General features: G+C 30.4%; 5 protein-coding genes across 10 annotated transcripts; all 5 read right to left on the reverse strand.

Moving 5' to 3' along the window:
• Positions 1-10,796: 10,796 nt before the first annotated feature.
• Positions 10,797-12,894, reverse strand: LOC110611153 (endoglucanase 16). The gene is made up of 8 exons (XM_021751300.1): positions 12,679-12,894; positions 12,377-12,589; positions 12,092-12,292; positions 11,940-12,017; positions 11,702-11,851; positions 11,507-11,615; positions 11,218-11,381; positions 10,797-11,123 (listed from the first exon to the last, which is right to left on the reverse strand). The coding sequence occupies exons 1-8, from the start codon at positions 12,892-12,894 to the stop codon at positions 10,797-10,799; spliced, it is 1,458 nt and encodes a 485-aa protein (XP_021606992.1).
• A 2,676-nt stretch (positions 12,895-15,570) lies between these two features.
• Positions 15,571-20,521, reverse strand: LOC110611976 (fatty-acid-binding protein 2). 3 transcript variants are annotated; one of them, XM_021752568.2, is made up of 11 exons: positions 20,227-20,520; positions 19,077-19,691; positions 18,730-18,952; positions 18,122-18,197; positions 17,921-18,023; positions 17,288-17,356; positions 16,610-16,646; positions 16,441-16,515; positions 16,275-16,326; positions 16,040-16,084; positions 15,571-15,921 (listed from the first exon to the last, which is right to left on the reverse strand). In XM_021752568.2, exons 2-11 carry the CDS (start codon positions 19,592-19,594, stop codon positions 15,824-15,826), a joined length of 1,296 nt encoding a protein of 431 aa, XP_021608260.1. In that variant the 5' UTR covers positions 19,595-19,691; positions 20,227-20,520; the 3' UTR covers positions 15,571-15,823. The 3 variants fall into 3 exon arrangements, with proteins under 3 accessions (XP_021608260.1, XP_021608258.1, XP_043811375.1); XM_021752566.2 differs by having other exon boundaries at positions 20,302-20,519; XM_043955440.1 differs by lacking the exon at positions 16,441-16,515 and having other exon boundaries at positions 20,302-20,521.
• Positions 20,522-40,355: 19,834 nt separating this feature from the next.
• Positions 40,356-46,428, reverse strand: LOC110612187 (guanine nucleotide-binding protein alpha-1 subunit). Of its 4 annotated transcripts, none has more exons than XM_021752891.2 (14): positions 45,922-46,428; positions 44,734-44,928; positions 44,527-44,599; positions 43,752-43,789; positions 43,580-43,669; positions 43,385-43,437; positions 43,018-43,177; positions 42,749-42,850; positions 42,433-42,488; positions 42,060-42,194; positions 41,468-41,561; positions 41,278-41,337; positions 41,114-41,193; positions 40,356-40,863 (listed from the first exon to the last, which is right to left on the reverse strand). In XM_021752891.2, the coding sequence occupies exons 2-14, from the start codon at positions 44,818-44,820 to the stop codon at positions 40,686-40,688; spliced, it is 1,206 nt and encodes a 401-aa protein (XP_021608583.1). In that variant the 5' UTR covers positions 44,821-44,928; positions 45,922-46,428; the 3' UTR covers positions 40,356-40,685. The 4 variants fall into 4 exon arrangements, with proteins under 4 accessions (XP_021608583.1, XP_021608585.1, XP_021608584.1 ...); XM_021752893.2 differs by having other exon boundaries at positions 43,018-43,125; positions 43,360-43,437; positions 45,922-46,422; XM_021752892.2 differs by lacking the exon at positions 45,922-46,428 and adding an exon at positions 45,795-45,908.
• Positions 46,429-49,203: 2,775 nt separating this feature from the next.
• Positions 49,204-53,607, reverse strand: LOC110610991 (2-hydroxy-6-oxononadienedioate/2-hydroxy-6-oxononatrienedioate hydrolase 1). The gene is made up of 5 exons (XM_021751076.2): positions 53,293-53,607; positions 52,760-53,179; positions 49,944-50,039; positions 49,786-49,853; positions 49,204-49,410 (listed from the first exon to the last, which is right to left on the reverse strand). Exons 1-5 carry the CDS (start codon positions 53,533-53,535, stop codon positions 49,293-49,295), a joined length of 945 nt encoding a protein of 314 aa, XP_021606768.1. The 5' UTR covers positions 53,536-53,607; the 3' UTR covers positions 49,204-49,292.
• A 9,189-nt stretch (positions 53,608-62,796) lies between these two features.
• Positions 62,797-65,770, reverse strand: LOC110610616 (pectinesterase/pectinesterase inhibitor PPE8B). The gene is made up of 3 exons (XM_021750618.2): positions 65,187-65,770; positions 64,269-64,823; positions 62,797-63,623 (listed from the first exon to the last, which is right to left on the reverse strand). The coding sequence occupies exons 1-3, from the start codon at positions 65,590-65,592 to the stop codon at positions 62,926-62,928; spliced, it is 1,659 nt and encodes a 552-aa protein (XP_021606310.1). The 5' UTR covers positions 65,593-65,770; the 3' UTR covers positions 62,797-62,925.
• Between the last annotated feature and the right edge of the window lie 1,986 nt (positions 65,771-67,756).

Here is a 67,756-nt window from a genome sequence, read left to right on the forward strand (position 1 = left end):
GAAACTCATGCACTTTCGGCGGCCGAACTCCCTCTTTCGGCGACCGAAAGCTCCTTTCTCACCCAAAAGCCTAGCTTTCGGGGGCAAGGTTTGGCAGCCGAAACTGCCTCCACAAGGGGTTCGGCGGCCGAACCTTGCTTCGGCGGCCGAACCTGGATTCTCCAGAAAGGCAGAATCCGAGCACAACTCATGCTCCCAGCCTCCAAACTCCTATCAAACACCCATAACATGCATACCAACACTTCTCAATGAACATATCACATAACTCATGCATATAGAGGCCTAAAAACTAGTTCAAGCTCCAAAAACAACAACAAAACGCATATGAGCAACATATGCTCAAACTCATGCTTATACCCCAAAACATGCCATAAACCTCTCTAAAACTTCTAAAACTTGCTTTAAACATAAGGGGAGGTGAGGATCCATGCTTACCTCTTGAAGAACTAGAGGATTGCTGATCCAAGCTTGGAGATAGGAGAAAACTCAATCAAACTCTCCAAGTGCTCAACTTTGCTTCCTTTTGCTCAAATCTCTAAAACAAAGCTCAAATCAAGTTACAACATGCAAGATTGGAGGAAAACATGAGAAATCACACCAAGGAGAGCTTGAACCTACCTTTGACCCAAAAACAGAGTGTTTAACACTCAAGTCTCGGGCAAAGGGGCTTTTGTAGTGGCTAACCGACTCTTCCTTCGGCGGCCTAACGTGCATGCGAAACCATGCAACTTTTGGCGGCCGAACTTCACCTTCGGCGGCCGAACCTGGCTTTTGTCCCCTTGGCCTTTTCATTTCAAAACTCAATTTTCTTAACTCAAACCATGCAAACATGATAAAAACACTTAAAAACATCTTAAAAACCTTTCTTATACCCTTAGGGCAAACTCCGACATCCTCGAATCCCGACTTCCAACGGAAAATCCGCCGGAACGTAGGAATTCTGATACCGGGGTCTAGCCGGGTATTACAGTTTAAACATTTCATCGCAAGCATATCCCTTGTACACAAATAGTCCATTCTTGGACACAATTATCTTATTAGACTCTAAGACAACCTTAAATCTTTTCTTACTCAATATACTAGCAGAAACAAGATTTTTTTCTTATTTTCAGTACAGAAGTGAAATCCAACTCAATAGCTCCTTTGCCCATTACCTTTGCAGCATTGTGATTTCCCATTAGAACTTCTTGTCCATTATCTGCATTTGTATAAGTCTTGAATAACAATTTATTATTGCAGACAGGAACAGTGACACTAGAATTAAATCACCAATTGTTTGTACTCTTGGTGGAAGCCATATTAAGTTATGATTCTGTAACCATTCCAATGCGCAACTCAGATATCATTGCAATAATATCTTCAGTCTTCAATTTTAGTACACTTGCTTTGTTGAAATTTTAGGCAGAATTATCTTTCTTTTGTTTCTTCAAAAGCCTACACTCACGTTTGTAGTGCCCTTTCTTACCACAATGGTAACAAGTTTTTCCTTTCTTTGAACTTTTGAAGTTTTCAGAATTTGAAGGACCTAAAATATCAGAAAATTTTCTCTTTTTTTTGTTATTGTTATTTTGATTACCTTCAATAAAGCTAACCTTCGTTGTAGATTCAATAACAATACTTTTCACATGAATTCTTATTTTTTTCTCTATTCGTAAGTGTTTCTGAATCTGTTCTAGAGAAAAATCTTCCATTGTATGCAATAGTTTTCCCCTCTAATCAATCAAAACTAGAAGGAAGTTTTGCTATTATTCCTCCTACTTGTAATGCCTCAGAAACAACTATCTACAAATCTTTCAATTTAGACACAAGGACTTATAATTCATGAACTTGATCCATGATAGAGACATTCTCAACCATTAAAAACTCAAAATATTTCATTATAAGAAATTTGTCCACACCTTGTTTCTCAGTATTGTATTTGTACTCCAATGCCTTCCAGATTTCTTTTGGAGATGACTCTGAGGTGAACAAATCATAGAGCCTATCTAACATATTGTTAAGAATGTGTCCTCTGCATAGCAATTCATCTTTTCCCCGTTTAGTACGTTCTGCCTTAACTTGATCAGTATTTTGAGGTGTTGGTGCAGGCAAATTAGGATCCAGAACATATGAGATTTTCAGAACAGTAAACAAAAAAAAACATCTTGTCTTTCCAACGAACAAAGTTTCTTCCATCAAATTGATCTAGTTTCACAAATTCTTGATTCATAACAGAAATAGCCTTCGATTCCATAATTAACTCATGAAAATTGTTAGAAAAGTAAGTGTATAAACCGACTTTGAGGCGTAAAAGAAAAACACTTTCTTTTAGGAGTTAATTGTCCCCACTACACTTGCTGCAGGATTGTGGCGATACTCCTTCAAGATATAACAAAGTTAAGAGAATCACAGACAACAATTATTTGATTTTCCAGAAGAAATTCAGTTTGAAGTTTAAGGGAGAATCTGAAAGAATATATAGAGTTTGGAGTAACTGTTCGTGGTTGTTGGAGGCACCTCTTCAAATAGATATGTCTGTTTTAGATACCTGTTCAGATAGACACAGACATGTTTGAATAAAAAATAATAAAAATAATATTTGTCAGAGCATAACTTCTGTCTCAATTAACCATGTGCCAATGTCCAAATACCAAATTTTTTATTTATAATATCATATATCAATTTTGGATTCTCTCCAAAACTGTTCCTCTAAAACACTTTATGTTTAAATTAAAATTTCTCACAATATAAACACTTGAAAAATCTTATAATATTTATATGCGGAATTTTTTACTTTCCATTCTCACAACTCATTTAAGCAAGCTATCAAGCTATTTTTATAACAATAACAATTATAACAATCATTTTAGCATTATAAAACAATTTATAACCAATTCAATCCATAACAAACTCCTACATCAATTAATCAATAACTAGTTTAAGAAGCATCAATTTGTAACATAAAATTTTAAAATAACAAGAAATAAAAAAAAAAGTGATAGAAGAAACCCAACAACAACAGAAAATGAAGAAATACCACCATCGTCTACCCTTCTCTCAACATTTCTAACTTTCTCAGCACTGCCCTTTTAAGTTTAAATGGGTTTGATTCATTAATTTCCAACTCATGATTAAATCCACTTTATTCCGACTCATTTCCAATGAAAGCATCTTCACTCTCCAGTGGCAAAAACTTTTCTTTAACTCTAGCCTATTAATTTCACTTCTTTTTAATAATCTTTGCTGATTTTACTATCTCAATTCATCGTTTTGCAAAAGCCGCAGATTATCATGCAATACCAACTCGAGCGCACGGTCGTCGAGTTTAATGACTCAGAAAAGTAAGATCTGTTCACGTATGGCGTGACATCTAATATTGTAAAGCGGAAATTGGTGACATTTTCACAAGAAATATCTGAGGAAATGAAAAAAAAAATGAAAGACATTGGTTTTTGGATTTACTGGCTTTTCTAGAATTATCGATATTTATGAGCTAATTTAAATGAATGAGATACAAGGTAAGGATTGAGTTGTGATTTCGGTAATTGATTTTTATAAAGTGCAAAGGAATGGCAGAATGAAAAAAGGTCTTCCCTGGTACAGAGAGGACATCAAGTGTAGGTGGGCGGGTATCAAGTGTAGGTGGGATATTTTGGAATCGATCCTGCCACCACCTCAACTGATGCCACCGCCTTCTCTGCAAGGAGCATACTACGGTAATAGGAATCAGTATTATGAATACTGGAAGAAAAGGTTAGAGATTTCTTTATTGATTTATTTGAGGGGAAAATAAATAAAAATTTGGGGATTTGAAGAATATATGGGAATTTTGTCATTAGGGTATTTTTATAAGAAAATTTTAACATCTGTTTTTGACTTATTTTAAATCATTAATCCAACTTTAGATTCGTATGAAATTAAAATTAAAAAATTAAAAAATTCAGTTTTAAAAATAAAAGAATATATTCATTAATTATACTATATATAATAATAGAAACTAAAAATAATATTTTTTAAGAATAATGTGTCTGTTATAAATTTTTATAATTATTATATAAAATAAAATTTATTAGATAAATTATATTTTAATTCTTAAATTTTAATATAATTAATGAGTTGATGTTTATATTTTTAAATTTAAATATTTAAATTTCTCTATAATTAATCTGTCTAAATTAGAAATCTTTTCATCTATTTTTATTGTTAAAAACGTTAAAATATCTTTATCATCTTTTTTAAATAAATAAATTATATTTTAATTTTTAAATTTTAGTATAATTAATATATCAATCTTTTTATTTTTAAAATTAAACACTTAAATTTCTTTATTCAAATTTCAATTTTGTCATCCATTGGTAATATTTTTATTATCACCTTTTTAAATTAAAAATATTTAAAAATTAAGATTTCATCCATATTTTATCATTTATTACAATTTAAATATTTAAATTTTTTATTTTTTATTTAAAAAAATACTTATATTCCATTAATTTTTATTTAATTTATCACATTCAACTAATTTTTAGCGATAATAAGTTCAAATCAACCTTTGTACTCTTTATCGGGACCAAATAAGTCCATTTTAATTTTTATTGTGAAATATGCCCTACACTCTTTAAAACAGGCCAATTAAATCCACTTATTGTCAGAAAATAAGTGCGTGTAGTACACACACTTGCCTCAAGTGAGTGAAGATGAGATTTTTATAATAAAATATTATAATTTTAAGAGAAAATATTTTTTACAAAAATCAATTTCTTCCAAACAAATGAACAATCCATCAAATATAATATGATCCCATTTTCATTTTTTTTCCACACAATAACTAACAGAAAATGTGGGCGAGGGAGTTCCTAAACCATGCAATAAGAGATCGAATATCCCTCTAGTCTTGTCGTCATCCTCCCGTTCGGTCACCGAAATGGTGGATGGCTTTGCATCGGTTAGTGACCCAAGCTTGGGAAAGGTCATGGGTAAGCACATCGCAAGCATAAGTTTGCAATTGCAGTGTTGGTTGGCACAGGATCGGAAGTAGAAGTGGAAGTACTGGACACTGTCGACTAAAGAGCAGTGAGATGATTATGCGAGTTGGTGAACTGGGCTGTCTGGTTGGGCCATGCAAGTAAGTGTTTTGTGGTTCAATGGAGGGATTTGGGATGTTGGGAAGAAGAGAAATAGGGACTGGTTTCAATAAATAAAGGTCCGGAGAAGCTTCGTTGTCATAGGTATGGTTCCACAATTTGGTCGCGGCGACAGAGGGAATGAAGGAGAGAGTGGGTCTTTGGTTTTTGTGAGAATAGCGTGTGAGTGAGGGAGATATTGATGTGTTGGGTCTCGCTGGCGAAGGGGAGATGCAAGGATGAGGAAGAGTCTTGGTTTCAGTCCGAGAGGTTATAAGCTGTTGGGTCTCTTCTAGGGTGGTGATGGAGGAAAGGAAAGAAAACAATTTAAAAGTTTGTTGAAGATGAACTATATTGATGAAATATTAGTTGATCATTGTTTATTATTTTTGTGGGCAGTGCACTTCACGCGTGTTGTCTCTAACAATAACAGGCCTTATTTAGCCCTTTCAGTAAACTTCTGGGCTAATTTGGCTAAAAATTTTAAAATGAGCTTATTTGGTTTTTGATGTATTGTTGAGAGGTGAATTTGAACTTATTTCTAATTTTTAAATATTTTTCATCTTTTAATTTTCATTAAAATACTTCAGCATTTATCACTTAAAAAATTTTAAAATAATACTTATAATTTTAGTTATTAGTAAATAGTATCGAGTAACCTTGAATAACCTTAAATAAAATATATTTTAAAAAAAAATTATACTATTAAAAATTTGACGATCCACCAGCTTTGAACTAATGTCTATAATATATTTTTAGAAGTTTGGCGATCCACTAGTTTTGAACTAAGTCTATAATAGATGAAACAACTGTAATTTTAGATAGATTGGATATATATAGATGGATTTAAGAATTTAATTTTAAAAATAAAAGGAGTAATCTATTTATTACTCTAAAATTCAGAGACTAAAATTTAGTTTATGTAATATAAAATATTTCACCTATATTGGTAAGAATTTAAATATTCATAAGAAAATTTTAAGTTTTTGAAGTATTTATTCTCTCTGGTTCACTAACAGAATTATGGACGCAAAGTTCTCCAATTTGAATGTATTGGTTATAAAATAATTTAAGTATTCGATTTAAAAATATAGAAATTGATTCATTAATTATGCTGAAATTTTGGGATTAAAATATAATTTACTCAAATTTATTTATTATTATTACTATTATATTTAAATTTAAATATACCAATTAATTATATTTAAATATGAATTAATATTATCTTTACAGGTGAAATTAATAAGTTAATATTATTTTTATATGTAAAATTACGGTAATAAAATATTACATATATCATGCCACCTCAATTCTATTTTAATTTTTTAAAATTAATTAAAATTATATTTAAATATAAACATTAAATAAATTTATCTAAATTTTAAATGTTTGATTTCAAATGAAAATGACACAAACTAGCTATTTTTTAAGGGTGAATTAGCTTAAAAATAAATAAAAATTCATGTTTTTATTTTGTAAATTTACTATAAACTAAATCTTGCTATGACCAGTTTATTTATTTTTAATTATGTTAATTATTTTCCATTTTTAAATATTAATATAGAGTAGTTTTTTTTTTTTGAAATGGAGAGTGGGAAATTGAACCTGATCTCTCAGATTTACTCGGATGCACTTACCAGCAGGCTAAGCCTGTGAGTGCAATATAAAGTAACTTATATCTATATCCAATTTTTGAGTACTTAAAAATAAGAATAATATCTATTTTTATATAAACTCTATTTTAAATTAAATTATTAGAAATATATTCGTACATTAGATTCCATAATCTATAATTTAAAAAAAAAATTAACATTTTTAATTGAAATTGGACATATACTACTTTTAAGATCATATATTTTATGTTTTTAAGTTTTTTGAGAATGATTAATCTGAATTTAGTAAGTTTGATTCTCTAAATTTTATTTGTAATTTAATCTCTAATTGAATCGATCGGATGCTAATCATTAATTATTGGATAAATCATATATTTTAGGTTTTTAAGTTTTTTGAGAATGATTAATATGAATTTAGTAAGTTTGATTCTCTAAATTTTATTTGTAATTTAATCTCTAATCGAATTGATCGGATGCTGACCATTAATTATTGGATAGGGTTTTTGAAGACACATATGCATGATATTGTAATTAATTTTTATTTGAGGATTATATAATCGGGTGAAGCAAGCTAAATTAAAACAACAGCATGGCCAATTTTGCATCACCTTTTGGAAATTTTCAACAAATTTTACCATATAATAATTATATATGCAATAATTAAAAATAAAAAAGTTATTATTTAATTTTTGAGTAGTACTATTATTAATAAATCAATCTTTATATTTTTAAAAATTTATTAAAACGTCATTATCTTTTATTTCTATCAATAAAATAGTCATTTTATCTATTTATACCGTTAAAAATATAATAAAAGACCAAATTACCTCATTCTTTTTCTTCTTCGATTCTTCTAAACACTTACTCTTTTTTTTCTTTTTTTTTCTTTTTTATTTTCATCGTCATCTTTTATGTTTTTTTTCTGTTTTTAGGAGGAGGGAGAAACTGTAAGAATATTTTAATATATTTTAAAAAAATAAAAATATTTTAGTATATTTAAAAAAAAATAAAGATATTTTAATAGATTTAAAAAAAAAAGCGTTTTAATAGATTTTAAAAAATGCAAGATACTAACTTATTAATAATGACAATATCCATAAATTAAAGTACTCCAAGGCTTAGTCTGGTGGAAAGTGCATTCTTGTAGCCTTGTGAGGTCAAAGGTTCGACTCCCCCACCCCTATTTTAAAAAAAAAAAATATCCATAAATTAAATAAAGAGTTTTATTTGAGAGCAAAATTGAATTTTAAAAATTTTCTATCTCATTCTTTATCTATTTTTAATGAAAAAACTAATAGAAGAATTATTTTATTAACAAAGAATAAAAATAAAAATATTTTAATAAATTTCTGAAAATAGAAATATTAACTTATTAATAATGATAATAATTAAGGATTAGATAATAATTTTTTTTTAAAAATATAATACAAAAATTTCATTTATAGTTACTAATTAAAAATTTTATTATTTAATTTTTATAATATGAATCAATTAACTAATTAAATATTTAATTTTAAAAAAATATATTAAAATATTTCTATAATTTTAAAAAATCTAATAAAAAGTTTTTACCGTTAGATTGAAACACTATTTTTTATTTTTTTTAACACTAAAAATAAAGACATGAATTTTTTCTTCGACAATGACTCTTTTCTAAATATATAAACTGTAAAAAAACATACGTAAGTAATTAATAGATGAATTTTTTAATAAATTTTAAAATTACATAAATAATTTAATATACTCTCAAAATCGATGAATTAATTAATTAATTTTTTTAAAATATAAAAATTAAATAAATAATTTCTTTAATAATTATGATAAAATTATTATAATAAAATATTAAAGTCAAAATGTTGTATATGCACAGAAAATTATTATTTAATTTTTATGATACTTAATTGATATTTTAATTTTAAAAGATATATTAAAATATTTTTAATATTTTAAAAATTTCACTAATTAATCTTTTCATTAATTTTGCTTATTAAATATTATAAAAAAAGTCTAAAATAGCCCTGACTTGCTTAGCGGTAAAATACTAATTAGTACCTCACATTGTTTCAGTAAAATCACTCAACTTAAATTTTGTTTCAAATGAAGTCACTCTTTCCTAGTTAACAATCACTGTATAAATTCTCTCTTACCTCTTATCCATCATTTAACTTTTATCACATAAGAGTTTAAAAATTATAATTATCTAAAGAGCTAATTATTAACATATTTATTATTTATTCAAAAAAAACATATTTATTAAGATTTTTTAGATAATTAATTAGATAATAATAAAAATATATTATTTTTAATTAAAATAATCATTTTGAAAATGCCATCTTATATTTAAAGAAATTAAAACTTGATTATTAATAAAATTATTTTATTCTAAATAAAATTTTAATTTAATAAATGTATTAATAATTTAGTTACTATTTTATATATTTATTTATTTCGTTACTATTATTTTAAATTTTTATTAAATTAATTAATGCAAATTAAACTTAAATAAAAAATAATTTTAAGACTTTAATTTTTTTTCTAATTATTAAAGAGTTACTTTTCGTTTTAGAAAATAATTAGTAATGAAAATATAACTTTTCATTATTTAAATTAGTGATATTTTTTTTATTTTAGAAAATAATAGTATTTAATTAGAATTAAAATAAAAAAGATCTATTTAAGTCATATTTGTGCAACTAAATAGTAGCTTTAAAAAATAAGTATTATTTATAAAATTAAACTGTCAATAATGAAAATTTTTATTTATTTTTTATCAAATATTTAATCATTTATTTTTAAAATTAATTAAGTTTTATATTTTATATTTTTATAATTGATTTTTACTATTAAATATTTAATTATTAAAAAATCCAGATAAACAGGTTAATACTTAATTCCTTGACTACAACTAATTACAAGATTTTTAAAACTTTTATTTTATACCATGAATTTTTTTTTGAAATTCTAAATTCAAATACATATAATCAAATTAAATAGCAAATATATAATATCAATGATTATAAATTTTAATAATAATTTTATTAAAATAAAATAATCTTATTAATAAATAATTATCAATTAATTAAATATAAAGAATATAAAAGAGGTACGAGATTTTTTAAACTTTTATTTTATACCACGATTTTTTTGAAATTTTAAATTCAAATACATATAATCAAATTAAATAGCAAATATATAATATCAATAATTATAAATTTTAATAATAATTTTATTAAAATAAAATAATTTTATTAATAAATAATCATCAATTAATTAAATATAAAGAATATAAAAAAGGAAGAGAGAATATGCAGAGATAGAGTTGAGCAGTATTCAGTTTAAACTGAAAAAATTAACCGAATTAAATTTATTTAAAAATTCGATTCGATTTTTTATTTATTTCGATTCAGTTTGATTTTTAATTTTAAAAATTTTAATTATTTTGATTTGGTTCGATTTTAATAAAAAAATTAAAAAAATTGAATCGAACTGATTAGTGATAATAATATAAAGAGATTAGATCATATTAAGGTTAAAATATTATAATTAAATTTTAAAATACTAAAAATGAAGTGTAAAAAATAAATAAAAAAATTTATTAAAAATTTAAACCGATGAAATCGAATCGAATTGAATCAAACCGATTCAGTTCAATTTGATTTTTAATCAAAATCGATTCGATTCAGTTTTTATAAATACTAAAATTTCAACTTTTAATTTATTCGATTCGATTTAATTTTAAATCGAATCAATTGAATGATCACCGATGTAGAAGGATCGTTAACCCGTAAACTCGTTATAACATCCGGAAGTAATATATTTTGAAATAAAATTAAAGTTGAGTAATTTTATTGAAATAAATTAAAATTAAGTGATAAAATGAAATAAATCTTAAAATTGAGTAAATTTGGATAAAAATTACAAATAAAAAAAAATCTCAAGATCTAGACTATTAAGTGAAAAAAAAAAATTAATTACAAGATATACAAAATGTAGCCCAAGTGATTTGCAAGTCGAGCCAAGAAAATTCCAGTTACAAGGAAAAAAATAATATTGGATTATGATTTATGACTTGCAAAAATGGAGGCTACAGGCATTCACTTGCCAGCTTCGCTAGAACACCAACTGCCTGAGAATTCACGTAGGTGCATGGCTCGGTATAGCATGACTCAGTTCGTTTGTCGTTGAAATTGTCGTATTTGTCAGGTCCACCGACGAATGCACCGGTTAGCTCATTAGGGTTTGGTCCAGTCTTCTGGAACCACTTTGTAAAGCTCATAGGGCAGGCAATATCCTCGTTTGCTTCTGCCATTGGGACAGAAGCTCCTCTGTGGTGTGGTTGTGTTGGTGGGTTCTGTCCAAATCCCACCATGAATGATCTCTTCAGAGGGTTGTTCCCCAGCAAGTAATCCATCTGCATAAGGCCGCAGTGGTTTATTAATTTTTTGGGTAAAATGGGCGACTATGATATTGTTGTTTAAATCGTAAAATGTAGTTCGGGATAGTACCTGTTGCCTGGCAAAGTTGAGGAGGGCGGCTGAGTCATATTCCTTGCTTCCACAGGTAACCTTTTCTTTGTGATGTTTGAGGATGTCACTGTAGGTTGCAAACAATAAAGCTATGCCTGTAACATATTGAGTATTGGCTCCATCTCTCAAGTGAAGCATACCACCTGACAATTCACGCAACAGGGAACTTATTCTTCCTGGTTTTACTTCTTTATGTGAAGCAGACAAAGAGACAGAGAGACACAACAATTTTAGACTCATTTTTGTTGTAGCAAGAGAGGTTAGGAACCTGGAGTGACGTAAAGTTGGTGGTAAGGGCTCTCAGGATGTGAAGAACATATGAAACTATCAGCTCCATTTTTTAGAGTAGTCAAACCCTTATTTCCTTCGAAGAAAAACTGCAATTTAAGAAACATTGTCAGTCAGCTTCAGAAGATGCCAAGTTTGTCAAGACAAAAGAAGAGGATTATGCTTTATTATGAACCTTGGAGAGCAAAACTTGGGCTCCAGCGTATTTGAGATCCCAGCTAAACTCAGCAACATTAGCATTAATAGATTCGTCTGTTATGTAATGCATGTACTCTGTCTTTTTGGAGGCCTTGTATAGCCAAGTTGCAGCCCACAGCAGCTCATCCTGGATTAGCCATTCACAAAGTTTAACTACCTCTCTTATTGCAGATGCTTTCATGCAAAAAATGAAAAGAGAGAAAGAGGGCGTTTACATTGTAGCCGGAGAAAGAGCAATAGAAGGGGCATTCTCCGTCGTACGTTCCTTTGTGTGATTTGGCCATTTTGAAGAGCTGAAGAGGAAATGACCCATGAAAAAAGAGCAAAAATCAGAAAAGTAAACAGCAAAATGAATCTGAAAGATCACCAGTTTGGCTTTGTTGAGGAGACGACGGGAATAGGTACGATTGCAGGGTCTGAAAACAATGGAAGAAGCAGCCATTGCAGCTGCTGTTTCAGCAGCAATCTCAGTTCCAGGTTGATGTGCACCAATCTTAAGCAGAGTCCTTGGTGTCTTCATATTTTCTGGTCGAACCCAACATTCATGATCCGCTACAGGATCTCCAACCTACAGTAACCCAACAATATTAAACAAACCAAAAAAAAAAAAAACTAATACACATAATTAATCATATTCTAATAAATAACATACCTGCACATACAAAATGTTTTTTTTACGGCTGGCTTTTAGTAAATAATCTGTGCCCCATTTGATTCCGGCAATCACATTATCCATCTCGCCGGCGGCATGCAACTCTTTTTTATAAGCAATAGCACTCCATGCTAGGGTTGTAACGGTGAAAGCCATTGGCAATCCATATTTTACATTGTCTCCTGCGTCATAGTATCCCCCACAAAGGTCCACCTATATACATGCAAAGTTCATCAAAGATTTCACTTAATTTCTTTCATTGTGTTTTTAAAAAAAGAAAGAAAGAAAGAAAGAAGACTTACATTTTCAAGTTTACCGTCGTCAAGGGCAGAGTCTCCTCTCCAAGGTACCCTGTGGTGTGGTGGGAGTTTCCCGGAACGTTGAGCTTCCAAGAAAATTATACACTTTGTAAGAGCATCCTTATAATCAAAATGTCCATTAACAGTTACCAGAAGTCCTTGAAAAATAGTGAACCATGCTATAAGAATGAACAAGAAAGGTATCTTAAAGTTACCCATCTGAAGAAAAGGGATTCAAATTCACAGGAAACAGAATCTAAACAATTACAGAATAATAAAAAAAAATAATAAAAATATATTTTTTTTATTATCCCCCCAATGGAAAGAAGAGGTAAAAAAAGGAACTGCAGAAGAAGAGAGAAATGGGGGGAATGAATTAGAGTGGGAATGAAAGGCCATGGCCTGTGTTGGGGACTTAAAAAGGCAGAGAAAAATAGTAAGTTGCGATTTTTGTGTTGAGAGAATGTTTGTTTTTAGAATAAAAAGAGAGAAAGAAATGGTGGGTGTGGTTGCAATGGCTAGTTTTGTCTGGTTTTTAATGGTGGGGAAGGTTTAGCATTCAAGTCTTATTAATTTGTGGCTTATGGAGAAATTCTCACATTAATCTACTCTGGGGATATCATGTACTAACTATTTACATTATGCCATCTATTAATATTATTAAAAATTAAAATTTAAGTATTTCTTAAAATTGAATTAAACTGAGTAATTAGAGAAATCGATCTGAATTTAACTAATTTAATTTAATTTAATTTCAACCGTTAAATTTATTATCAAAAAGTTAAATTAACATAAATTAAAAATTAAAATATAAGTATTTATGAAATTAAATCGTATTAAAAGAGAAATTAATCTAAATTGAACTGGTTCGATTCAATTGAATTTGATTGGATTCATTTAATTGAACTTTTTATATTTTAAATTTTATTTTTAATATTTTAAAATTTAATTGAAATATTTTAATTTTTGTTAGGATTTAATTTTTTTATATTATTAAAATTATATAGTATTGTTAATTAATTAATTCAATTCTATTTTGATGAATTTTTTTATAAAATCAAACTAAAATGAAATAATTAAATTTTTTTAAAAATAAAATCGAATCAAAACAGAATAAATATAAAACTATAATAAATTTTTAAATTAATTTAATTTAATTAATCATTTTTATTTAAAATAAATATTACTTACCTTTAAACTTAACTTGATTTGATGGTTATTAAAAGCATATTACTTACTGATTGATTGAGTTAATTGACTTGTGACGTAAGTAGAATACTAAAGAATTTTAGGTTTAATAGAAAAAGGTCAGAAAGTTATTTAAAACCGTATTTTTCAAGTTTTTATTTTATTTTCTATTTTTAAATTTTAATTTAAAAATAAAAATATATTAAAAAATTTATAAATAAATATTTTAATAAAATTTTTAAAATATGGAAATTATTTTTTTTTAAAAGTGAAATTTAACAAAAAGAATTTAATTTTTTTAATTAAAAAAATATTTTCTGTTAATTATTTTTTTAATATCTTACCATTTTGAATGACTTACCATTTCAAAATGTTACAAAATATTTTTTATAAAATAAATAGAGCTTTAAAAAATAAAAATTTATTTCTAGTTGTTCTGTTAGTGTGAAAAAGTTAAAATTAGAAAATATTTTTTAAAATACCGAGAGTGCCCATGGAATATGTCACGGGCAGAATACCCATTTGGTACGTGACAAATAACACGTGATTTTATGGTGGTGGATGGAGAGTGCTCCGTTATTGATCGTTGATAAATACACGTGATTATGCTCCGTTATTGAGAGCTTCGGGAAGAAAAAATGGTCAGTTGGTTTTGGGATTATTGCATTTGTTGGGTGCATATGAATTCTTTTCCACATTTATTAGGATCAAATATTTATTTCCATCATCTATTTCCATTGCCTTTTACAATGATTGAGTAAATAATTGAGTAATTACCTTTTTATAAAAAAAAAAATAATAATTGATTAAAATATCTTTACAATCCCTTGACACTTCTTTTTTACTTCCTTTTTCCCACAAGATGGATTTTTTTTTAATCCTTTTTTAAAGTATGTCCTTTTTCTTTTTGAGATGATATATATTCGTTTACTTTTTAATATATTTTTATTTAATATGTATTAAAAAATAAAATTATTGATTATTTTTCTTTTTTGGAGACAAATTTATTAATTTTAAAAATAATTTAATAATTGAATAATATGCTAAATATGTTGTGATAGACAAAAATTTATTAGTTATCCTGACATTATATTCTTATTTAATATGCAATAACAAATAGAATTTATTAATTACAAGAATGATGAAATAATATAAATTAAATATACACAAGTAAAAATAATATAAAAGTTATTATTTTAACTGTATTAACTATATTTTTTTTAATTAATATGAAAAAACAAAAAGAAGTATATTTATAAATATGAGGAAGTAATTTTTATTGTCTCACAAACACTCATTTACAAATATGCAAAGCAAAGTAAAGCTGGATGAATCATTAGATTCATTTTCATTACAGGGCTTTTAGGAAAATAGTCTACACTTTCCAGAGTATAAGAATATCTGAGAAATAATTGAAGGAATCATGTTAGGAACCAAGACTCTAGTTCCACTCTTTCAAAAAGCAGACTTCTTTCAAAAAGCAGGACAAAACCACACACTCGCAACTATTCATATAAAAAACATGAGCTACTAGCTTTTGTTTACAAGCCCCAAGAAAAAAGAACTCACTGTTTTACACTAATTATATAACATTTCCTCTCTATTTGAATCAATGATTATCATTAATCACCACGATCTAGTTGGGGGACAACCATCCAAACTGGAGATCCCCATACATGTAACAAAGAATCACAAGCCACTTTTTTATAATATAATTTCCTTTTTCCTTCTAAACCCAGAGAGTGTCTAATTTCCATAAACTAAACCTATGGCCAAGCACTTTAAAAGGGGAAATTCATTTATTTCCAGGATATGCGTGTGCTCGTCCAGGAAACAAATTTCATATTGGTCAAGTTTATCATCAATGAACCATCACCGTACACCCAGAAGTATGTATATTGCATCAGTAACCAATTGCTCATTTAAAAACCGAGCCAATGGAAATGTGCAATTAATTGGGTTAGCACCTCCTAAGAATACTGCCTACATTATTGCCAATGTCTTCCTTTGTTTGCTCTGACACAGGAATATCTCCGAGATACATGTCAAAGAAAGCCCCTGCCAAGTGAAAATTGTCAGTCAGAATCTTACCCTCCAACCCAAACCACATACTCTGTCGCACGTGCACATGTGCCTGCAAACATACAGGCGACACCAAAATGAAGAAATCACTTACTACATAATTCCTTGCTATGGACTGCTCCAATCTGCTCACCTCCAACTGCATGAATAAAATCACCAAACTTGAATATAAATTTGGTCGCCCATAGATGGTTTATAGATAAAACTATAACATATAGTTTATACAACAGAAATGATGCAGAAAAAAGCTTAGCTTGCATTATGCTAAAATAGAAAACCTCAATGCCCTTCCATATTACAGCCATGCAAACTTCAAATGTTGCACTTACTTTCAGTTATTAGTTGCCCATCAGCTGTCCGTCGAAAATCAACAGTTGTGCCCTACAAAAATTCCATTTAAATTTGAAGCGGCTCTGTGAGACTTTAACATAAAGAGAGAGAGAGAGAGAGAGATGAAGCATAAAACACTATATTACAAAAAACCAAAAGAATTACCGCAGGTAGTGGAATATCTTTTGTGAAGAATGAACCAAATGCTCTCACACAACTGTAATCAGTGTGGGGATTTGTCTAGAATAAATCAGTAAGAGTGAGAATGTTATGAGCAAAATTTTCAAGATTAAAAGGAATAAACAAAAATAATTTTACTAGTTCAAGCCTTTACCTTCTGTAAACGGGCTCGAAGTGATTTCTCAAAAGCACTGCACACGCAAAACAAAGCACATGAACAGCTGTTGAAGCTTATTTCTCAGCATCAATAATCACAATCTAAGCATCTATGACTTGGAAAATAGTAGTTTATATCTCTGCCTCTCTGCCAGACCTACTGTAGGTTCTGTGTGGTTGAAAATGCAAATAATCTAAGGTGAAAATACTTCACCGAGTGTTACAATTTAAAGCTAAAATCCCATGCCCGGATTGCCTGATCAACTGGTTGAACCAAACAACCTGAAGATTTTAAGCTAGAACTTAATTCTAGTAGTCTTTAGACCCTGAACTGAGATATTGCTGGCCGAAAACAAAAAATCTTTATAATAAAAGAAATGCTTTGAAAGTGAAGCAAATAAGATGGATAAAAGAAAGATGGTCTTGGCATCGGATCAGAAAGGTAAGCCCCATGGATATTAAGACATATTTCCAATCTGGCTTATTGAACCCTAAAGTTCCCAACAAACTACTAACCCATGATATAAGGACTCAAAAATAATAACAGTTTTTCCACATTGTAGTATTGTACAGAGAATTCTCAGCTCACTCCAAGGAGTAGCTGAAATCAGACACCAAAATCCACTTTTTCTTCTCAGAAAAAAAAATATATATGGGTGAACAACATTTGACTTACTTTTTCACTGTATTGATTTTCATCCCGTTGCAGTTAATGACAAGCCGAACAGTCATGCCAATCTCTTCCCTGCATCATAGCCAATAAAAGCTCTAATAATAACAGTAAAAGAACAATCATAAAACTGCACTGATTTTGAGTTACATATCCATGGAAACAGAGGTACAAAATATGCACGCCAGCGAGCAGGCTAATCATATCAGGTATTGCTTACAACCACTGAATAAATAGACCAGGCAAATGCGCCACTACCAAGAGATGAGCAAACTACACTGATCCAATGTTTTTTAATGCTCCTTCAGTCCTAATTTGCTAGTCTATCCTAAAAAAAAAAAAAATCCTAAGCACGTATAGTTGAAGGCATTGACATCGCATTGACAACACTAAAGAATAAGCATTGGATGAAATTCATAGGGTGTTGTGAATGAACTTTTCAAAGCAGGCAAGTTTTGCAGTGATTAATGGATTAGGATGGAGAAAGCAATTAACAAGAATTCTCCAGAAATATTACTCCTTTGGTTTAGTGTCCTGGATATTCACTTTTCTTGGTTCATATATGAGCTAAAGAAAAAACAAGCATGAACAGAGAGGGAAAATAATAATAATATGTTAAGCAAACCACTGCTCACATACCTGAGAAGATCCTCATAAAAGTCACGGCATTTATTTAATTCATCAGAAGGAACAGAAGCATATTTTTGGCCCAATTTCTCACAGACAGAGTTAGGATGCACATCTATATGGTACAAGAATTAAGTGTTACTGACTAAATACATGCAATAAGCTGAACAACAAAGAAATTGTGAAGTTAATTAGTTATCTGATAATACTTACAAAAACCAAATGCATAAACCTTCAGTGACTTTACTTTGATTATTTTCATACTTTTGGATCCAGTTCCTACAAGAACCTGAAAAAGCATGCAGAAGTTTTACATAATAAAGGCTCAGGGGTTAGAAATGCTACAAGAAAGATACAATCTAAAAATGGATATGAATGCCAGGCCAATTATAAAGACCTCATGCTAAGAAGTTGAAGCCCAACCACAGAAATCATGGTAATCAAACAAGAGCACAGACCAAGTAAGGTTCCTGATGAAGTACATCAGCCCCCACATAGCTGATAACCAAAAAAGTACTAAGGTTATAAAGGGCTTAATTTATAAATTTAGCCTCCAATTCAAGAAGGGTCCTTTGAAGGGCTTAATATTAGAAGGTTAATGGCTCACCAAATCCGCCAAGTTGTCATAGAGTAAGAATACCCCAAACCACAAAATGCATATATTTTCTAAACAAAATGCATATTAAAAATAGCATATGAACAAATAGAAGAGCTCAAGGCTCAAATCAAGGTGCACTAAACAGTAGGAAGTAGGGACTGAACATTGTTATGTAAGAGGAGAAAACTGGTTGCAAAGGCAATAATGAGAAATTGATATTTACCTCCGAGGTTAAACTAGATTTATGCTCTTCAGCTAATATGTTGTCCAAAATCACTGGAAACTCAATGCCAGTTCTAGGCTCAACAGCATGTCTTGTCCAATTTAAGTCAGGAAATGAGAAGCCTGAACATCCATGCGGCCCAACTTCACAAGGCCTTTGATCTATAGATCTTTGCACTTGCCCATCACCATTCTCCAATGGAACAGCTAATACCTTTGAAGGTCTGATCACCATAAATAGCAAGCAAGTTTTGGATAGTAAGATCACTTCACTAACTATAAACAAGTTCATCTAAAAATACCCAGTTCACAATAAAGAAAAAATTAATTAAATGTCAAATAACTCACAAGTTTTCAAGAGGTGGAACCAAAGCAGCAGCGAATGAGAAAACTGGGAATGATTGAAGTCTTTCAGCTTCTCTGCAGAGAAGCCTCCTCATGAAACTTGAAATCTTACCTAAAACTACAAGAGATGAAGATTCTCCTTTTGATCTATAGCCGAAGCGAAACCCAGTGAGCTCATGTTTGGTAGAAGTAATGTGCTTAACTTGGGTAAGAGAATGACTGCTTCCAACCCTTGGTCCATGTTGATTTCCTGATATTTGCTGTGTCAAATTTGAACTGGATGAACTAGTGAACCAAAAAAGTAAAGCACCAGCAAGCTTTGACATGCACTTAAGAGCTTCTTGAAAAGCCATGCTTCCAGGAATATATAAGAATCTAGATTGGTGCAGAGAATTGTCCACAAATGAATTTAACTGGGAAAATGTGTGACCCCTGAAACTTTTTGATAAAAGGGGTTCTAAAGGGAAAATATATGGACATCCATCATTCGGATTCATGAAATACAACCAATTGTTCTTCATGATTTCTTTTCTTTTTCTCCTTTTTCCCCCTGTACCCAAGCTGATTTGCAGGAGCCTCAGAATTTTATAAGAAAAAAGAAAACACAGTGCACCAGACCTGCACAATAGTAAATATAATGAAGAGTTCATTACTGGAACTAGCTTCAAGATCATATTAACTTGGTATACAACAACAGTAAAAATGGATGCTATATTGTTAGTTCTCATCCTTCAAAGACTAGTTACAAAAGTATGTTATAACTGCAGTAATTAAAGGAACCCCGTTTCAACAAAAATTTTCAATTAATTGGATAAAAACAAATTAAACTCCAATTGTTCAATTGGTTCCCTAAAAATGGGAAGCCAAAGAATAATTTCGCATTGAAATTCATTTGATTGTAAAGAAGCACAATATACACTTGAATTTGAGACTCACAACCAACTTCCAAGTCTGTAAATACATTGAAAAAAAGCTGAATGTGATCCCAAAGTATAAGATTAAACAAGCAAAAGATCATAAAGCTAACCTTCCCAAAAACACAATAAATTTGCAATAATTTTCAAAAGAGAAAGCAATCTAGCTTTAGATCATGCAAAAAGACGAACGATTATTAACCTACTTTCCACCACGTTCCAAAACCTGAAAATTTTACCATCAATTCATGTAAAACAAACAAAGCTCGGGAATGCCAAGTTGAATCCCCAGAAGAAGCGACGCAAAAGAGTACCTGAGATTACAAGAGGAGAAATTGAATCGCGAAATAGAGAGAAAGGAAGGGTTAGGGTTGGAGGTTTAGATTAGGAGCTTGAAAAGGGAAGGAATATTCGTGGTTTCAGAAATGAGAAAAAGTCGGAGCCAAAAAGCGTTGGCTTTTTGGTGACGGTGTTTCGGTCATGCTCTTTCGCTCATTTGTTTGTATGGCGGAGAAGAGAGAGATTTTTTAGCAGCTATTCACAGTTACGTCCGAGAGATTATACGCTGCTTGCCGTTCACATGTACTCCACAATCACGTGGGGTTTTAAGAAAATCACTTTTTTTTTTAAAGGAAAATTTCTTACCTAAGTTTCATTTGTGTGTACTTAAAAAAAAAGGAAACTATTGATTTTTCATTTTAAAATATATAATTTAATTTATATTATTAATAAATAACAGTAATTTTTAAATATTATTAAAAATATTAATATAAAAATTACATCACAAATTGAAATATTTATTATAAAATCATAAGTTATTTTTTTATATTTTTTAAAAATCTAAAATTCTTCACAAAAACAATAATAAAAGAAATTCACATTAATTGAGTTCACTTGAATTTGAGACATAATAATTAGAAAGAAATTTACATAAAAATAAATAGAACTACAAATATTTAAATTTGTTACAAATTGAATTTATATAAAAATTATAAATATTAAAAAATAAAGGAAGTACAATATTTATTTTATGAATATAAAATTATTTTCTTTTTATCAAGATCTTAAATTATAAAAGATTTTTTTTTCAATATTATTTCATATATTAGTTTTTAATGCGTCTCTAAGTAAAAATTTATTTATTCATAAAAATTAAATTTTGTTATTTAATTATGCTAAAATTTAAATTTATATAAAAATAAAAATAAAATTATTTTCATTAGTGTTATTTTTGTATTAGAAGTTTCCACCATATCTTCGGATGGTGACCACCCAGTCACGTTAACGTGAAGTTGGAATTTGAAAAGACAAGCGCTGCCTTTCACGTTGCCTTTTGTCGCGGAGAATTACTTTTTTTTTTTTTTTTCTTTTTCCTAAAAAGATTATAATTTTAAAATTATATTAAAATACCTGATATTTTCCGTTAACTGAAATACATCTTCGTTAATTTTTATTCATTTTATCATTAATCTATTAATTAAATCTAAAAAAAATTTTAAAATTATATCCTGTAATTTATTTTAACTAATTAAAATAGTTTTTAATTTTATAATCATATTAAAATATTTTTATATTTTATTATATTAACTAAAAATAAAATTTATTTATTTTTATTATTAATTTATTAATTAAAATTAAAAAAAATTATATTCAAATTAACTTTATATTAAATAAAATAAAATTCATCGGTCTCATCAATTAATTCACTGTTTATATTATTAACACTTTATTATTATTAATTATAAATTTTTATTTTTTAAAAAAAATATAAAAAGTTGAACACTTTATTATTATTAATTATAAATTTTTATTTTTTAAAAGAAATATGAAAAAAGATGCAAGAGAATAAATGATAAAAAATATAAAAATAGATCGATGAGATGAGTTTTGAGTTTTATTTGATGGAATGCTAATTAAATCTAAAAAAAAAAAGTTTTTTCAGCTTTAATTAATAAATGAACTGTAAAAATGGATAAAAAATAATAATTATTTTTTGTTAGTATAATAAAAATATAATTATATTTTAATATAATTTTAAAATTATAAAAATATTTTAATTATTTAAAATAAATTTAATAATAAAAATTAACTTATATTTTTTAATTAATAAAATAAAAATATAAAGATATTTTAATATAATTTTAAAATTAAAAAAAATATTTTAATTAATTAAAATAAATTACAAAATCACTACAGTAATTATCCAAAAAAAACCTTTCATATTTTTTTTTCTTTCATAAAAAAACCACTGAAATAAAAAAATTTTACTGTAAACTATTTTTTTAAAATTTATTATTTAATTTCAATATTAAACAATATATTAAAAAGTGTCTTACGTTTTAAAAATTTAAATAATTAGTCGTTAATTTTTATTATTAAATATTTAACTATTTAATTTTTATAATTTAAAAAAATTATTAATTAATTTTTTAATTTTATATGTGATTATATTATCAATTTATTTTTATAAAGTGGTAAATAATATCTAGTAAAAAATTATATATATATACATATCCTTATCAATTGAAAAAATAGTTATAGAATTCAAATTAATATATATTTGTATTATTATTATAACCATAAATATATTAATTTATATTTTTAATTATATGAATCACATATTACTAATATATATATATTTTTATATATTAATTTTAAATATCTCTTTCGATTAAAATTATATAATTAATAACTATATCTACAATAATATAATATTTTTACTGAAAATTTTATATAATATATATTAATATTAATACTATATTTAAAATATTATTATGATTTGACATTAATTATTTATTATTTTAAAATAAAATAAAAATATTATAATTTTTATTTTAAATTTAAAACTAGAATTAAAATTGAAAGAGAATCAAAAGAAGCAAAGTGGAACGAAATTTATTTAGACTGTATCAAAATTTAATTTTAAGTATGATTTCTAAAAAATTAAAGAATCAAAAGTTTGATTTTGATTCTAATTTCTAGTTATAATCATATCAGAACTACCACCACAAATTTATTTCAAGTATAATTTTTAGAAAAATCAAAAAATAAGAGGTTTCATTTTGATTTCAGTTTTTAGTTAGAATCATATCAAAACCGCTTTATTTGAAACAAATTTATTAGTTTTATCTTTTTTTTTAAATTACTCCAAATAAAATATTTTTATATTTTATAAAATTAAATTTTTTAATAATTTTATTAAAAAATACATTAGCCTATTTTAAATATTTATATTATTTAGTTTATATAATTTTAACTATATAACATATATAGTCATTATAAATTTAAATGTTCATATTATTTAATTACCCTAATCAAACTTAAAATAAATTGATTAATAATTTCTTTGAATAAATGACTAAAAGTTTTTTATTTTATAAAATATGAAAATATTTTAATTGATTGATTTTTATATAGAGATAAACTATTAGATTTTCTAAAAGTTAAAAAAGCTTCCACAAATAAACTTTCAAAGGCCTCCTTCATCGAATACTATTTTTATAACAACCATCCTCAACTATATATCCTTCTCCTTTATTCTTTGTCAATATTAAAATTTCCTTTTAATTTTTAGAATTTCAATTTTAAATATCATAATTAACTTTTTTTTCTTTTCAAAACATTTATAAAGTTATTTACTCATTATTTTTAATTTATTATTATTAATGTGGCTGAAAATAAACTAATGACGTGATCAAAATAAAGCTGTACTATAATTAGTTAATCTTACAAGATAAAGAAAGTGAGGCGATGAGTGTTTACGATAACCACTCCGACGCTCAAGTTAGTAAACTGAATAAAATAATGAATGAAGAACTTGAGAGTATTTGTGTGGGAGAATAACGTACCTTTGCTTTTATAGTTGTGCTCTTTTTATACTGTAAGATGGTGGATATAAATATAGTAGTTTCTGATAACCCTGTGATGGTGTGGTCGGCTTATTGGTAAAGGATATTCATTGGCTTATTTGTAACGACCCCAAAAAGGACCGTCACCGGCGCTAGGATTCAGGTCGGCTTAAGGCCGCCAGAACCCGTAGCAAGCCTGCTATACTCTCTGTGTACCTGTAAACCTCATACATGATCATACTTTTTCAGTGAAAATAAAACTCTTTTCTGGACCAAGGCTTAACCTGTGCATGCACTATCTCTGTATTCTGTACTCATGTACTCTGTACTCTGTATCCCTAACTAGAGCTTGCTCTAGATGGGTTAATTCATACCTGTTAAGCCTGGTTTTCACATACAGGAAAACATATATACATATACAGATCATGTACAAAACATACATTACTAGGTCAAGCAACAACTATTACATCTTTTTCATATTACATGTCCACTCTACGCTATTACAGATCTCTTTCCTTTTTCTGTACTCTGCTGGACTGTCCCTGTACACTGTACACTGAACCTGCAAAACTGGGGTTAAGGGAGTGGGATGAGCTCTATAGCCCAGTGAGTAGAACAGTAAAACATCTCAGTAAAATATGATCTCATGGAATGCACCATATCACAGACAAGCCACATCAAGAGTAAACCTGTCACCACATAGTCCCAGTAACTCTGTGCCAGGGCGTAGAATCGAGCACCTGGTCTTCCTGTCATATATGTATATGTGTATATAACACCTGTGAACTTACCATTGCCAGGGCGTAGTCAAAGGCTCCTGGACTTTGCTATATACCTGCCAGGGCGTAGTCAAAGGCTCCTGGTCTTTGCTATACGTGCCAGGGCGTAGTCAAAGGCTCCTGGTCTTCCTGTCTGAGACTATTGGATCATTCAGCATTCACTCACATTACCAAATAACAATGCAATGCAACATATTCGTGACTACTAATGCAATCACCCTATGGCACAAACATGATGCATGAGATATGCTAAAAACAGGTTGTGGTTCAATTCAAAGTCATAAGTTTAGTTCCACTCACCTCTGGCTATCTGGACTGACTGACTCTGCAGGTTTACCTCTGGAGCAGTACTCACTGCTGCTCTCTCTGGTTCCTCTGGTCTGTACCTATACAAATGGACTCAAATGAGGGACCAAACAAACGTAGAAATAACTCTCTTAAACTCACCAAGACTCCCCTTAAACTCACTCAACTATCCATGCAAAGCATGCAAAAGAAAAGCTGGACAGAACACTTTCGGCGGCAAGTTCGGCGGCCGAATGTCCTCTCCAGAGACGAAACTCAAGCACCTTCGGCGGCACCTTCGGCGGCCGAATCCCCCAAACAGAGCCGAACATGCAAAACCACTCGGGGGCAAGCCCAAGTCACCATGCAGGAGGTTCGGCGGCCGAATGAACTTTCGGCTGCCGAACCTGAGTTCATCCAGAACTCAGTTTCAACGGCAAACCATCTTCTCCTTTCCTTCAACTGCTCAAACCATGCAAACGTCACCTCCTCAACATACATATACTCATGTATATGATCACAGGGGTCCAAAACTAGCTAATAACCCCAAACAACAAAACAAACATAACACATAATCATATATTCATGCATATATCCGCAAACCTTCCATTGAAAACCTAAACATGCATCTCTCTCTTCACAACCCCCATAAAACCTTCAGAAAACATATAAAAACATAGGCAACACATCACTTACCTCCTGGTGAGTGATCTCAACAAAGGAAAACGGATCAACTCTCTTCACCCTCACTAACTCTCCAAAGCTCACTTTTTGCTTCAAAACCTTCACAACTTGGTAAATGAGCAAACTCCTGCATGAGCTGCTCAAAACACTTGCAGATGAGTCATAGAAGACGTGGCTCATTCATGGCAAGAATCTGAGGCCAACATCTGTCAAAAGCCATGACTCAGCTTGGCTGGCCAACTCATCGTCGGCTGCCCAATCACAGGCAAGACCATACAACATTCGGAGGCCGAACTTCCCTTCGGAAGCCAAACACTTTCGGCGGCCGAACTTACTTTCGGCGGCCGAACTTGGCTCAACTGCCTTAGGTCATTTCAACTCAACACTCACTTCCCTTAACCTAAAAACATCTCCTAACCCTTAGAAAACACAACTCCTACCCTTATATAGAATCCCAACATCCCGGATTCCACCAGACATTAGGAATTCCGGTGCCGGATTCTAGCCGGGTGTTACATTCTCCCCTCCTTAAGAACATTCGTCCTCGAATGTTCCTAAAACACACAAAAACAAAACACAAGGAGGAAACGAACCTCAAAACAAATATGGATACTGCTGGAGCATAGACTCCCGCGTCTCCCATGTGCACTCTTCTAGATTATGGTGGTTCCATAAAACTTTCACCATCGGAATCTCCTTGTTCCTTAGCTGTCTGATCTGCGTGTCCAGAATCCGCACTGGCTGCTCTATATAGGTGAGATCTGTATGAATCTCCACCTCAGGCTCACTCAGAACCTGATTCGGATCTGACACAAACTGTCGTAGCATAGAAACATGAAATACCGGGTGAATCCTCTCCATAGAAGCAGGTAAATCCAGCTTATACGACACATTTCCGATCCTCTGCAACACCTCAAAGGGTCCAATGTACCGTGGAGCTAATTTACCTTTCTTCCCAAAACGAACCACTCCTTTCATTGGAGACACTTTCAGCAATACCCAATTACCCTCTTGAAACTCTAACTGCTTTCTGCGAACGTCTGCATAACTTTTCTGTCTACTCTGAGCTGTTCTGATTCTCTCTCTGATCATGGGCACCATTCTACTAGTAATGTCTACTAACTCTAGCCCTGCAAGAGTCTTCTCTCCTACCTCTTCCCAGCAAACAGGGGATCTGCACTTCCTCCCATATAAGGCTTCATAAGGAGCCATCCCAATGCTAGCATGATGACTGTTATTGTAGGCAAATTCCACCAAAGGTAGATGCTGCCTCCAAGAACCGCCAAAGTCTAACACACAAAGGCGAAGCATATCCTCTATGGTCTGGATGGTCCTTTCTGATTGTCCATCAGTCTGTGGGTGGAAAGCAGTACTAAACTCTAATCTCGTGCCCATCGCACTTTGCAGACTCCGCCAAAAGCGAGAGGTAAACTGAGGTCCTCTGTCTGAAACTATAGATACTGGAACTCCATGTAATCTCACTATCTCATCCAGATAGACCTGTGCCAACTTATCCACAGAATAGTTACTCCGTACTGGAAGAAAATGAGCAGATTTTGTGAGTCTGTCCACAATCACCCATATCGAGTCTATCCTGGTGGACGCTACTGGTAAACCCACTACAAAATCCATAGCTATGTTCTCCCATTTCCACTCTGGAATCGGTAATGGGTTAAGCATTCCGGCTGGTTTCTGATGCTCTAATTTCACCCTCTGACAAACCTCACAGGCTGTCACGAACTGCGCCACTTCCTTCTTCATGGCTGGCCACCAATAAACCCTTTTCAGATCCTGATACATCTTGGTAGCTCCTGGGTGAACACTATACTTCGCATTATGAGCTTCCCTCATAATGTCTTCCTTCACACTGCCCCTATCTGGTACACAAAGTCGACTCCCATAGCGAAGGATCCCTTTGTTGTCAAATCTGAACTCTACACTATTGCCTGGCTGAACAGTCCTGGCAATTTTCATCAACTCAGGGTCTTCATGCTGTCTCTGAGCTATCTGCTCCAGAAACACAGGTGTCACCCTCATCTGTGCTATCAACGCACCTGTACCAGACAACTCTAGCTGTACTCCCTCGTCAAAGAGCTTATAAAGCTCCATCACAACTGGTCTCCGTTCTGCTGCTATATGGGACAAACTGCCTAGTGACTTCCGGCTTAAGGCGTCTGCGACAACATTCGCCTTACCCGGATGATACTGGATCTTACAATCATAATCACTAAGCAATTCTACCCATCTCCGCTGCCTCAAATTCAGCTCTCTCTGACTGAAGATGTACTGTAAACTCTTGTGATCAGTGAAGATCTCGCATTTAACCCCGTAGAGGTAATGCCGCCACATCTTAAGTGCAAAGATAACTGCTGCCATCTCGAGGTCATGGGTAGGGTAATTCAACTCGTGCTTCTTCAATTGTCTCGAAGCATAAGCTATTACTCTATCACGCTGCATCAATACACAACCCAATCCCACGCGAGAGGCATCACAGAACACTGTGAACTCTTCATTACTGACAGGCAGAGCTAACACTGGTGCTGTTGTCAATCTCCTCTTGAGCTCCTCAAAGCTCTCTTCACACTGGTCTGACCAGATAAACTTCTGGTTCTTCTGAGTCAATTTGGTCATAGGAGCTGCTATCTTTGAGAAGTTCTGAACGAACCTCCTGTAGTAACCTGCCAGTCCCAGAAAGTTTTTAATCTCAGTCACTGTAGTGGGTCTGGGCCAGTTAGCTACAGCCTCTATCTTCTTGGGGTCTACCTCAATACCCTCTGCTGATACCACATGTCCCAAGAAGGCAATGCTCCGTAACCAAAACTCACACTTTGAGAACTTGGCATATAAACCATGCTCTCTCAGTGTCTGCAAAACGATTCTCAGATGCTGGGCATGCTCCTCTGCATCTCTGGAATACACTAAGATATCATCGATAAACACAATGACAAAGTGATCCAGAAACTCACTGAATACTCTATTCATGAGATCCATAAATGCTGCAGGGGCGTTAGTCAACCCGAACGGCATCACTAAGAACTCATAATGCCCATATCTGGTCCGAAAAGCTGTCTTAGGCACATCTGCCTCGCTGACTCTTAACTGATGATACCCAGATCTCAGATCTATTTTCGAGAAACAACCTGCTCCAGCTAGCTGGTCAAATAGATCATCAATCCTAGGTAGAGGATACCTATTTTTGATAGTGACCTTGTTCAACTGTCTGTAGTCGATACAAAGTCTAAGGGATCCATCCTTCTTTCTGACAAAAAGCACTGGAGCACCCCAAGGTGAGGTACTAGGGCGGATGAAACCCTTATCTACCAAGTCCTGCAACTGTTCTTTCAACTCTGTTAACTCAGCTGGCGCCATCCTGTAGGGAGGAATAGAGATAGGTCTAGTACCTGGCAGTAATTCAATTTCAAACCCTATCTCCCTATCAGGTGGTAGTCCTGGCAAATCGTCTGGGAACACATCGAGAAACTCTCGAACTACTGGTACTGTGGCTGGTTCCCTCACCTGACTGTCTAGCTCTCTCACATGAGCTAGAAACCCCTGACAACCCCTCCTAAGCAAACGACGAGCCTGAAGGGCTGAAATCATACCTCTGGGTGTACCTCTCATGTCTCCTCTGAAGACACACTCTGACCCATCCTGGTCTCTGAGACTCACTAACTTCTCTCGACAGTCCAACGTAGCACCATATGCAGATAGCCAATCCATCCCTAGAATGACATCAAAATCTGTCAAGTCTAGAACCACAAGGTCAGCTGGAAGGCATCTACCCTCTATGAATACTGGACTGAAACGACAGACTGACACTGCCACTGATGGGTCACATCTAGGTCCACTGACCCAGAGAGGATACTCTAACTCAGAACTGATCAAACCCAATCGCTCTATGGCTCTCGAAGCAATAAAGGAATGAGAAGCACCGGGGTCCATCAAAGCATACACATATGAACACCCAATGATGAGATTACCTGACACCACTGTGTTCGACGTGTTAGCCTCCTCCTGTGTCACCGTGAAAATCCGTGCTGGGGCTACCGGATTTCCACCTCGGGAACCTGCTGCTGAAGTAGAGGCTACCCCTCTCCCTCTACCTCTGCCACTAGTCTGAGGCATGACTGGAGCTGCTGGCCGTACAACTGGCTGTACCACACTGCCAGAACTCATCTGCTGGGATGGTGCAAAAGTCATCTGCGGACAATCCCGAGCAATATGCCCTTCCTGTCCACATCGAAAACAAGCTGAAGATCCCAACCGACAAACTCCTCCATGTGGTTTTCCGCATCGTCTGCAGACTGGAGCTGTGCCAGAGCTTGAGCCACTACCTATTCCCAGACCTGACTTGACTTTACTCCAGAACCCTTTCCTTGTTCCTCTCGCTCTATCCCATCTCTTACTGCCGGTTGAACCTGAACTGGGGGCCTTAGAACCCGAAGCCTGTGCCTTTAACTGTTTCTGACTCTTAGCACTCGCTTCCATCTTCCTAGCTGCATCTATAATAGAGTGAAAACTCTCCTTTTCTGCTGGAAGGATCAAAGAAGAATACCTGGGATGAAGTCTCATGGTATATCTCCTCGCCTTCTTCTGATCAGTATCATAGGCTTGTCCCACGTACTGAAGCAGATCTAAGAACTTATCTGTGAACTCATCAACAGTCATCTCATCTGTTTGTCTCAACTGTTCAAACTCAATTATCTTCATCTCTCTGGAACTGTCAGGAAAAGCCCACCCTGCAAACTCATTGGCGAACTCTCCCCATGACATGCTGTCCATTCTAGGCTCCACATAATTCTTAAACCATTCTCTGGCTTTTCTGCATTTTAATGTGAAACCTGCCATCTCAATGGCTCTCCTAGCATCTGCTCCCAATTCGCTGGTGATCATCCTAACTGCTCTGAGGTAATCAAATGGATCATCTCCCGTGTTGTATTTCGGAGCATCCAATTTCAAGTACTCCGTCATTTGGACTTTACCTCCAGATGAGCTAGGTTCATGTCTGTCAACAACAGGGGCTACTGGTTCTGGTGGTAGTACTGGGTCATTTGGCTCTAGGTGTGCTGCACTTGGATGGGTAGGGGAAGATGGATACATCGGATATGGTGGATATGATGGGTAATAGTGAGGATATGGCATATATGGCATGTATGTAGGATATGGGTCAAATCGAGAGTACTCCGACATCCCCTCCATCGGATACTCTGGCTCTTGAAACAAGGATGGATAACCAAAACCTGAGGTCTGAGCACCTCCCTGCGACTCTCCCATACCTTCCTCAAAACTGCCTATACCCATGCTGTCATCTCCAGACTGATCAATCTCCATAGCTTCCCTCCTTTCCTCTGATCTTTCTCCCCTCACTGTTCCTCTTCTGCTCTCGTCGACAGACCTTCTAGGGTCTATTGACGTACCTTCCCTGCTAGATCTCTGAGACCTTGCCCTTGGCAATGCAGGAGGACGAGCAGCTGGTCTCTCATTCTCTGGTGGGACTCCAGTCAATCGAGCTGATCGACGAGTTCCTCGCATCTTTACTCTGGAAACACAACATATAACATACCACTTTAGCACATAAACATCACATATCAATCATACACAGACAATACTCATGGCATATCATAGCAGATAGGACTCAAGACCCTATCCTCGTGGACATGATTTCCTATTGTGCTTGACCACTTCTAACCTGTCTGAGCCCAACACTGTCTCTATAGGTCCGATCATGTGAACCTAGGGCTTTGATACCAATCTGTAACGACCCCAAAAAGGACCGTCACTGGCGCTAGGATTCAGGTCGGCTTAAGGCCGCCAGAACCCGTAGCAAGCCTGCTATACTCTCTGTGTACCTATAAACCTCATACATGATCATACTTTTTCAGTGAAAATAAAACTCTTTTCTGGACCAAGGCTTAACCTGTGCATGCACTATCTCTGTATTCTGTACTCATGTACTCTGTACTCTGTATCCCTAACTAGAGCTTGCTCTAGATGGGTTAATTCATACCTGTTAAGCCTGGTTTTCACATACAGGAAAACATATATACATATACAGATCATGTACAAAACATACATTACTAGGTCAAGCAACAACTATTACATCTTTTTCATATTACATGTCCACTCTACGCTATTACAGATCTCTTTCCTTTTTCTGTACTCTGCTGGACTGTCCCTGTACACTGTACACTGAACCTGCAAAACTGGGGTTAAGGGAGTGGGATGAGCTCTATAGCCCAGTGAGTAGAACAGTAAAACATCTCAGTAAAATATGATCTCATGGAATGCACCATATCACAGACAAGCCACATCAAGAGTAAACCTGTCACCACATAGTCCCAGTAACTCTGTGCCAGGGCGTAGAATCGAGCACCTGGTCTTCCTGTCATATATGTATATGTGTATATAACACCTGTGAACTTACCATTGCCAGGGCGTAGTCAAAGGCTCCTGGACTTTGCTATATACCTGCCAGGGCGTAGTCAAAGGCTCCTGGTCTTTGCTATACGTGCCAGGGCGTAGTCAAAGGCTCCTGGTCTTCCTGTCTGAGACTATTGGATCATTCAACATTCACTCACATTACCAAATAACAATGCAATGCAACATATTCGTGACTACTAATGCAATCACCCTATGGCACAAACATGATGCATGAGATATGCTAAAAACAGGTTGTGGTTCAATTCAAAGTCATAAGTTTAGTTCCACTCACCTCTGGCTATCTGGACTGACTGACTCTGCAGGTTTACCTCTGGAGCAGTACTCACTGCTGCTCTCTCTGGTTCCTCTGGTCTGTACCTATACAAATGGACTCAAATGAGGGACCAAACAAACGTAGAAATAACTCTCTTAAACTCCCCAAGACTCCCCTTAAACTCACTCAACTATCCATGCAAAGCATGCAAAAGAAAAGCTGGACAGAACACTTTCGGCGGCAAGTTCGGCGGCCGAATGTCCTCTCCAGAGACGAAACTCAAGCACCTTCGGCGGCACCTTCGGCGGCCGAATCCCCCAAACAGAGCCGAACATGCAAAACCACTCGGGGGCAAGCCCAAGTCACCATGCAGGAGGTTCGGCGGCCGAATGAACTTTCGGCTGCCGAACCTGAGTTCATCCAGAACTCAGTTTCAACGGCAAACCATCTTCTCCTTTCCTTCAACTGCTCAAACCATGCAAACGTCACCTCCTCAACATACATATACTCATGTATATGATCACAGGGGTCCAAAACTAGCTAATAACCCCAAACAACAAAACAAACATAACACATAATCATATATTCATGCATATATCCGCAAACCTTCCATTGAAAACCTAAACATGCATCTCTCTCTTCACAACCCCCATAAAACCTTCAGAAAACATATAAAAACATAGGCAACACATCACTTACCTCCTGGTGAGTGCTCTCAACAAAGGAAAACGGATCAACTCTCTTCACCCTCACTAACTCTCCAAAGCTCACTTTTTGCTTCAAAACCTTCACAACTTGGTAAATGAGCAAACTCCTGCATGAGCTGCTCAAAACACTTGCAGATGAGTCATAGAAGACGTGGCTCATTCATGGCAAGAATCTGAGGCCAACATCTGTCAAAAGCCATGACTCAGCTTGGCTGGCCAACTCATCGTCGGCTGCCCAATCACAGGCAAGACCATACAACATTCGGAGGCCGAACTTCCCTTCGGAAGCCAAACACTTTCGGCGGCCGAACTTACTTTCGGCGGCCGAACTTGGCTCAACTGCCTTAGGTCATTTCAACTCAACACTCACTTCCCTTAACCTAAAAACATCTCCTAACCCTTAGAAAACACAACTCCTACCCTTATATAGAATCCCAACACCCCGGATTCCACCAGACATTAGGAATTCCGGTGCCGGATTCTAGCCGGGTGTTACATTATTGGTAAGGGATTTTCACCGGCTAATTGATTGGGAATCCCATGATCGAAGGCGTGAAGGGTATTTACTAGATTGTAGCTGTAACAGCCCGGCCCTTTTCGCACGGCACTGTTACCGCTCACAGCCCGTGACCTACCTCTGGGCCCAGCCACTGTGAGCAGCTCTTAACATCCCTTCACCCTCACGGGTTCCGGGCAGGATTTGTCCCTCGGGGGAGCCAGTACGGCCCGCCCTAGCCCGAGTGGATTTGGCCCAATTCCTTCCTCTGGGAATTAGGTCGCCTCCCCCACTGCTCGAACCCTTGACCTCCCACTTTAAGGGAATAGTCTGGTGAGAGTGAGTACCAATATGGACCCTCGCCCTAAAGTTATGAAGGCGAGTCTTGTCCAATCTAAGGCCGACTTATCCTGAAGCGCCCGAATCTCATTTTTTTCTTTGCATCCGGGTACCACGGTTATCCAGGCCTTCCTTTCTACGAGTGGGATCGCGTATTGGTCTATCAGATCCTTACTACGCGGCCCAGTCTAATGGTGACAACTCACTGCCTACTTTGGGCGAGTCTTATGTAGCATCAGAGATCCCTTTACTAGTCTTCGATTCTTTAAATTCGAAAGTGACAGTTGTCTTCATGATCTGAATCACGTGGCTTGTTTGTTCGAGTTGAGCGCATGGTGTCCTTGCTTTCTTCCTTCTTGCGCTGCCGACCAGTCATGTTTAATGTAACGATCCAAAATCCGGACTGCTATCGGCGTTAGAGTTCAGATCGACTTAAGGTCGCCGAAACCCGTACCAAGTCTACTGTACATTCTGTTACACCTGATAAAATCCCATATATGATCACAAGATATAATAAAAACATAAACATCCCATGAACTAAGGCTCGACCTGTGCATACATCAAAACTGAAAACATAAACCCATACTAGAACTCTCATCAAATACTCTAGTATGGTAAACATCACATGCCTCAAGCTTAGTTCACACATAACTCATAATTAAAACTTTTACATAAGAATCATGTAAACATGGATTACAAGGACAAAAACTAAGGCAAAGCACACTTCTAAAACCATAAAATAATATGTGTCCACATCTATACTATTACAAAATGCTATACCAGCAACTCAGCCGACTTTTCCGAGCTAACTCTGATCCTGCAAACCTGGGGTTAGGGGAAAGGGATAAGCTACAAGAGTCTAGTGAACAGAACATAAAAACAGTTCAATAAACATATGATCGAATGAAATGCGTCACAATACAAACAATTCACAATAAACATAAGACATCCTCATCAACACGCTTGTTCTTGCCCTTGCCATCATTAGGGCCACTTGCGATCATATGTATAGCCCCAACTGGTTCACTGTCAGTGGTGTTCTTAGGAGTTCTTACCTCAGGCTCGAGTCTCATTTTTTCTCTATATTTTCTTACGAACTTTCAAAGCATATTGTCCCTTATCAATCTCTCAATTTCATATTTTACCTGTCAGCATTTCTCTGTTGTATGCCTATATCTTTGTGAAAACGACAGTACTTGCTCCTTTCCCATCTGTGGACTTTCTTAGGATTGAGCTTGAAGGGTTATTTGACCTTCGTATCTTTTTTCCTGATCCATATTAAAATGTGTGTCTGTGAGTCATTCAACTGTGTATAACTCTTGTACTTACCTCGGTCGTCCCTTCCTCAGAACACTGAATAATTCTTGCGGTCTCCTTCATACCCTCGCCTTTCTGGCTTTTGGGTCTTGTTTTGACTCGTCATCTTATCTTCCCTCAGCATCTGGACTTTATCATCCATCCTTATGTACTTCTGAGCCTTATCCATTAGCTGTTGATAGATAGCAGCAGGGTTCTTAATCAAGGAGTCCATGAACTTGATGTTGCGAGTTTTCTTTTTCAACATCTTGCATGCTATTTCATGATTTAGCTCTTCTACCTATATTGTTTCAGTATTGAAACGTGAGATGAAGCTCCTTAAAACTCACCATCTCTTTAGCGAATTTTCTGCAAGTTTGAGGAGAGTTTTTTAGGAAGTATACAGGTGATAAATCTATATTTAAACATCATAGCAAACTGAGTAAAATTTTGAATAGAACCTGGACTCAGATGTTGGTACCGTTTCTGAGCCAAACCTGTGAGTATAGATGAAAATACTCGGCACAACACAAAATCATTGAAGTTCTGAAACTACATTGTTGTTCTGAAGATTGTCAGGTGGCTCCTGGGGTCTACTGCTCCGTCATATTTATCCAAACTTGACACCTTGAATTTGGAAGGGAAGGTTTCTGCAAGGATTTTCTCTGACAGGAGCAAGGCATAGTTAGGCCATAGTCCTCATCCTACTCCTTTTGGTACCTTTGCACAACACGGACCAGCTTCCAGTTAACATCTTTTGGAGCCTCATCCAATGACTCTTCGTCCTCCAGCTTGGCCTTCCTTTTGGATTGAGTTTGAATCGCTTCTATCCGAGTTTTTTGGGTCTCAATGGAAGCTTCCTCCCTTATTTTAGGAGTCATAAATAAGGCCTCCTCCTGATTTTTGTATTGTTCGAGACTTGCCTACAGCTTTTTAATGTATTGGAGCATTTATTGATTATTCAAGTTGTTAAGCTCCACCTCATTGACCATGGATGGAGTTTTCTACCCACTGCTAGGGGTGGAAGAGATAATAACCCCTTGTTGGCAGCGGACTTAGCAGCAACTCGTGTAGTATCAACCATTTGAAAAACAAAGAAAAATATTTTTTTAGGAAAAAGTAATTTAGAAAGCCAGATTTAATCCCAATTAATAGAAACAATTCAATGGCGATCTTGCCGATGGAACCAAATGATATGATTGAAAATAGAGCTGAATTGCAATTAGTCAATCTGCAAAAGAGAAAGAATGAGGTGGTTGACACCTATAGGCAGCCATTCTGACGCTCAAGTCAATGAATTGCTAGAATGGGTGAATGTAATAAATTGTTTTGCGTTTAAAATGAGTGTGTAGGAATGAGAACTTTGAATTCTGTGCACATTTGTTTATATTTTGTAAGAAGATAGAGTTAGTTATCACATATCTTGAAAATCCGATTAACATTGACTAGTGGATAAAAGATCATGCGATTGTAGGCATATAGAAATCGACTAGATTATATTTGCTAACGGTACTTTTTCATGAATACTCGACCTATTCAGGAAAGGGTAAATCTTGATGAAGTACCGAGTGTTACGGTATTCTGATTTTCATTTCTATATACGAGACTTTTGCGATTGTGCGTCAGTTTATTAAACTCTTGCTACGTAGTTTATCCTATAGTCACAATTAATAACTTATTTTGAGCAATTATTATATTATATCAAATACAAAGGAGAATTAATATTAGATTTTTTATTTTAAAAAAATTCGTTGATTTATTTTTATTTTTATTTTTATTTTAGTTAATTAAATTAAATTTATATTTTTTAAATTAAATTATTTAATTATTTTATAAAAAATTAATTTTTAATTTTATTTTAATATTAAATAATATGACTATTTAATCTCAAAGAAACTAAATATTACATAAAGTTAACATATAGATTGAATAATATATATATATTTAAAGCAGATAATTTTTTTAACAGAAACAATAAAAAATTTAATTTTTATAAAATATATAAACATTTTAAATTTGTAATAATCGAGTAATTTTAAAATATAAATTGATTATCAAACTTTTTAAAATACAATTATCTAATAATAAAAATGCCAAAACTAAATAGAAAACAAATGTCTCAATTTCACTTAGCTAAATGATCAATTTTACTTTTCAATTTTAACTTTTTATTTAAATTGGTTTAGAAAATTCAATTTAAGAATTCAAATTATTTTCTTAAAAGTACAATGAAAAAAAAATCAGTCTAAAATTAAAAATTTTATATTTTTAGTCAAAAATAAATAAGACGAAACTGTACTATTTTATTGACGAGTTGATTGCCGACCACACGTGATAATCAAAATCTTTTGTCCTTACCGCCACCGACCAATGCTTCAATTTATCAAATTATTATTATTATTTGTCAAAGTTCAATTTATTATCAAAATTAGAATTCACATGAAATGAAATGAAATGAAAGGACAAGTGGTGGTGGCAGTGGACAACATGTATTTGAATACCAATGGTGTGCTTTACATTATTATTATGTGTTATTATTAAAATTTTTTAAATTAATTTTAAAAAAATTCTATATTTTATAATTTTATTTTATATTTTAAAAATAGTTAATTTAAATCTATATTTTTATTTTTTTAAAAAAATTATACTTAACCATTAAAATTTTCATTAATCCACTAATATAAATATCATATTACCGCCACATTATTATAGTCGTTAAAAAATTTCTATATTTTATAATTTTTATAATTCTACTTTATACTTTAAAATTAGTTAATTTAATTTTATATTTTTAAAATTTTCATTAATTATACCAAACTGTTAAAATAACTATTAATCTAATAATAATGATTTTTTTAACAATTAAATGTAATTGACTAAAATTTTTAAAGTATATGATTAAATTGACTATTTTAAAATATATAGTAAAATTATAAATAATTATAAAATATTAAATTTTTTTATAATTATTTTATATTATATTATAATAATACGATAATAATGTAAAAGTAATATGTCAATGATATGATATTTTTATTAGTGGATTAATAAAAATTTTAATAGTTAGGTATAATTTTTAAAAAGTTAAAAATATAGATTTAAATTAATTATTTTTAAAATATAAGATAAAATTAAAAAAATTATAGAAACTAATTTAAAATCATATATTTTAAAGTACAGGTAAAATTAAATTGAATAAACTCAAAATTTAACACTGAAATTTTAGTGACAGTAAAGATCAAATCGAATTGATTTTTCATAAAAATTAATTTAAATCGAACCAATCTGATTCTGTTTAATTTATTTTTATTTGATCGGTTGAGTTTTTCAATAAATTTTTTATTTTTTATACTTAATTTTAATATTTAAAATTTAATTAAAATATTTTAATTTTAATTATAGACTGATTTTATATATTATAAAAAATAATATATTATTATCATTTATCGGTTAAATTTTATTATTATTATATTTAAAATCCAACTGAAATAACTAAATTTATTAAAATAAAAATCGAATCAAATAAATAAAAACTGAAATTTTAGTATTTATAAAAATCAAACTGAATCAATTTTGAGCAAAAATCAATTTAGATTGATCCGATCTGATTCGATTCGATTCTATTTGATCGGTTATAGTCTTTTTAATAGACTTTTTATTTTATATACTTGATTTTTAGTATTCTAAAATTTAATTAGTTTTTCAACTTTGATTATGATTTAATCTATATATATTATAAAAAATAATATACTATTGTCATTAATCGATTCGGTTTAACTTTATCAATTTTTCTGATTAAAATCGAACTGAATTGAAATAATTAAAATTTTTAAAAATAAAAATCAAACTGAACCAAATAAATTGAAAATTAAAAATTTAATATCCGTAAAAATCGAATCAAATCGGCAGAAATCAATTTGATTTGAATTGTTTGATTTAGCTCAATTTCATCGATTCAATTTTTACTTTTTATACTTTATTTTTAATATTTTAAAATTTAAGTGAAATATTTCAATTTTAATTATATTCTAATCTTTTTATATTATTCTTATATTATTTTTGTTATTATAATTAATCAATTTGATTTGATATTATTAATTTTTTTAATAAAATCAAATTAAAATAATTAAAATAATTCTTATATTATTAAGAATAATATACTATTATAATTAATCGGTTTGATTTGATTTTATTAATTTTTTTAATTAAAATTAAACTAAAATAATTAAAATTTTTTAATTTAAAATTTCATAAAAAATTATTAAAGAAATTACTTCTTTTTTTTTTTCTGGACGACTCCTCTTTTTTCTTTGAAAAGAAGAAAAGACTATTTTATTGACAAAAAATAAAGATAATAATATTTTAAAAAATTTTAAAAAAGATAAAAAATTTTTAATAGATTTCTGAAAATACAAAATTAATAATAATAATAGTCAAAATTAAATAAAGGGTTTTATCTGAAGATAAAATTAGGTTTTAAAAATTTTTTTTCTTATTTTTTATTTATTTTTAATAGAAAAGATGATGGAAAGACAATGAATAGAAAGACTATTTTATTGACGGAGATAAAAAATAAGAACATTTTAATAAATTTCTAAAAATATAGAAACTAATTAATAATAGAAATATTCGAAAATTAAATAGCGAATCTCTCATATTTCTTTAATAATTTTTTAAACTAGGAATAAAATTAAAACCCCATAAAAAATCAGTAACCTTGAGGAGAGAATAAAATTAAATCCAATTTTGGAATTTTTATTATATTAAACTTCAAATGAGAACTCATACAATACTTAAAGAAGTATATTACTCTTGTATGCCATAAAAATATACATAATTTTAAATAATTTTTTATTAGAGCTATTTAATTTTAATAAAATAATATGAGTAGAGTATATATTAACACTACCAGATAAAATAAATGGTTAAAGATCCAATTAAAAGAATTGCATAGGGGACCCAATAACCAAAATAAAAAAGTTAAGGGACTTAAAAATGAATTTTCCCAACGCTGAAATAGTTTATCATAGCATCTCAAAAAACAACCCAATAAATAGCTAATGTATATATGATTTTTTTTTTCTAAAAATACTTATTTTATAAGAAAAAAATTAAATCAATCATTAAAAATAAGAAAATAAATTTTTTTAATTCAAATAAGAAAATTAGAATAAAAAAATTGAATGAATTAAATTAAATTCTTTAATAAGAAGAAAAAATGATGATGATCTGTGTTGGGATAGAAAGAATATAAATGAGGTTACTTTGATATGTTCTATTCAATCCCCACTCAGGAAGAAAACAGAAACGGCAAGTAAACAGATACTCTGGGGAACCTTTTAGCCAAGAGTAAAGACAATTCACCAGTCAAAGAAAATCATGGGGGAAAAGTATTTTTCTTGCCAAGTGTGTAAAAACCAAATGAACATTCAAAATTTTTAGCCTGCAAAATCCTGATGCCAGCAGTCATCGGATGGAGGTTGTTTCAGTTTCTTCCAACTTTTCATTTTCAAAATATTTGATTTCTTCCAACTATGAACATTCATTTTGAAGTAAATCATCCTTCTTGGTCACAACAAGCCAGCTTCCAAGAGATTTCTTCGTCTTAACGTCTCATCTACAAGCTTGAAAGTTTTCTTCACAAGTTTCTGATCAAGGGCAGTGGTTCTATATGTTTTAAACACTCGATCCACACGATCTGGGGTTGTGCTTTGATAATACAGCTCTTCAAACTTCTTCTTGACAAATCTGAAAAAAGAAAAAAGATCAACAGTAATGGTCAGGGCGTCTCTGGAACCAAGAAAAGTTTCAGAAAATTCATTGAGAACAAGCATAATTGAAGAAGCAACTAACCATTAACTAATTTAAAGACTGCGAAAAAGCATGTGATCAGAAGTTGGCAAGAGAACCACTCGGCTTTTTCTTATCTATTCGATGAGTTCATATCTCTTTTTTCCGAAGGAATTACAGGAATATTTATGCATGTGAAAATACTTACTCGTATGCATGCTCGATCTCTTGTTTTCCAGTTGAAACTGGCTGATAATCCTTGAACCACTCGCATACGCTCAATGGCACCTATACAATGTTGAATATCAAAGATCCAAACTAATGCTAATTTGCAAATTACTTTGCGAAATGAACTGTCTTATTAGCTCTTACTTTTAGAACCTTCTTTTCAAATATATCAAATTTGTTGAGAAACAGCATAAAGGATGTTTTCTGCATACAATAATCCAAAAAATTAGAAAACAAAGTAAAGATTTGCCAACTTTAGAACCTTATCATAATATATGTCATATAAAAGAAAACGAGAAACCTAAAAAACGAGAGAAATGACATAAAAGAAAACCTCAAAACATGGCTGCTTCAGGACCCATTCAAAAAGCTCCTTAGTCTCTACCATACGATTCTTGTTTTCATCCTCAAAAAGTGTCTGATCATACCTGATACACAAATTACCAATTCAATGCCTTTCCGATCAACATATGCTCTTGTGCTATATATGTTCAGTCACATGTTAACAGATAACTGCAAATGAGTTGTGCCCGCTCCAGTGGAAATGGCACAAATTGAAACAATCACTGCTGCTCTGAGCGAGTGATGGTAGCCACCCAACTGAAGGAATAACTTTTAATGCAAAATAGAGACGATTATTGCACGAATTATATTTTTAGCAATATCTTTTTATACTAACAAGTAGGATATTCTAATGGAAGTTGAAACCACTTCAATCAAATCCTTATTTATGGTAAAAATAATAGTCAAATGCTCTCAACAGGGTAACTTAAAAACTCTGGCATGCAAAAGAACAAAGAAAAACTATCCTCAGAATGATAAAAGCCAACACAGTAAAGAGTTGAATGTTTTTCCATTAAAAGGAAAATTTTATAATTAAACAAAATGAGGTTCAATATTCTGCAGATGATGACAGGTGATCTTACTCGCTAATAGCAGCACAAAAAATTACAGCTGTAACTCCTTCAAACAGATGGATCCATTTCCGCCTCTCATTTCTCTGGCCACCAACATCAAAAAGTCTATAAACTTCACCGCTTTTCTTGTTCTCTCCAACAGGGCTGTTGAAGTAATAGAGTCCGTGAGTTAATTGAACAATCTAATATCGTCATGCACGTATAAGGGACTTGTAGGCTTTAGATAAATGAGAATACTGCTCATTTATAATGATGGATGTGCAGGAAATCGTATAATCCAGCCAAGTTACAGTTTATTGGTTTCAAAACAGTACAAGTCCAAAACTCAAAAATAATCAAATTGCATACAGGGAAAAGTAAACACCAAAAAGTTTTCATTCACCTGAACTGGATCTCTACAACACCAGTTGTACGAACTCTTGCATATAGAATATCTTCCTGCAATATCAAATATAAATAAGAAAAAGAAATGAAATTATCTATACAAAAAAAAAAAAAAATCAGATTGAGTTGCCAACAGAAGCTAAAATGCTATAACTTGAAGGAAAATCACCAATATGAAGTATATTCTGCAAGACCTAATCAGTATTCAAAACGCTCAGATGCAACCAGCACGCAGACTAAATGGCTATTTCAAAATGGGATATGGATTATCATAACACGGGAGGAATAAGCAAAACAGAAAGAATTCTATATACCTTAGTTGGAATATAATTTGCGTCAGACAATCTTTGCAAATTTTCCATGAAATAATGGGCACAGTCTGGAACTTGAAGCTCATTACCCCGGGCATATGTTTCCTAGAAGCACAGGGTACAATTAATACTAAAATTGCTTCATTAGAAACTACAATCGAGAAGCTTAATTTAAATTATCCGGTAAGGAAAATAAACATCAAAATCTAAAGAAATAAGAGAAACTAGAGAATCATCTCTAGTACATGCCTTTTATAAAATAAACAAGCTACCTGAATTGCAGCATCTTTCCATAAAGTTTCAATCTCCTGTGCAAGATCTCTGGTAAGACATGGATAATTTAACCTGCCTCCAATTTCTGAAAACTTCTCTCCAATGTCCTGGTGCACAATGAGAATATATTTTAACAGCAAATCCTCTTGACACAGAACTCTGCAAGATTTCCCAAAAAAACAACAAAATCCAGCAAATTTGCCAAAATTTCTATTCAAACAATTCATGTTACACAAGTCATAACTGATAACACTGCATTTCTATAAAATTATTGCTAAACAAATCAAAAGGAGAATATCACTCGAAGCAGTGTAGTAGACATTGAAATGGTGAATTCAAACCTTATTTTCACTGGATATCACATACTTTGAGGGATCTGTTTCATTTTGGGCCAATTCCTTCGATCCATCGTGCAATATCTGTACACACACATTGGCCGTGCTTTCAATATAAAGTTCACAAATTTCACAATTCAAAATTTTTGCCATCATGGCTGACTCTACATATTCTTTACTATGCAAAAAGGGAAATAACCAACACACCCTTTCAAGTATTGCATACTTTTATTGCCTGATAGACATTGGCATGGATGACTGGTATGTAGCTCTTCAATTCAGACTCATCAAAGCCACTTTGAAACAAAAGTTTTATCTGCAAACAAACCATGCATAAGAAATGCATACAAGTAAATTGTCAGCAATCAAATAAGTAACTAAGCTTATGTCATATTTACCTGCTTAAATATTGTGGACTTCCCAGAGTCTCCAGCTCCTTGATCATGGAAGGTTGAACACGGCATGTTAAAACAACCGAAAAATGAAAAACCAAGATAAATAGGAAATGGGAATGGAAAAGACATCGACTGTTTGAAAGAGCTGCTCAAAAGAAAAAATAAAGAAAGCAGTATACAAGCACCATAATACTAAATTCCAAATAGGTAGAACTGAAGTTTTAGGAGTAAAAATTCTAAACTTGAATGTGCAGGCTTACATCCACAATCACAAGCCCTTTAAGTTGTCATCAAGAATCACAAAATGGAAACTATGTATTTGTAAGTTATTAAACTGACAGTAAATTGGGATTATTATCAGTGAAGGCAGAAGCACACAAGAAGTAAACTGAAGGAGAGCAGTAAAAAGAATTTAAGAACATCAATTAACCTCGTATTATCTCTATCCGCTGCCCTACAATATGGAAATTAAAAGACAAGCAAAAAATAGTTTCCTCCAATCCAACCAATGAATTCATGTTTCATTCCTCAGTTAACATTGCGCACTATCCAATAAATTGCGCAAGCACTATCCAATAAAAAATCAAGTAAAAATGATTGAATTCATAATTATTGTTCCTTTAAATGTGAGAAGAAACTCCTCCACAGAATCATGAACAGTGCCCCACTTTGCCAGTGCTGTTAACCATTTCAGTTCAGGTCTGCAACCTTAGCAAACTGCTAACTTATAGTTGTCAAACAATTATTGCAATTAGAGGCAACATGGAATTGTGAGTACCAAGAAGTAGGAGTTTCTGGATATGCTTTTCAGCCTTTGTTTCTTGTTCAATTCGCCTTTCAATTTCTGCAGCCTAGAAATTTCATCCATTAAACATCAATTTGACGCCTAAAGGTTATAAGAGAAGTAAGAAATAAAGGATAATTATCATTACATATTAAATAATTCAATGTTGCTTCTGTAGCACTGAATAGAAGGGCAATTCACCTGTGCACTCTCCTCAGCATCTGCTTCTTTGTAACGACGCTGTTTACTGCAGAGTGAGCCCATATTATGTATTACAATAGGCAGCATAGACAAACCAATGATCAGCCTCAACTAGTTGTCAAGAAAATCTTTGATTCCCTTCTATAAAGACCGTTCATTCTGTGGTTAACTTAACCCAAAAACGATGCCACAGACCTACAGAAGAGATTACAGATTAAATACATCTTCCTCAAAAGAAAGAAAGAAAAAAGTTCAAAACTTAATATGCTTTATCACCGTCAGAAAATGAAGACATGTCTGACATTTTTGTTTAAAATGCAATATTATTCCAAATTGAGTACTAGCAAAATGAAGAACAAATTAGGCAAAAGACAGTTCCAAAATTAACTTTTGATGAGTTGTAGTCAACACAAGAAAGCCCTCTTTTCTCCTTGAACATTAAACCTTGTACTTGATTTACTTGCAGCATCATGTGGGTCAAAACAACTTGGCAGACTGGAAATTTCTGGTCACATGGCTAGTACATTATGATTTCAAATAAATGTGTATGCTAATTGAGCTTGAATTGATCAAAGTCCATGCACAGGAGTTAGACAATACAAGCCTTTTTTGTGAATTAAAGTTACTCCATCAACCAAGACAGATGCTGTTGAGATAATTAAGAAGTATATGAATGCCCAGAAATGTATCTGCCACTGATGCAGACAATAAATAAGCTGTGTCTGTTCTGCAAGTGTAAACTATGTTTTGCCTGAGCTACTTATTGTCCTTAACCATTAAACAGCAACCTTTAACAGAGTCTTGGATTAATCAACTAAATTTTTACAAATTCAAGCAGTCAATAAACACAACATCCTAAAAGTATAATTTACTGCTCAATTCGAAGGCACCCACCAGAAAGTATAAGTTTGAGAAGAGAAAATTTATATATTTAAAAGAATTAAAGCAGATTAAGAATTCAATACCCATTAAATTTAAAATCAGGAAAGCAGCAAATAAAATAAAATAAAGCAATTATAAAACAAACCCAGAAGCAAATCAATTACAAAAAAGCAAAAAACCTGTTGATCGGCAACTTTAAGAGCTGTAAAAAGATCCATCAACAAAATGGAACCCAGAAAAGAGAAAGATCTAAAAAGAGAAAATTGAGCAAATGCAAAGCAAAAGAGTGAGCTTGAAGAAAGTTACCTGGTAGCAAAAGAAAGTAGTCCAGGTACTGATTTGGTGATTAGCTTAGTAGAAAAGACTAGAGGGGAGTGACCGGCGGGTCCGTTGTGGGTATTTTAGGAACATAAATGTTCTTAAATATAAACAAATATAGAATTGATTAAGTAAAATAAAAAATAGTTTGGGAATGCCAAATCTGAAAGGAAGGAAAGAGAAAGAAAGAGCGCCGAAAGCTGCAAGCAAGGCCAATTCTCTCTCTTTGTTGCTTGTACTTCTTTCTTCTTCTGGTCAAAGTTCAAGAGAGGGAGAGAATAAATTAAAATTAAATTAATTGGTTAAATAAATAAGAAAGATGAAATGTAGGCATTATTGATGGAAATGTGTAGGGTTGGCTTCTGTATAATTAGTGCATACATGGGGAAATCTTTTCTTGGGAAGACCATATCATGCTACTGGTTAAAATATGCAAGGTTGATTAAGCTTTAAATAAATTCCCTTATTCTTTGGCAAAAAAAAAAAAAGAAAAACCCTTATTCAATGTTGAGTTTGAAAGACAATGAAAGATAAGCAGGAGTGAAAGAAAGTGCAATTTAGGTTTTGTAAGGTTGGGGCTTCTCTATCTAGTGGTAGAGGGACCTATCCTTACTCATGGCGAATTTCTTTTTCCTCCTCCATGAAATTTTATTGTGTTTTTTTTTATCAAATTTTACTTTGGATGTGCATGGAATTATTTATTTTCTAGATCTTACGAGTGGTATGAAGTGTTGTTATTTTAGTTTGTATGAGTTGTTTTTCAGCTTTTTTTGAACCGAATGCTATTAAAAGTAATGAAATATGATGAATAATTTAATGTTGGAGTGCAAGATACCTCCTTAAAACTATTTTATAGTTATATCAAGTTGAAAATACATATTATCACTTTTTTTATTTTCGATTTCGATTATTGATATTAAAACTGTTTGGTTTTGGAATGGATCGGGTAGGATTAGTTTTAATCTAATTTATTCCCTTGGCTTCCATCCACTTAGCTTCTTGAACTTCTATTCTAAAAGTTTCTATTTATTAATTATGAGAATTGGGTACTTGAGTTTTGGTCTTAAGCAAACTCGGTTGTCTTGTTTTGGTCTTGAACAAGATTGGTATTGATGATACCATAATTCTTTTTTTGAGTTATTAGACTAAGTTTTGGTTTTGGTTTTGAGCTATTTTCAGCTTTGGTAGAATGATTTATTTTCTGTAATAGTTTGGGTTGATTGCATGTATCCAACTATCCATTTGGACTTTGTATGTAATTCTATTATATGATAAAAAAAAAGTAAGCTTTAAATGATATAAATACTAAAATTTTATATTTAAAAACTTATATTTTAATATTTATAAATAATTTATTTAATCTATGAATTAATAGTGTAATGGTAAATTAAGGAGAAAATCACTTTTATATTCCTTGGTTATATCAAAATCAGTACATACATCACTCTTTCAAAAACTCAACACTCTAGTTTCTATATTTTATTTATTTTATTTTATTTTAATTATGAACTCTTAACTATATTATTTTACAATGATTTATTTACTATGAAATATTAAAATTATTTATCTTTTTTTATTATATATCTAATAAATTACAATCCTCATTTTTTGTACTAAGAAAATAAAAATATATCAAAGTCACAAACCAAAGCTGATGATTCCTTAAAGAAAAACTATTTATAATATTTTTAAGCTTAATCATAATGGATGTAGGAAAACAAATTAAATCCTTGAGGAAAACTTAATATAATTCTGTTAGGCGATAATGCATATATTAAACATATATTTTAATTAAATATTTATAAATTTTTATAGATTTTATACAGTAATTTAAAGAATAGCAAAAATATTTAAAATAAAAGATAAAAGAAGTTGATTATATACGGTGATTAAATAGATTTAACCAAAGACTTGTCTAAAACTTTTGATAAAGCTATAAACAATAGCATATATGTAACTGACGTAACAGATTTAAAATTTCTCATTTAAAAACTTTTATTTCAAGTTTAAATCATGCGATTCTCATACAACATGTGTAGAAAACTTTCTCTCTTATTAAAATATAATCAACACTCTATTTTGTCTCTTTAAGAAAAAATTTTGATCTCCTATTGTTACTATTGCTTTATTGATTGATTCATATTAGTAAGGTAATATATTTACTTAAACTATTTAACAATAGCTAACGATTAGTCTGGATGTTTAAATCCATATTTACTTAAACTATTCAACAATAGCTAATAATTAGAATGACTCGCTTAGGAATTGTATGATCTATCTTAAATTTATCACGCAGTTTGATTTGTTAGTTAGAATTGAATCCTTCTAATTTTTAAAGTGGATGATAAATTAAATCCAATAAATATTTTTAGCATGTTTATTGATCAGAGTTAATTAGCAAATATTTTCTAATTAATTTATTGATTATAAAGAGCAACTCTCATAAATATAATCAATTTATTTGAATGAATAAAGATATTTTTGATTCATTTATCAATTTCCACAAACATTCTTACCGGGTAGTGTAACCTGATGGCCTCATTTTCCAATCTTTTTCGATCAAAATAAAGTACAAGGAAGCTTTTCAAAATATAGGGTAGACCATGAAAGCAAAAGCAACCCATGTTTTTGACTTGTTGATGCATTTTGATACAATTCATGCCACCAATTTCATGCTTTCCAAATAAGATTTTCATTTCAAATACCTTGAATCTCTTCCAAAAATCTTAGATTTCTCTTAGTTTGAAACCTTCTCTGTATCCCATAGCTTGTATATTGGAAAAGCTTTATTGCTCAAGCAGATAAAAAATTTTACTCACATAATCGCATTAAAATCGCGACTTTTAATAATTTTTTATCATTATTAACTTTATAATAATATTTTTAAATGTAATATCATTTCCCCTAAACTTTATAAATAGTGAAAATTCTTCAAATTAATTTTATATATGGTGTTCACTCCTTAAAAATAATTATTTATCTCCATATGTGCTTTTCAATATTTTATTCTATTTTTCAAAATAGAGAGTTTAACTAGTGAGTTTTCCATAATATAAGAACTAAATTATTATTTTTTTTAAAAAATAAATTCTCAACGATTATATTATAAAATTTCTCAGATATAATTAACATTCTCTTAAATAATGAGAGTTAGGGAATAGAAAGAAATGAATGCGCAATAAGTTATTGAAATTTTTTTTTAGTATAAATTATCTAGTGTAAGAAATCTATTAGTTCTATTAATCTGAATTTACACCAAGCAAATCTATTAAAGGGTAAAGCGCTCGCTTCCAAATTTTTAAAAATATTCCATGTAATCAAAAGTCATAATTCTGCATTACATATAGATAGCAACAAAATCATGAAGAGCCACACAAAAAATCATAGACAGTATAGTTGAATTTTTTTGGTCTTTCAATTTGGGGTACATGGGATGCTTCCTTTATTGATTCCAACTTCACATTCTTCCCAATCAGCCTGCAAAAATCATAAATAATTTAGATTTAATCAACAAAATTTTATTGGAATTACAACGATTAATCTCAACAACTAATTCATAGATTTGCTATTCATAAATTTGTTATTCAATTATGCAGCAAAGTCAAAAATATTAAATTTCTATGTATCGGTCTAAATTTACCTTTGAATTATTATTAAAAAGTTAAATAATATTATAATTTTTGTTAAAATTTTAAGAGTATAAGTTATATTCAATTTTATTTGAATTTATTTAAATTTTTAATAATAAATTTAAATTAAAAAATAAAATTTAATATTTTTATCTCGAATAAATTTGATTTTTTGCCATTATAGAACCAGGCACCAACTCTGAAGGATTAAAGGAGAACGTACTCTTTGAGTTGAATGGCCATATCCAAGGGAAATATCTTGTCGTGTTCTCCCCATATTAACAAGACATCCTTAAAATTCCAAAACCCAAATCCAAATAAAAACAACAAATTAGTTTTGCTTAAAAATAATAATAACATGTCCAAAGTCTAGTAGATTACCTGTTGGAGTGGAGAAATGTTTACCGTTTCATCTTGTCCAAGTGTCAATCCCTTGAGAAGTTCCAACTTTTCCCTCCTGTTCTCTGTGTACAATTTCTGCATCAACAACAATTAAAAAAAAAAAAGTCCACTTAATCTTTTGCTTTGTTTTTCAGTTTTTTTTTACCATGTAATTTCAGAATACTGATTTTTATTTTTTCACGTGGAATAAATTAAATCGAATGTAACTATAGTGGTCTATTGATATATTTGAGATTAGATCAATTCGATTTAAAATTGAATCGAATTGAATAAATTAAAAATTAAAATTTTAATATTTATGAAAATCGAATCGAATTGATTTTAACTAAAAATCAAATTAAATTAAATCAATATGATTCGATTCAATTCAATTCAGTTGGAATTAATTGATTTAATTTTAATATTTTTTTTAATTTTTATACCTTATTTTTAATATTTTAAAATTTAACTAAAATTTTTTAACATTAATTATATCTAATATCTCTATATTATTAAAAATAATATATTATTATCATTAATCGATTCGGTTGAATTTTTTTTTGTTATTTTATTAAAATTGAAATGAATTGAAATAACTAAAAATTTTAAAATTAAAAGTAAAATCAAATTAAAATAAATAAAAAACTAAATCAAAATTTTAAATTAATTCAATTCAGATAATTTTTTCAATTTGAATCAAATACTATTCATCAATATCCAAATATCATTGCTTATAGAAAAAAAAAATCGATGAAACATTCACTTGCCTAAATCTTGATTCCTTCAATGATTAATTGACATATTATTCATCTGTTACATTTCAATTGAAATTTTAATTTTAATTTCATTATAAAGAAATTTGTTTTATTAGATTTTGGAGATTTGCTAATAATATATTGAAGTTTATAAAAAATAAGTTTTTGTATATATGTTGAATATTATTATTATTAATTATTTAATTAATATGTGAAATATTAAAAAATTAATCAATTGAGAATTTTTTTTATTAAAAATTAATATATTTTTAAAGACAATGACTATCTTTTAAAAAAATAATTACAATTGAAATAAAAATAAATAAATAAATAATATAATATAAAATTATATAAATCTTATATTTAACCCTAAACCTTGGGGCGATGTCCATTTGTATCGAAAATTAAGTTTTAATTCAATTTACCTAAACCTTTTGATTTAGTATTACATTGATCCTTTTTTTAAAAAAATTACAAAATAACCTTTCAATTAATAAAATGTTAATTTGATATTTAATAAATATAAAAAATATTTAATAAGTATTAATTATTTCTTATTTTAATTATAATAATAAGTAATTTTAATACTAAATATAGAATTAATATTTTATTAATAGAAATTGAAAAAAAAATGTCATTTTCAATAACATTTTTGAAAAAAAAAAAGGCAAATTTGATATTACATCAAAATGTTTAAATAAATCCAACCAAAATTTTAATTTTAGATAAAATTATACATTGAGCAAAAATAAGATTTCATCCAAATAAATTTATAAAAATTAAGTGTTAAATATTAATAATAAAATATTATTTTAAAAAATAATAAAAAGCAGATAATAATTTTTTTTAAAAAAAATTACCATTTAATCTCTATAATATAAAAAAACTAATTAATTAATTTCTCAATTTTAAAAAATATATTAAAATATTTTTAATATTTTAAAAATTTATTAATTAATTTCATCGTTAATTTTAACCGTTAAATATTATAAAAGATATTAAATATTTTAATACGAAAAATTAATTAATAAAATTTTTAAAAATTTAAAAAATTAATTAATAAAATTTTTAAAAATTTAAAAAATTAATTAATAAATTTTTTAAAATTATAAAAATTAAGTAGTAAATTATTTAATTATAAAATTAATAAAAAAGATTAATTAAAAATTTTTTAAAACGTTAGAATATTTTAATATATTTTTTAAAATTAAAAAAATTAATTAATGGGCTTTTTAATTTTTTAATTTAGATTGACAGCTAAATAATATATTTAACCAATATTTAATGTCATTTCACCAATATTCAACAACATTAGAAGAAAATTTTCAATTGAAAATGCAATAAATTAATAAAGAAAAATAGATTAATTGTAACCTAAAAGACAAAAATCATTAGGTGAGCTGTCAACCAAAAAGACTTTATGCCTTTGCCCAGCTGAATAGGTTACTATCCATACCTAACTCCCAAACTACCTGTGCTGAATTCATTACATAATTTTTCGGACACTTTCTCTCCGAACGAAGATATCCGTTTGTCGTTTAAATTTTATATATCTAAATTAATAAAATTTAAAAATAAAATTCCTATTTAATTTTTATAATTAAAAAAAATTATTTATTAATTTTTATAATATAATCACTAAAATTTTATTTAATTAATAAAATAGTTTTTAAAATAAATTATTTTTATTTTAATAATACCTTTTTTATCAATCATTTTATTTCTTCTTCATTTCCGTTTTATATATTAATGAAAATTAAAATATGAAATAAAATAAAATTTTATGAACTAAAATATATAATATTTTATTTAATATTATTAATATAAAATAGAAATTTTTATATAAGAATATAATATAAACATAATTTATAATAGTGTTGAAATATAAATATTTAATAAAATATTTTAATATATAATATTTTATATATAATAATTTATTTTTAATAAATATCTCAGTATATATAATATATTTATTATTGCGTATGATAAATATAAAAATATTTACTTTTAATATAAAATTATATTTTGAGTGGAAGAAGGAAGATTCGTAGAGGAACTTACGGAAATGAAGTCGTTCAAGAAAAAGTCTGGAATCATATGGACACGGCCCTGCCTGAACACGGCCAGGCCAATCAAAGCTCTCAATTGCGAGGAATCCCGGGGCAACATAAGATCGCCGAGATTTTCAAATTTAGACTTCCTCATCAACTGTTCGTTATCGCTTCTCCTCATGTTAGCACCAGAGCTCGCTATTACCACCTTCTCTACCCTCTCCGGCCACATCCTAGCCATGTGGTACGCCACAAACCCGCCGTAGCTGGTGCCCACAACAGAATATTTCTCCACCCCCAACTTTTCAAGCAAACTCGCTACGGACTTTGCCTGGAAAATCTCTGATCTCTCCGATGACTTTGTTGTTGATTCACCGAAGAAGACTAAATCAGGGACGTAGAGGTTGAAATGGGGTGAGAAGAACTGAACCTGCAAGGATTTTTGACGTGTTATTGAAAGGAAACTCAGTCATCTTCAGATATATAAAGTATCGAGTTTGAAAACAATCAATCAACCAAGAAGAAGAAGAAGAAGTGGGGAACCTGGCGGCGCCATTGCCAGAGAGAGACTGGACCGAATCCGTGGATGAAGACGAGAGATGGTTTATGAGTGGAGGTTTGATGGGGGCTCCAGAAGTGGAGGGTGGTTTCATTGTCAATGTCGAGGGCTTGCCGTGAGAGGCCGGCGTTGGTGAAACAGAGACGGAGATAAGAAGCGTAGAGTGGAATAGGGCTGAGAAAAGAGAGAGCCATTGAGAGTAATTGGACGGAGTGGGCGTATGTCATACGGGAAAAGTGGACTGAAATTGTGAGAGCAGGAGGGGTTGGGGAGAAAAAAAACCGTCAATTTGGTTGTATAATTATTCTACGGGTCAATGTTGTTTTGCTCCGGAAAAAAAAAATGTCGTTTTGTTGTTTTTTTATTAAAAAAAAAACTATTCATGGGTCAATGTTATTGTTAAATTTGCGTCATTCTCTTATATTAAGTATAATTATTTTATTTTTTATTTCACTCAAAATAATTTCGTTTAAATTATTTTTAAATTAATTATTATATACAAAGATGGCATACATGGCATAATTTTTCTGTTTGCTTATTTTTATAATATTTTTTTCCAAGTATTTAAGTACCATAGTGTGCTCTCAATAAAAAAAAATTATGTTCGATTTTTTAAAAAATAGTTTTTATTTAATTAATTTACCGTATAGTATTTAAAATTTAATAAAATTTCTAATTTAATATATACTTTTTTATAGTAAACGATTTAATTTCTAAAATTTTATTTTATTAATACTGCTGTTAAATTTATTGTTAGTAAATCGTTAATTAAAGAAATTAATTAAAATTAAAGGTATATAATCATTATAAATATTGAAATTATAAAAACTGAGTTTTCATAAATTATTAAAACTAAATAAATTATTATAGAAACTGAAATTTAAAAGGTTAAATTAATTAACAGAATAAAATTGTAGATATTAAATTATTTTTTATTAAAATAATAAAAACTAAATGGTAAGTTTTATTTAATTTTAAAAACTATATTATAAATTATCTTTTTATTTTTTATAAACTTTTGGGGTTATTTTAGTAAATCCAGAAAAGGTAGATAAAAAGAGATATAAAAGTAAAATTGTGAATGAAATTGAGGAATATCTTTGCTATTTTATATAGTAATAGTACAATAACGAGTGAGGGATGGTAAAAAAATTAAGCCTACACGATAATTTATTTTTTATTATTTAATTTTAATTTAAAAATAAAATTTATTAATAAATTTATATATAAAAAATTTAATAAATATTTTAAATATAAAAAATATTTTTCATAAATAAATCGAGACTAAATGAGAAAGAGCAAAAGATTGGGTTAGGTTGGTGAGTTATGAGAGTGTTATGTTCACCCACTCACCAAACTTTCTTTCCACAAAATAAATGTAAGTTAAAAGAAGGATTCTTTACATTTGCAAATGCATCTTGGCATGACCTATCCCTCTACCAACTACCAACAGCATTATTTCTTTACTCTTGTATGAAACTAGTTTTTTTTTTTCTAGCCCCAGCAATTTGAATATGGGATTTTCACCTCTTAATTTGAATTTTACTTTAATACTTTCTTTATGGAAATCAGTTTAGTTTTAGCCTTATAACTTACTTTATGTTAATGTTGTATGTTAGGGTTAGAATAGTGTGTTACTTTAAATTTGTTTTTCCTTTTTTGGATAAAGAGAGGAAGAGTTCAAACCTCAAGCTAAAGCTAATTCCAGTTAAGGCACACTATCTCCTATAAAATCATAATCCAGCTAGAAGATAAGATTTTTAGAGTCTCTAACACGTGTATAGCTGTGGCACTAGAGAAAAATAATAACTGCTATAATTAATCAAAAATTAATTAATAAATTTTTTAAAATTTTAAAAATATTTTAATATACTTTTAAAAGTTTTTTTATATTATAAAGACTAAATAATAAATTTTTATTGAATTTAAATATTTTCATTTTGCATGGAATAATTATAAGAAATTATTTTATGATTTAATGTGTTGAAGTATTTTAATTTATAATAAAAAGATTTTTGTATTATCATTTCATTAATAAAGTGAGACTTTCCTCAGATACCATCAAATATTATTAATAAATTATAATTTATCACTTGATATTTAGTGAATGCTACATTTTAATTTTATATTTTTAAAATTTAATCTTTTAAATTTTATTTTATTAATAAAATAATTTCTTAATTAAACTTTATATTTTTAATTAAATGAATTTCTATATTTTTATAAAATTAGTTTTTAGTTTTATATTTATAAATTAATCACTCTGCATATTAAATTTTAATATCTTTTATATGAAAAATAATAAATAGAAGACCTTTTATTTCCTTTTAGTTCTAGTTATTTCTAATTAAAATAAATAAATAAATTAGATGGAAAAGAATTCTTTGGACTTAAATTTAGATGCATGCTAAAATTCTTAATTTAATTTGCATTTCATTAATCATTGCTAAATATAAGATATTAAATTTAATAAACATATAGAAAATTAATTTATAAAAAATATTTATATTTTTTATAAGTGGCTATAATATTTAGGAATCAATTTATAAAAATAAATGTATAAATAATATCTAAAAAATTATTTTATTATAAAATAAAACTTTATAATTAAATTTTAAAATATATAGGCTAAATTATATATTTTATAAAATTTTAAGGATTAAAGTGTAATTTTCAAAAGATAAATTAGGTGGTTTTGAGCTAGAAGAGTCATTGGAAGTGGACTCACCTACAATATATTTAGATTCCCTATTAGTTTTATAGTATTTTATTTTATAGGTTCTATTGATCCATGAATTAGGGCAAACGCTAAATTTAAACAATAATCAAGTTTAATGCAAATTAAATTCTTATATCAGTCCAAATCTCAGTGTCGTCTGAATATATAAAATTGACTTATGGCATAATTTATCTTTTATTATTATTTTATAAATATTATTAAATAATTATATAATGTTGAAAAAAAGTAGAAATGTATTAATTTTCAAAAATAAAATACAAAAATAATGTTGACAAAAGTATCTTTTCAAATACTGTTGAGAAAAAATGATAAAAGAAAAGAAGCGCTACGAGAAAGGGCCAAGGAAAAAAAGGAGGCTGTCGATCTTCAATAGTCTAATTTTCAGATTTTTCTCAGATTTTTTTATTTTTTTCTTTTGATTTCTCTTTTGATTTTCTTTTAAATTTATTTACGTTTTTTCTCTATTTTTAAATAGCGAACATTTTCATCTTTCTTGATTTGTTCTCGTCATAAAAGATCGATGATATTTATTTTAATTTAGTATTTATTTTCTCTTTTTTTATAGGTTCTTATTGCTCGTCGCGAGCGTTGATTCCTAGATGTAGGTGAGTGCTATCGAATTTGCTTTTGCCCGTGGAAAGAAATACCTTTTACCGATATCGCCAAAATCTCTAGAGTCATACTGATACGTTTAATGGTTACGCTTTCTCTAACTGACAATGGATAAGTTTTGCCGCGCTTTCTTTGCTCTGTACTTTGCCTTTTCTTGAATTCCCGTTTGCACTTAGTTGAGCTGCTTTTGTCCAGCTGCTCCCCTTTTCGTTTTGGATCTAATTGCATACAAGCATCTTTGATATGCCTTTCTATTTTCTCACTAGTGTTGCCACAATTTTGGTCTGGCTTTGTTGGTGGTGGTCTATCGGTGTGTTCTTTCTCCACTTCTCATTTTATTAGTGCTTCAAGCGGTGACTCGATGGTCGAGTACGGATTTACAGTGTTGATCTGGTCTGAATCGAATTCGAGTTATGAGTTTTAAATTCGGCCTTCTAGTTGTATGCTTTGTATTCTAGGTTGTGTTTCGATTTGTTGGGCTTATTTAGTTTGTTTCTTTTAACTCTCTAATTAGACTTTAGCATTCTTTGTACTAGCTCTAATGAGCCTTAGTAAATGCACTAGTTTTGTATGGTTCAAAAAGAGTACTATTATTCAATAATCATTTATATCATTTTAATATTTCACTTTTATTTTATTTTATAAATAATTTTTATATAAAAAAATATACTCTCTCATCTCATAATTTTTTTTCATTTTTTAATGGTTTTAAAACTATTGTCTACTTTCTTTTCTTACACCATAATAATGTATAAATTAACTATTATAACTCTATTTAATTTTATTTTATTTCTAAAAAATATTTCAAAATATATTTTAGTATTTAATAAAAATTTAATATTTTTAAAATATATATAATTGAAAGATTAATAAAAAAAATTATTTTTCTTAATATGTATAAAAAAAATAAAATGAATAAAAATTATAAAATAGAGAATAACATTACGACTTACAAATAACAATTTTCTTTTTAAAAAAAAAGCTAAGAAATAATAATGGAAAAAAGATACAAGTTAAGAAATATCATCAAATTTATGATTTAAAAATAAATGTAAATTGCAACAATATTGATAAAAATAACGTTTCAAATATTTTTTTATAATTATTTATTAGTTATATTAATTTTATTGATTATTCTGATATAATTATTTATTTATCTAAATTCTTTTATAATAAAAATAAGAAGGATAAAATTATGAATTATGATAAATGAACAACATGCAAAAAGTGAAATGTGAGGTGATTGATACTTAATGGGCAACCACTGCTTTGCATACGCGAGTAAAGTAATAGATAATAAATATTTTAAATAGATTAGAATTATGTATCTTGAATTTTGATAATATCATTTTTACACCGTAAGAGGATAAGGTTTTAGTTGATTATTTCCCTAAACATCTTGAGAGCCAAAAATTCTGTAATCGTAGGGATTTAGGTAATCACATCATAATTATCATTAACGATAACGGAGAGAAAAGAGAGAATCGAGCTCTGTCTGCAGAGGGCAAGCCACAAAGCCTCGGTTCCCAAGGGTGTGAGTCACAAGTGACCAAACCCCCTACATCGAAATGTATGAGTCACAAATATGTCACCTCCGAGATCCAATGAAGACTTCCAGCATGTGAGGTCCTTTGGACAAGTATTGAATCATAGTAGAAATCCATATGTAAGCCTTCGATTTTTCATATTCAAAGATTTAATTCATTGTACCTATAGTAAACCTACACACGTGGCGTATCCTAATTAAATATCTCTCCATTGTTTCAAAACACGTCTTTTCATCTGTTTGAGAAACTTCGATTCTTAAGACTTATTTAAAACCAACTGCCATTTGCTCCTTATAAATCTCCAAATTCTTTCGCTATTACCATTTTTTCCTTCATATTTTCTCCTTCCAACGTCTTCAAGCTCTCTCCAAGGTAATCCATATTTCTTCTTCTCTTTTATCTTTTACTCGCAATAATATGAGTCAATTGCTTGTCCTTTCCAGGTCTTTTCTTTAAGTTCTCAAGACACAACTAAGTCTTTAAGCCCTTCTCGCAGCCCTCTCAGAGTGCCTGCCCCCATCGTGCCACTAAACCAATTATCTTTGTCCATAGAGAGGCCTCTCTAGTTAACAACATTTCTTCATTCATTTCGGAAAAGAGCGTAGCAAAATAGCAGTCGCCCATTAAATCTCCCTCGAGCTTTTTGAGGTTCTCACCCCTCAAGCAGACCAGTGAGCTGACAGACCTATCCTTGGCTATGATACCGTGGTTGTCTATGAGGAACAAATAAATGAAAGCTTGAGATTTAAATCCTTTATGTCGATTTTATCAAGATGTCCTAGCCTTTCATAGTCTTTCTATCACCCAACTTCATCCCAACTCTTGGCACATCTTGGTGGCATTCAAGTTTCTCCGTTTCGAAAAATGGGATTGAGGCGAGCGTGTCAATTTTCTCCAATTCTACCAATTAAGGACCAGGCAAAATGAGAAATTCTGATTTTTTAGCTGTAGAAAGAGGCAAACACTATTTGACCACCTCCCTTCTTCTCTTAAGAGATGGAAGAACAAATTCTTCCTAGTAAAGAGTCAGGATCCTGGGGATTTTAGCAGACTACAAACTAAGAAGAACTTTTATGCTCGGTTGAGAAAGGAAGGTTAAAACACAAACTAGGAGGAGACAGACATCGTAGAGCACCTTAAAAGGGTCAACTCTTGTAAAATATTGACGTGATAATGGCTATTAGAAATGCCATTCTTTCTCGGTGGAGCCAAAATAGCCTGGGAAGGGCGAGAGATTAAGGACCAAGTACTCAAGGGTTAACTCAGGCTCTCATCCCCCAACAATCTCCACAATTGTTGCTTAACCAAGATATTTTTCTAAATTATCTTCTGATAACTTGTACCCAGGGGTTAATTCAGCCGCAAGAAAGGGAAAAGCTCCAACTGATCAAGATCTCATTTTCCTCAATTTTTTCTGGTAAGTCATGAAATAACCCATAATAAAACCAAATCTTATGTTTTTTACTTTCAAGAAAACGAAAGAAACTAAGGAAATGACTATTCACTATTAATGATTTTAGCAAACTAGACAGAATATAGTAATAATGTAATCGGTTGTTGTTATATTAAATTTTAATGATTATTTTAAAATATTTTTATTAAAAATAAAAATATTAATCTTAAAGTGCAAGTACACATTTTCTCTAAAATCTCATGTCAAAAAATAAAATAAAATAAAATATCATTTAAAATCATTATAAATATTATATAATTTATAGATAATATAAATTTACAATAAATATAAATTAAAATTTTTATTTTTATAAAAAATATTGTGGACTCAATTATTATTAATATTTAATTATTTTTCTATTATTATCGTTATTTCAAAATTATTATATATAAAAGTAATACTTTTTTATTTAAATTTAAATGATTAATTTCATTGTCATTAATAATTAGCGAAAGACAAACTTTTCTCAGAATAAATAAATAACACTTTTTTTTGTAGTATTATGTACTTCTCAGAATTAAACCAAATGCTATGTGTTTTGATTTCCAAGAAAATGAAAAGAAATTATCATTGGAGGAGCTCAGACTTATGATGGAATCCTTTTCATTCAACCCGCATTGAAGATCTTCACACATTTGTCTTGCCACAGAGCTCCCCCTCTGCCTTTTCACTGAGTTCTATGGTTTGCTTGTTGAATTTGAATAATCTGCTGGTGGAGAGCTTTCTTCAAATTCTCTGATGGTTCTGCTTTGCATTTTAAATCCACCCAGACCTTCCCAAGCTCGGCTTTAGCTTTGTCTACCTCTTCACAGACCTTGTCCCATTTTGTTGGAGTTTGTTTCAAGACGACAAAGTGGATTTTCTGGGAAGACTAAAATTTGTGGCTTTTCTTTCTTCTATGAATATCGTTGAAATAGTTTGCAGAATGCTGGCAATTTGGATGAAATTACCAAAATATTTGGGTTGTATTTTAAAATTATTTTTTGGAATCTGATTAAATTTCAAGTAATGTTGACCGAAGATAACATAAATAATAAAAAATACAGAGTTTCCCAATTGGCAAACAAATGCCAACACACAGAGAATTCGGAACTGGATTCATAAAAGTAGTATAATAAATTATACATGGAACGACAGCCCCAACCACAAGCTCATGTCCAGGATTGTCAAACACAGCAACTGTCATACATGGAACGACAAGTTTATCTTCGCTCTGGATGATCATCTCACAAATAATTCCTGCATCGTTTTTGAGATCTTTCGTGTGCGAAGATTCATGAAAGATAAAAGAATCGGCGTCGTAAGAGTTTTGCTCGATAGCTTGATAAGCAAAGGTCATGGCTGCGGCGAAGGAGAAGGCCCAAAGTTTGCAGCGTTTCATGTGCGAACGCCAGCTGGGGAACCTATGGGAATCCTCAACATCGGCGTGGCAACATTGAATGGCATGTTCTGTGAAGAACTTCCCAAGTTTCTTTCATCAGTTTCCGCCGTGGACTATAGAAGATTGATGGGCGGTGAACAGAGCAAACAGAGCAGCAAAAGTTGCTAGGGCACCATTGAAAAACCAACAAAGCATCAGAGCCCATGAGAAGAACGAAACAGAAGCAAGGCAAGGACTTATTTGATTGTTCGCTCTCAAAAGTGTTTGTGCTTAGTTTTTAAAAAGGGCAGTTGCTGATTTGTATTTCTTTCTGGAAATAGTGAAAGGCATTCTCGCCGGCTTCCCTCCGTGGACGTAGGCCACAACGGCCGAAGCACGTATAATATGCGGCATCTTTAGATAACTGCATATATGCATTACAGTTGTGAATATTTTTTTTTTCAAAAGCAGGTAATATTTAACTATTATAAAAAAAAAATTAAAATATAAATTACAAATTCACATAGACTTTATTTTCTAAATTATTTTAAATATAACTTATACGAATATGGTTTAAAAAAAAGTATATGAATAACTTTTTTTATTGAAAGAAACACTCCAAAGATAATTAGAAAAAATAAATTAGTAATAAATAAAAAAATTAGGTTAATTTGGTTTCGGTTTTAATATGGTTGTTATTAGAAATTAGAATTAAAATTAAATATTTGATTCTTTAATTATTAAAAATTATACTTAAAACTAAATTTTGATATTTTTTCGATATGATTCTAAATAATTTAATAAGATTTCTATTCAATTTCAATTATTATTTTGATTTTTTTAATTTTAATTTTAATTTCAGTTTAAAATTTAATTTTTATAAATAAAATTACTCCATTTATTGCGTAATTTTTGTTTATATTTTTTTTATTATTTCAAAATTATTTGTATATTTTTTTATATTATAATAACATATAAATCAATTATTATAACTCTATTTAATTTTATTTTATTTTTAAAATATTTTTTCATTAATTATTATGTTTTTAAATAAGTATTTAAAATATCTATTAGTATTTAATAATATTTAATATTCTTAAGATGTATATAATTAAAAATTTAATAAAAAATTTTATTTTTTTAATATATGTAAAAAAATAGAGTGAATAAAAATTATAAGATGAATAAACTATAATACTCTTACATTTATTTTAAAATAATAAATAATTATTATCAATATATATATAATTCTTCATAAAAATATTACATTATTTTATATATAGTTATTAATTATATAATTTTAATGAAATGAGACATATATAATTAATATATATAAAAATATATTATATCATTGAAATATGATTTACTTATATAATATAATTAAAAATTATAAAATAATGAATACATTTATAATTGAAATAAATAATATATGTACATATATATATAATCTATTTAGTGGAATAAATTATAATTAACTAATTAAATTGTTTAAATTATATTATTAGAAAATTTTAATAATTAATTAAAATTTATGATTATTCTATAATATTATTAATAATTATGTAACAAAAAGAAAGTTATATTTAAAATTATATAAATAATTTAAATAATAAAAATAATTAGATAATATTAAATATAAAAATAATTAAAAAAAGAATAACACAATGTGTTAGGAATAATCCTCAATTAAATATTTTATTTATACCTTTATTTATTTATAATTTTTTATTATATATTATTTAATTATTTATAAAATCAACATTTAAATTCATTAAATTCTATAATAGAAAAATATATATATATATAAAAACAGAAAAAAGAATATATATCAAAAAACAGAACACAAACCTTTTATCTAAAAATAGAAAAAAAAAAATATAGCTGAAACTAAGAATACACCATTCATTAGACCTCCAGGCCTGCAGTGTATTTCACTCCAGTTGATGGCAACCACAAGTTTCCTTCAATGAACACAGCAACTGTGTAATTGCTAGCCTCATTGGAAGTATTCAAAATATGATACCCAGGCCATCTGACTCTGTTAGCTAGCCCAGCTCCTGGACCATAGTTGGAATACTCACCATAGTACAGAGTGTCCAAAAACTGGTCACCGTTCCACTCGAGCCATCCCTCTGGCCTGATAGCATCACTCATATAGGACTGCATAACCACAGTTCTTGAAAAATTTTTCCAGGGCCTGCCAAGGTATGTGTATGTGGAACTGGTGACAGGCAAGAGATCAATATCTGCTGAGATATTGCAAAATTGGATGGAGTATCCTGTTGGTTGATTTGGGTCCTTGCGGCCTTGAGCTGTTATAGTGTTCTTTTGGCTTGGTAGGCCTTTCTTGGCTAGAATCTGGCAGTTTTGGAAGACAGCAGTTGCATCACCAAAGATGAAGTCTACAGTCCCACTAATACGACATTCTCTGTAGAATTGTCGCATTGTGTGAGTGTAGAGTGTGTCTTGATATCCCTTGATTTCACATCTATAGAAGACTGATAGATCAGAATCAGATCGGAGAGCCACTGCTTGATGCTTTGCAGCACCTGCAGTGTTCTCAAATGTTATGTCTCGAGCTATGAATCCTCTCCCACTAACCGCTGCAGATGTCACGAGGAAAAAAATGAGTCAAAAGCTAATCTTGACAGAAGTTGAATAAAGCTTGGATTAAATTCAGATTCATTCTGCAACAGATTTAAATATGATCCAGCATGGCGCACATGTGATCCTGATCAACTAAATCAGAATCCATAATGAGATGTTCTGTGGCAAGATCATTAAAGAACAGCATAAAGTTTCAGTACACCCCATATACCCAATTGAATAATATGGGAAGGGGGCCATCAAATGCAAAATTGTTAGCAGTTAATGATAATATGAACACACCCCCAAGAACCAGAGGTCTCGAGTTCGACCCTCATATAGAATACTTTGGAAGAGAGCACTTTATGTCTTTAATGGGTCTGTTCAGCACTAATCCGATTTAACCTGATGGTTTATACCCAAAAAAAATGATAATATGAACCCAGTTCAGTATTTTGTTATCAAAATTACAGCTCAATTTATCATATCAAAACCATGAACATGAAGGGTAATAACAGAAATTAGCCAAAACATTAGGCAGGTCAGCTAGCAATTTGAATTGTACTTATATCAACCCTTATCATTAAAAGCCTATAAAATTCAACTACCCATTATGTTCAAAAGACAAAAGCAAACCAACACAGTACTGCCCAGAAGCTTACCAAAGGTTGCTGATCGAAAAGTGGTCCAGCCATCAATGAAACTCCTGTTGCCAGATATTACTGTGACACCCATTCCATCACCCACCATCATTAGGTTCCATTTCTTCTTCTTGATATCTACATATTCATTATAGAAACCCTTCTTTATATATATGATATAGCGACCCATGCTATAATCAGGTGCTGCTGATACTGCATCCATTATCTTAGTAAAGTTTCCAGTCCCATCTGCTGCTACTATAGCATCAGGGGTCACTCCATTAATCACTAGCAATTTACGGTCCCTATGCTGAACCCATGAGGGGAATTTGTGATTTTGACTAGTTTTTCTGCCTGTGAGGGCAACTCCATTAGCCTTGGAATTGGGTTTTGAGTCCACCTTGCTTAGGAGCTGTTGGACTGATGAAGTGATCTTGTTAAGACCACCTGCCACTAGGTTTTTGAGGATGCTACTAGTTCCTTCAAATCCATCAATGCATGTGTCCTGATTAACAAGTGCAGCACTCAACCATGTCCTTAAATCAGAACTCAGATCACCAGTGCTGTTGTGCTTACCTGCAAATTAAATGAAAAAAGAACCACCCCATCATAATTTATTTACTTTTTTGGTAGATTAGGACAAATCAAAGAAGAGAAACAGGATTTATAATCCAAAACATGATATATGCAAATCAAAGTTGTGAGACAACTAAAGCTGAGGTCTCCTTGTATTTTAATAAGCAAGAACAAATAAAGGCAAGGAATTTATCAACTTTAATGGGAAATGCATTTTGAACTTTTAAAAGTAAATAGTATTAAACCCAATTAACCATGTTGATGAATCAGTATCCCATGCATAACCCCAATTAAATTTGTAAGCTTGGTTTAAAAAATTATGAAGAAACAGAAGATAAAGAAGAACAAGTGGTTTTTCTTTACCCTTGGGATTCTGTGAGGCAGACATGGACCAGCTCAACTCATCAGCAGAGAAGTCCAGCAAGTCAAGACAATCAGCTATAGCGTTGGTGAGGCGAAAGTTTCCTAAGAAATTACCAAATTTTGAGATGGTAGAGGCTACATTTCGTATCAAAACAATAGTGGTTCTCGCAGAGCCCACGAATTCAGAAATGGGAACTTTCAAGCACTCATTCTGCAAATAATCACTCCTACTTCTAGACGAGGCATCACAAGGAACAGAACCCACAATCAAGACTAGCAACAAGAAAACAAAGAGTAAAGGAACAGAAAATCTTGACATTCTGTGAAATGCAGAGTAGTGCAATGAGGAGCAGTGGGACTGAGGCAGGCTTGTTATGGCGAAAGAAGGTGCATGAAAGTGCAACATTCAAGGCGAGGGAAGATGCAGATGTTAGATGGGCAAGTGGGGTATTTAAGAAGGAAAATGGTGACATGAGTCGAATCCTTAATGGGTTTGGTAAGGTCTGTTGTCGGTGTTCGCCATAGATTAGAAGGATTCTGTATGCTCGAGAGGTAATTGGGCAGAGGGCATCTTGGGATTGTGTGCTGGCTTAGCCCATTGCTTTTTTCACTTGTCCTTGAAAAAGAGTGTAAGTCCTACACTTTGAATATTTCTTCTTTTTATATATAAAAAAAAAACATAAAAGCTTGTATTATGGCATTTTCATTATTAATATTTGATATTTAATATTTATAAATTTATAATTTTTTAAATTTTATAAAATATAATTATTAAACATTTAAATTTTAAAAAGTAGAAAATTCTAAGCGCATGTAATTCACATTCTCATTAAAAATTGCGGATGAAGTGATTAAGAGAGTTCAATTTTGATACATCATTTTCTTTGTTTGTTGATACGTGCTATTGCTTAATTCATTAAAAAAAATTAAAGAGATTTCTAATATAAAATAGAGAAACAAACAAGAGAGAAAAGGGAATGAAATCATAAAACTTTTTTCCGATGATATTTTATTTCAAAGTTATATGAGAGGCTGTGCATGTAGCTGCCACAACACAAAAATAAAGAAAGAAAAAAGGATGAGAGAATCACAAAAGAGGAAAACGAAATGGGAAAGGAATTTTGAGAAAGTGATATTAAGGGGTGATCATATTTTGGTTTAAATTGAAAAATTAAATTGAATTGATTGATTTTAATTTAATGGTTTGATTATGTGGAACATTCAGTTTAGCTCGCTTAATATTTTTTAGAATATTTAGTTTTTACTTTAATTCGATTTAAATGTATTAAATAACCAATTAATCAAATTAATCAATTTTACTATATATTATTATACTGACCTTTACCCGACTCAACTAGCAGCCCAAAGTCCAATCTCTTTCCTCCCCTTCCTTATCCAACCCAATCAGCAATCCAAATCCAAATATATTAAATTTATAAATTTCAGTTTTGATATAATTAAATCGAATCGAATTTATTTTTATCAGTTTAATTTAATTTGATTATATTTTAATAATCGATTAAATTCGATTTTTAATATTTTTAAAATTTAATTTTTAATTTTTTTAATTTAATTTAATTCAAAATCAAATCAATTAATTGCACAGGCCTAATATTCTCCCTTAAGCACTTGGTTGAGGAAGAAAAAAAAGATATTGATTGCAGTTAGCTAGTGATTCGAATCTAGTGATTTGAATCGCTAGATCTTTTTTATGAATAAATTTTTATAAATCTATTAGTTTTATATAATTTTTTTATTTAAATTTAAATTTAATACAAATTACTCTTCTGTCCTATATTTTTTATCCATTTTTTTTATAATAGTTTTAAAATTATTGCCACTCTCTTTTATTAGTCCACTTTTTCTTTTATATTGTCTCAAAATTATTATTTATTTTTTAGGCTATAATAATATATAAATAAATTATTATAATCTTATTTTATTTTATTTTATTTTTAAAAAATCTCTTAAAATATTTTTTAATATTTAATAAAATTTAATATATTTAAAATGAGTATAATTAAAAAATTAATAAAAAAGATTATATTTTTTAATATATGTGAAAAAATAATATGAATAAAAATTATGGAATAAATGAAATATAATAATAGAATTAAAAGAATTAAATAATTTTTTAATATATTTTTTATTTCATTCAAAATAATTAAATAAGTTATTTAATAATTTTAAACTATTTATTTTTCAGGATTTTCATATTGATGTGACGTGAGAGGCGACATTTTATTTTTCTAAAATTAGGTTAATATACTAACTTGGAAATAGCATAATGAAAAATACTCTTATACATCGACCTTAATTTTTTGACTTTTTTTTTGTACTTTTTGTCTACTAATATATTTTTTGATGGCCTGTTTATGGTTGGTATGAAATTTATTTATTTATTGATATAAATTAATATTAAAATATATTAAATTTAAATTTTAATAATCCAACTCAAATCAATTATTCTAATACTGTATTAAAGTGATATAATTTCAATAAAAACATGATCTATAACATAATATTATTCTTATCCAATAGGATTTTATAATTAATTTTATTTAAAATTT

Source organism: Manihot esculenta, chromosome 3 (genome assembly GCF_001659605.2).
Source record: "Manihot esculenta cultivar AM560-2 chromosome 3, M.esculenta_v8, whole genome shotgun sequence".
Taxonomy (NCBI): domain Eukaryota; kingdom Viridiplantae; phylum Streptophyta; class Magnoliopsida; order Malpighiales; family Euphorbiaceae; genus Manihot; species Manihot esculenta.

Bases quoted from the DNA above. Each gene is read 5' to 3' on its own strand.
- LOC110611153 (XM_021751300.1), bottom strand. From the start codon at position 12,894: ATGGGTAACTTTAAGATACCTTTCTTGTTCATTCTTATAGCATGGTTC. The intron at 11,382-11,506 runs GTTCCTAACCTC...GTGAATTGTCAG, and splicing joins CCAACTTTACGTCACTCCAG to GTGGTATGCTTCACTTGAGA. The intron at 11,124-11,217 runs GTACTATCCCGA...GGCCTTATGCAG, and splicing joins TCAACTTTGCCAGGCAACAG to ATGGATTACTTGCTGGGGAA.
- LOC110611976 (XM_021752568.2), bottom strand. From the start codon at position 19,594: ATGAAGAACAATTGGTTGTATTTCATGAATCCGAATGATGGATGTCCA. The intron at 18,953-19,076 runs GTGAGTTATTTG...TATGGTGATCAG, and splicing joins GTTCCACCTCTTGAAAACTT to ACCTTCAAAGGTATTAGCTG. The intron at 18,024-18,121 runs GTAAGTATTATC...TGTACCATATAG, and splicing joins GGTTTATGCATTTGGTTTTT to ATGTGCATCCTAACTCTGTC.
- LOC110612187 (XM_021752891.2), bottom strand. From the start codon at position 44,820: ATGCTGCCTATTGTAATACATAATATGGGCTCACTCTGCAGTAAACAG. The intron at 43,178-43,384 runs GTATGTGATATC...GAAATCTTGCAG, and splicing joins AATGAAACAGATCCCTCAAA to AGTTCTGTGTCAAGAGGATT. The intron at 42,195-42,432 runs GTGAATGAAAAC...TTACTTCAACAG, and splicing joins GTTGTAGAGATCCAGTTCAG to CCCTGTTGGAGAGAACAAGA.
- LOC110610991 (XM_021751076.2), bottom strand. From the start codon at position 53,535: ATGACATACGCCCACTCCGTCCAATTACTCTCAATGGCTCTCTCTTTT. The intron at 50,040-52,759 runs GTAAGTTCCTCT...TTGTTGATGCAG, and splicing joins TCTTGAACGACTTCATTTCC to AAATTGTACACAGAGAACAG. The intron at 49,411-49,785 runs GTACGTTCTCCT...TGATTTTTGCAG, and splicing joins ATGGCCATTCAACTCAAAGA to GCTGATTGGGAAGAATGTGA.
- LOC110610616 (XM_021750618.2), bottom strand. From the start codon at position 65,592: ATGTTGCACTTTCATGCACCTTCTTTCGCCATAACAAGCCTGCCTCAG. The intron at 64,824-65,186 runs GTAAAGAAAAAC...TTTAATTTGCAG, and splicing joins TGCCTCACAGAATCCCAAGG to GTAAGCACAACAGCACTGGT. The intron at 63,624-64,268 runs GTAAGCTTCTGG...TGACATCTGCAG, and splicing joins TTTTCGATCAGCAACCTTTG to CGGTTAGTGGGAGAGGATTC.